Consider the following 72,089-nt stretch of genomic DNA (forward strand, 5'->3'; position numbering starts at 1 on the left):
GTGTTTTGCACACAGGCACCTGGTGAAACAGGAGCAGAGAGGGAAATCTGGCTCCCAGCAGAGTCTGTAGGAGTTCTCATGTTGCTTCAGGATTATACCCCTCGATGCTTTCACTGGCTTGGGGTTTCCCACCTCCATATGGACCCATCCCACAGCTGGGATCATCACATCCTATTCATTGCATTTTTTATTCTTCATCCAAGTTGTTTTGCAACTGTTATAAATGGAAGAATAAATCTGTGGCACTGTCTTGTCTGTTTAGATAGAAAGGAACAAGGACTGCCTTTTACTGTCTGTTGCTATAGTGCCTAGCACAATAGGGGCCTGGGTCTTCACTGGAATCAGTGCAGGATCCCCATTGTAGGACAGAAATGTTCCTGAGGAGATAGAAAAATACAAGAGCTACTCTGTAATGCAGTCATGTGCCGTAATGGCAAAAAATAATTTGACATCAGCCTGGTTCCATTCTGTGTGGGACCATACCCTGCTCTGCAAAAACTTCTCCAGTACTAAAAATGATCCTTCATATGGCACTGATGTTCTTGCAGTAGCACAGGTGATTTTAGAGACCCCTAGAGCTCCCAGTCCCAAATACAGATCCCATACTCTAACCTGGGACTAAATTTGGTGAAAAGCAGCTGCACAAGGGATGAAATGTGGATAATACTTAACAGTACAAGAGCTGCAAGACAGAATGGGAGCTAAAAAATTGTGCTCTGTTAATATGAGGTGGATTTAAATGGGTAAGAAATTATCTGCCAGGATGTAATTTGGCAAGAAGACCAAACTTAATTCTCTCATGTCATCCAAAATGTGTCATGTCCATCTGAATAATGTCCTCCCAAATGGAAATAGGCAGAAACTTTCCAGTAAGCACTACTTCATTAGAAAATGCTGAGTTACTGAGATCAAAAATATATCACAGGAAATTCTCTGGGTCCCTGAGTTTTTATGTTGGGTTTTGTATGGCCTTCCTCCAGCTCCAGGACACTGAGCAGGCTTCCTAAAGCCCAGTTAGGAGCTCAGATATCTTCCAGGTATCTTTGGTAGAGTAGGAAACCTTGAATTTCTGAGATCTCTGATCCAAGTTGGGGCTCCTGAAGCTTTGACTCATTTCTTCAAAAATTTGGATACCTTAATTCCTATCCCAATACCCAGCCAGTGGAGGTGGAAATCTGGTAGCCCTAGGAAAGCTTCCCCGGTAGTGGTTCACTCTTTTTCTCCTCCAGCAGTGGTCACTGTAAATTCCAAGATTTCTGGTTAAAGTGAATGCCCATATTTCTGAGGTTCCTACTCTGTTGGTAGGTGAGAACAAGCAATCCCAAGAACCCTGAGGCTCTCAGTTCTGCTGCCTTCATAAGGGTTCTTGTTTCCAGGTTCATCCAAGATTTTTACCATTTCAGACATTTCCTTTTTGTTCAGACAAAATTATCAGCAATAAAACAATTTCTTTTTTTCAATGAAAAATTTTCAGAATTTTAATTCCACAGAAAAATTTGAGAATCTACTACTTTACTTTCATTCAAAGCAAAAATGTAGAACAGAAATCTTGAATTTGGGTGAAAGCATCTGCAAGAACTGTCTGGAGAATTACTCAGTGCCTGCTCCTTGGACCACATGCTCCATGCTGAATTGGTAGCATCACTGCAAGCCTGCCTGCCTGGGGATTTGCCATCTGAGCTTGTTTGAGTGAGTCATTCTCAGCCTGTGAGATGTGGCATATCCAGACTGGGAGGTGGGTAATGTTTGGCACTTAGTTCTTGGTGCTGTATTGTTTACACTAGAGCCATTAAATGTTCTGTAACCTTCAGATATCTTGTTTTTCAGCCATGACTTTTGCAGTGTCAGGCTGTGTTGAAGCACAGGAACAGTATGTTCAGTCATGGTGTGTGCAGAGTTCAAAGCTTTGTGACTGTTACACAAAGCCTCCCTGTGCTTTCAGAGCTATAATCCTTCCTCTTGACAGAATCATTAAAAATAGCTGTGGATGTTAAACATGCTCCCTGCAACCCATAACAACAACATTTCACTGCATCAGAGTTAATAGCTGTGCAAGGACTGAGCACTGCTGCCTCGTGCTGTGTGGCAAAGTTCTTGCAGGATCAGCATTGGAGACAGCTCAGGCCAGGGCTGGGTTGGAAGGATTGGAAGCTGTCAATATCCAGAATCAGAAAATTCAGAAAAGCATAGTGAAGACCTTATTCAAGGCAGTGCAATGGAATTTCCTCACCAACTCTTTTGCCAAAATTAAATTAAAAAACAGTTAATCTGGGAATTATTCCAGCAGATCATGCACAGAGACATCAAAAAAGAAATGGTGCTGGCATCATTTTATGTGTAACGAGTGAGATGTCAGCACTGTGCAGTGATTTCAGCACACTGGTGCCTAACAAGAGAGGAAAGGTGTATGCTGGGGGAAAGAGCAAGAAGAAAGAAAAGTTTCTGACAGTATTTGTTTAAAGAAAGAAATCCATCATATGGCTTTTTAAAATGAGGATAAAACTACTCTCTCCAGCTGCATACAAATGGGAGAGCAGCTCACATATTAAAATGGATCTGGGACTTCCAAGTACTTCACTCAATATGCAGAAAATTATACTGGATGTCGACAGCTTTTCTCCACAGAGAAGACAGCTGTGGGGGTCCTTTTATTAGACAGCATAAAAAAAGTCCTAAAGTGAAGTTTTGCCAAGTAAATAGGCAACTATTCGATAAAACAATCAAGTACTGTTTTTATTTTGCTATTCAGTGTGGAGTTTGCTACATTTCCTGCAAATAATACAGAAAACAAATCCCTTTTTAGGACTGTGGGAAGTACTCACATATGACAAATGGTGATTGGTACACAAATGTGCTGAGCTGGTAATGTCTGTGCTCTCCAGAGCCCATGAATCATCTGCCAGTGCCAGTGTGATGTTAAAGTAGATAAAATATTTTCCTTTTCCATTCTGAAACAGAACCAAGGAACCTTCCTGATAATTAGAGATGACACCCTGTGAAACCACAAACCCTGTCTATTGCCAGGGAACTCTTTTCAGTTCCATGCATGAACTGCACATGTCACCCTTATTGTCACAGAGGTACCCCTGGAGAGAGCCAAGGCCTGGATTCAGGCACTGAGAATTTCAGCTCCCCTGAAACTGCCTCACCTCCATCTCTCCATGGCTGGGATCAGCGTAGCCCTAAAGGCAAACTCACTTTGTGGAAGTCCTTTTGCTCAGGAACAGCCTCCTGCATATTCCTCCCAGCTGATGGTGAAAAAGCCCATCCTAAAGTACTTCAGGGATTGAGTCTTCTGAAAGAACAGAGGGAAAGCTGTTTAGAAAGAAAAATTAGTTTATGCTGTTGAAAGTGATGGTTATATCTTTCACAAAATATTTATGATTCTAGTATGAGCATCTGGGACACAAAACAGTTAATATGCAAACAACAGAGCTAACTGGGATATTACAGAGCATCAGCAAACATATACAATATAAATTTGACAAGAGAGATAAAAATCAGCCTGGCAGCTTTTAATTTCCATTTCCACTCAAAAGGCAACTTCCCAGAAACAGCTGCACTATTCCCATGCTTTACCTCTCTCAGAATCAAGAAGGGCCTTTGCATTTCAGGGAAGGAATGCTTCCTCCCTGAAACTTCATATATTAGCTCTCTTGGGTTTTCCTCTCTTAATTGCTTTCAATCAGAGCAGAGGTTTCTTTGTTGTTTGTCTTTTTGTGTTTGCTTGAAGAGCTACAATTAAATACCAATTACAATTTGGATAGGTGACAATGTAATGCCATTCCTGTTTAACTGTCTTTTTCAAGTCTTGATAACATGTGTTTTAATCACAGTGACTGTTAACACATAGAAAGCCAAATGCAACAAATACAGATGCTATTATTCAGTTTGAAATGATTGCCATTTAAGAAAAGTAAAAGGACTGATGGAATTGATATACTGAGAGAGTTTTGTAAATCTCTGCAAAGGCACAGGAATACTTTGCATAGGGCATTGTGAGATATGTCTGCAGCTAGTTATGCTTTAAAAATCCTTACACAGGTTCAAAAATTCATCCCATTTTATGTCTTTATAATGTGTACTTTGTTCTTCATTTTCTATAGTAGTAGAAATGAAAGGCTAAAATCATCTCCATGGCTTGTCATTTCACAGGTTATTGCACTGGCTCATCCTTCAGCTTTTTGCCACAAAGACCCTTTGAAGCTTGCCCAGTTCTTTCTAACTGACTTTTGTATCTGACCTCCACCAGCACTTAATTGAGGGATATTTGCTAACTTAAGTAGTCAGTATTGCATTTTCTGTCAAATTTCTCCAAACCTCTTTTCCCATGTCTGCACAGGGCCCAGATCCTCACCCATAGCACAGCAAGGTGCAGAATGCAGCTGCTCTTCCCTGACTCACCTTCTTCTATTCCTCTCCTGTATCCACAGAGCTGATCAAGGTGAGACAATTTATTGCCACTTCATTGACTTGTGCTACATTCCCACTGGGATTTCAGTGCCACCTGGGGCTTCTCAGTGCTAGAGTGACACGAATGTTTCATAAAGTAAATTTAGAGAAGGAAGGGAGGCAGGTAAGAGTCAGGTTGCTCAGAAATGTTGAATAATGGGATTGGAAGGAATGCTGCAGATCCCTGTGAGCTGAAATTCCACTCTGATGTCTCTATTCTGTCATTACTCAAGGCACTCCATGGTTGTTAGTTCTGGTGGGTGTTGCACAGTAAAAATGCATTAGAGTAATTATATGGTAATGACAGAAGATCATGAGTTAAAGATGCTGTGAATTCCTGTATACACATCTGAAATTGTTTGGAGCTGATGCAGGAGGTGTATCCACATGGAATTTGATAGCACTAATATTGTAATTAAAGCTGAGGAGAGAGATGAGGTTTGCCCTTATTTCTTACTGCTACCTGTGAATATTAATTAGCTCATGGAGCCACCTGACCTTAGCAATAATCAGCTCTGTTACATAGAGCAGAAGGGAAAACGTGAACTGCCCTCTAAATTTTTATTAAGAAAGCCAAGATGAAAAGAGCCTGGTTGTTGTAAAGAATAGAGGTTCCTGGAAACCAAGTTGCCTCCTCTGTGGTGGAGGAAGATCAGAATCTTTCCAGTTTCCTCTGCTTTGTGGAGGACAAGGACAATTCTATCACCACAAAGGTGACAGAAACATGCCTGGTTTGGCACACAAATGAGTAAGAGAATGTCAGGTCTGCAGAGATTTCTCTGAGACTTTCTGTATTCCTGCTTGCCTTCCTACCTGCATGAGCTGTATGGAGAAGTGATTCCAGAAGGCAAAAATTGTAACCCTGAGCTCCAGAGTCTCCCTGAGTCTGGACATCATGTATGTTAGTCTTTTTGAGGGTTTCACATCACCCTCGGAGAGAAGGGAAATTATTATTTCATCATCTATGAGATTGGATGAAAAGGTACATTGGGAAACCCTGCATTTTTGTATTGGAGAAAGCCCTGAGAATTAAACTAAATAAAACTAAAATTCTAGTCTCACATCTTAGACTGCCTGGAAAAATAATCCTTTTCTCCATTCCCACTAGGAGTGTAGTCTGGGCTTTGGAGACACCCAGAAAATTGGGATCAGGGAGAAATTTGGGTGTCTGTTTTTTACAGATGCCAAGTAGAAGCCGGGGAGAAAAGGAAGATTATACCTGCGGCATAACTAGGTAGCTCTGTTTCTTTCCTTGTTAGGACCTGGTCTTGTTTGCTGCAGTCAGGAGCAGCCTTCCTAATGGTTTCCTGGTAAGGCTCATTATTGAGTTCATATTTTTGTTCTTCTCACATCTCCCTCATCTCCTCTCAAAGTCCCCTCCCCAGTCATGAGGACTGGATCACCTGTGATACACAGACTTTGGAGTCTGTGTGGAGGGCCAGGCTGTGTTAAAAACGAGGTGTGTTCTTCATCTCCTCAGGCTGACTGGAAAGTAATTCTCTGAAGAGGTGGAAGAGCACGATGCTGCTGTGCACTGGTGTCTGGCTGCTGCCCTGCTGGAGATCCATGAGCAACAACAGCACGGCAAGTCCTCTTTCTTCTTTCCTGACAGCACCACAGTACCTGGATCTTAATCAGTCAGTGTCAGACAGTGTCACAGCTCTGAGCGCTGCTCCGAGCAAAGCACAGCACCGACGCCTCCCTGCTGCTGTAGCTTAGGTTACCATTACCAGCCTGAGCTGCCTGATGTAACACTCCTGTGCTCCAGGCAGGCTGAAACCCTCTCAAGTGTTGGCACCAACACGTGTTCAGATCAAGGCACCTCCAGCCCTGGGCGTGGTGGTGTCTGTGCTCCCGTGGCTCTGTCAGAGGCACCAGGGCTGCACTGCTGGTGGCAGCACAGGTGGGAAGCACAGCTGCTGGACAGGGGGTGATGAAAGGAAAAATGATTGCTGGGGTCACTGATATCATTTTAGTCATACATGTTATAGGGAAGGATGAATTTGTGCGTATTTTATATGAAAACATTACATGCCTCTTGGGCTGTCTGGTTTGTAACTTTTGACTGGCATGGTTTAAATCAGAAAGGATGGAGGGCAAGCCTACCTAACAGGAAATGGTGACATAATATTTTTAGCAGAAACAACCAAATAGCTGACTAGAGGGAATAATTGTAGCTCCATCAAAGTTAGAGTGGTTTACTGTTTCCAGCAGTGAGTCTGGCATCAAAGGGAATCCTAAACCTGAAATCCTTGGAAAGAAGTGGGTTATCAGCAAATACAAATTGATTCATGTAGAGAACAAAGACAACATTTTGTGAGTGGGACAGCCTGGCTTTTCCCAGCTCAGTGACAGCTTTCCCTTCCTGGAGCATGGAGTGGTTAAGCTTGGCCTTTCACCATGTTAACACATTTTCCTCAAGGCCCTATACCTTCAAGGTAGGAATAAATAAAGCTTCATTTTTAAAAACTATTATATAAATTACATCTGTTCAAAGGGTCCTGCTGGGAATGTTTTTAAGTTCTGTAAGTGAGTGAAAGCTGTGGTGTTAATACAGGGGTCTGGTGAGCTGGGTTCACCCATGAGCACTGAATGAATATTCACAGCAGCTTTAGTAAAAGTGTGGTGCTTAAAAATTTTACAGAATAAGAGGCACCAATGATAAACTTCAGCAACTGGAATTTCTGTTTGTTGGTTCCCATTTCATGGGCCCTGCTGAAGCTGTATAGGCCTTTGTTGTGTGTGGAAAAGAAACAATTATTTGGAGCTACCCTGCTAGTAACAGCACAGAAGGGAGGCAGAGCTGCTGCCACAGAGCTGATGAAAGGAAAAGATTGTTGTTGTGGCTGATATAATTCTAGTTACATGTTACAGAGAAGAAAGAAAGTAAGTTCAGTGAGTGTGGAAATACAGAGTGATGACAGCTTTACACTGGGTGTTCCAGCTTGGCTGGGTCAGTCTTCAAACAGAAGATCTTATGTGAAGAGCAGGGATTTGGGGTATCATATTTATTGTTGAGGGTGTTCCTTCTGCCTCCTTCTAAAACAAAAGCATTTCCCCCCACTCCCCTGGTTAGGATGTGCCTCAGTGTAGAGACGTGTCCTGCACAGCACAGTCCAGCACTCAGGCAGAGGTACCTGTGCCTTCCTAATGGATGACACAGTAACAATTCCAGGATGTCTCCTGCAAAACACAAACAGAAATGGATGCAGAAATCAGTGGCACATTTTTTAACAAGAACAAGGCCATTCACCCATCTGAGCTCTGGCAGGATTAAGACCTTGTTTAGACACAAGATGTTCAGTAAAAACAGTATTTTCAATTTTCATTTCTTAAGTCCTATAGAGGTTGTAAATATTTTGGAAGTTAGAAAGAATACAGAAATGCTCAAGTACTGCATATTCAGAGGTCTCAGATTTAGTACAATGTTTTATGAGGCTTCCTCATAACTCATTTCAGCTGCCCCAGTGGTAAGCATAGTGGTGTTTCAGGGCCTGACTGCAGAGGTCACAACCTTGTGCACACAATATATTGAACAATTCCATCATTCCTGCCTTCAAAGTGAATTTAGACTGACATAGCAGAATAGAAAAAAATGCTTAATAAACTAAGGGTTTTATTGCACACACACAGTCTCATAGGTATGCATTCAGCAAAGAGTGGGCATGACTCTATAATAGGTGCACTAAAAAAAGCCATCTGTTTGTATATCCCCTTTCACCACACTGAGTAAAAAAGACCTTTTCAGTTATTTTACTCTCTATCCTCACCACCTTTACATTTGTTTGACTATAGTATTACCTTAGTAGAGAAACCTTGTTATGGAAAGTGATAAACATGAAATTTAGGAGAATGAATCTTTTATGGGCAGGAGCAGAGGCAGTGCACTGAGCCAAGCAAGGGAGTCAGGAGACTGTGCCCTGGCAAGGGTGGCCTGTGCATGTCCTCTGGTGAGGAGAGGAACTTTCCACTGTGCTGCCCCTCCTGCCTCCTCCAGAGCAACCAAAGCAGGAGCTTCCAGGGGCCAGCTCATCAGCCCAGATGCTGAATCAGCCCAAGAATATTTAACTACAGCAGAAAAATGGACCACACCAGAGGATTTTCTCCTTGAAGAGAACTCCACACTGTTCTGATTAGAGATGGAAATTTCTGAGGTATTCTGGACTTCTTTAAGAGGTCTCAGCAGTTTAGTGGAATTAAAAATGGAAGTCATGGTCACCTTAGGCATAAACATCAGTTAACCCTTGGATGTGATAAGATTTCTAAAATCTTATCAGACCTTCACCACTTTGAAAAGATTCATAGCAAAACTATTTGATAAAACACTCCCAGTCTTTAGCACCCTCCCATTCACAGTACCTGTTATGAGAAAGAGCTTTAGCATCCCTAATTTTGAGATGAGCAGCTGAACTCCAGGACCCTTAGACCAGTTCCTTCAGGATATCAGAGTGCCTCAAAACATTTGAGAGCCCAGCCCTGACTGACCCTCTAGAGGCCAGAATGAAGGATGGGAAGCAAAACCTTAAATCCAAGGCCCTCATGCCTTAAATGTTAATCATAAACACAGCACCATCCTTGTGCTATAAGGAAGTTACTCACCATAAATAATTCCACATTAGCAAGACTTGTAGCTAATTCTTTTTGCTTTTCAGTCTTACTGTTCTGTTGTTATGTTGTACAGCCACTGTGACCCTACTTTTCAGCCATATGTTGTCAGTCATATTTTTGCCTCTTGTTGCATTGCTGTCAGACTCTAAGCTGTTTATGAGTCCCTGAAATGTGAAATTTTGGTCTTATTTAGTTTTCAGCTAACCCTGTTGCTTAGATGCAAGAATATCACATTTACTATACAGAGAGATTTATTCAAAACCCAATTGTGAGTTACACTGAGGAATCTTCAGCAAACCATGACAATAAATAATGAGAGGATGTTTGCCTGGAGGACCTCCCTAATGAGGTTTGGTCTTAGGCAGGCATTCTGTTTAGAAGTCAAATACTTTGTTCCTTGAGATTTTCATGTTTCTCCCTATCTAGCAGGGATATCTGTGAGGTTCCGTTAATAATTGACCTTGGGGTCACTCATGATGGCACATAATGCAAAAAGACACCAGGGACCTATCTCGGGAAAAAGTAATTCTACATACAGTCTAATATTTATTTCTTTATAAACAAAAAAATCTTAGCAAGATAGCAGGTTTTTTTGGAAGTAGGCATAGACTAATACACTTTAAAAGAGACTATAGATAGCTGTAAATTAGAAAATATTATTGTGGCCCACATTTGCTCAGAGGAGGGTTTCTGCTCTGAGGTGCACCTCATTGTGTTGTTAATCTTCTGTAAGTTCTCTTCTCAAATGGATGAAATGAACTAAATGAACTCTCACTTCTGTAACTGTGGCATTTGCATTAGTTCACCTCCAAAAGCCACTTTCCCTTTCCATGCCAGCCTCTGTCTGCTCCCTCAGTGACACAGAGCATCTGTGGTGACATGGGCTTGTGGCAGCCACGTGGGGGAATACCTCACCAGCTCAAACCCTCATCTCTCTGTAAGGGACACAGATACACAGCTTTCCACCCTGGTGTTTTGGACATTATTATAAGGAGTGACAGGCAGCAGCAGTGGAGGTACTTGCAAACACACAAGTGATGTGTATATGATGCATGTAAAGGAGGAAAATCTGTAGGAAGTGTTGTAACAGCTTGTGATGTTTGAGGGAGGTGGGTGCAGTTCTACTGATGGTCAATGAAATCCCTGGCATTCTCCATCATAAGCATTTAGATGAATTCCCACCTGTTAAATGTGTTATAGTACTTCCTTGTAGGTTTACTTAAGGCCTGTTGAAAAGAGAGGGAAACACTTTTTTACTTGAACACTAAGAGACACAAATGTACTTACCCAAAACCCAGGGTCCTGAGTAAGTTCACTGTGCATGGAAAGTCATTTACTGGATGTTTCTTGGATCCTTCAATGGACATCTAGGTAGTGGGATGGGTAAGTCACCAGACTTAAGGATTCCCCTGTGGACAAATCCCCACCAGTCTTTAAAGGTTGTCAGAATGCATGTGTGGCACACCACAGTTATCAGGCAGTAATATGTATAGCAAATGGTTCTGATTGGATCTTTCAAGATGAAATTCTAAATAAATATCCAGGATGAAGTCTTCCTCCCTGGGTATATGACTATCTTTGCTCATTAATAGTCATTCTCATACTGGAAAGGACTCTCCTTAAAGTAGAGCAAAAGGGAAAAATACCATTGTCAGACTCCTAAATTAATAAAGCAGCCCAAGCACCTAGAGCAATAAGCAGCACGTTCTCAGGTTGAGGAGATACACAATGGGAAAATCTATCTGTTTGCCTCAGCTGCACATCTGGTAGCCCTTAGGCAGAAGACAGGTTTGAAAGGCATCTAACCAGGAACTGCACACAGTGCCTGGTTCTTCAGGTAGTGCAAAGTTCAGCAGCCAAGATAAAAAAATGCAGGGCTCTGTTCCTTCTTGCCTCCGGCAACATCTGCTCGTGTGACAAAGAGAAAGCTCAGTAGTTCTGCACTTCAAATACCAGTTTGATGTCTGACTTATAATCAAAGTGCTCACTAACTCCATGCTTTGCTCTTACTCAACTGTTTTAATCTTTCACAGTGCGAGGAACTTGATAATGTAATAAACAAAAGATTGACAGAGGATGTAGCAACCCTAACATATCCCTCCAATTCCTCTGCTGAGGAGTGATGGATACTTCAAGTGAAGAATTCCCCTGGTGGCTTCGTTGTTTTCCAGGCATCTTTCTATATGAACTTTTCCAATGGTAAAATCATTACAAAGTAGAAATGCAATGTCTCCAGGGGCTAGCTTGGAAGCCCAGTCTAATATACAGTGCTATAATGCAGTAATGAATCCTATAGGCAAACCAGGACTTTTTGTGAATGGTTTGTAAGGTGAAGAAATGGGAGGAAATGTTGGATTGAGTTAGGTCAGAGTGCTACGTTTGGCCACCTTATAATTTGGGATGTTACAAACCAAGGTCTCTCCAAAAGGTAGAGCCTAAACTCTGAAATGAGAAACCCTTAAACTCTCAAAATGTGAGCTCTGTGTTACATTTTTCAAAATGAAAAGGCAGTGCTGAGAACACTGGTGTTCAGGTATCTCTGATATTCAAATCTTTAACTGAATTCAAATTTTACCTCTCAGTGGCAGCTGCAGTATTTTCTGCTTCCATTCCTTTTGAGATTGTTGCAGGGTGCATAATTCCCCAGCTACATGGTGAAAGAGGCTGGGGGTATTTTATGGCTGCATCAGAAGAAAGGCCCTTCCAGCCACACTGCAGCTACATCAGACCCTGTGATGAGCAACAAAATAATGCTTTAACACACCTCAATGAGAGGAAAGTAGTGGGAATTCAGGCTGATATCATCCTCTCCAAGATGGCTTATTGGGAATTTTTATATGCAAAACTAGAAAAAAATCTGGCCCATCAGAAAATAAAACTCAGTGTTTGCTACCAGGACAGGGCATAGGTGACAAAAATAAATCATGACCAAAAGGTATATTTCATTTCCAGCATGACAGGGAGGAAACAGTTGTCTAAGTTACAGATTTACAGTGAGAGTCCAGCCAACAGAAGTCTATATAAAGTTTAGAGACAAAAAATTAGAGACACTTGCCAGAAATATTATTTGCTTTCATCTTAGGAAAAGAAATAATTGCAATCAATTATGTTGTAATTATCATATTGGCTTCAAAGTATTTGGAAGATTACTTTGTGTTAATAAAGCAGCTTACCCTAATAGAAGATAAAAACTCAGTTTGCCTAGTTTGGAAAACAAGAAGGGTTCAGGCCTTGTTCAGGTCAGAGGGAACCCATTAGTCACATGTGTAACTAACCATAGTGGCAGTTCAGAACAATGAAATTATCATACAGTGATTTTTTTGTCTTTGTGATCAAATTAATAGGAAAAAAAAATCAGTTTTCAATTTACTTTAATTGACTCCTTGTAAGTTCTAAAATTTTTGTATGTCTGCAATCAGAGCATTTCTGCTGTCCTCAAAAAGAGATATTATAACAGGATTCAGTGCTCTGCAATAAACCCTAAAGCAAACCCACCACAATTGTATTTGGCAACTGTACAACAAACTACTTCCCAGCAAAGCTCTAAGAAAAGCTCACTATTTACTAAAATTATACTGAATGAGCATCAGGGCTCAAGTCCTTGAATGAAACTTGTATGGTGTGAAAGTGATTCTCTTTTCAGAAGATTTGATAAAACTGACATTGTGTTTCCCTTAAAAACAGTTAAATCTGGGGTCACGGAAAGAGAAAGAAAAATCTCTGAATGATTGATAGAAGTGGAGAAGGTAGAGAGCAGAAATTACTCTGAGTTTGTAACTACAACATAACCACTCCCTAAAAGCCTTTTGGGTGAGTGTCTGGGATGCTTGACCAGTGCCAAAGTGGGCAATGAGACAGGAAGAATTAAAGGTTTAGTGAGCCATGCTGTCACCTACAGAGACACAGGGATCTGCCCCCCTTCCCTCAGCACCCTCTGATGCAGTAAAGAAAGGATGTTCTGTTCCCCTGGCCCCCAGCTGATTGAATGGGCCTCAGAGCTGGTTCTAGTCTTGTTCCATTTCCTATTATTTCCTTCCTTTTTATGCAATAAATGTTACACTGCTAGGAAAAGTATGTGTCTTCTTCTGGTACTGCAGCAGTGATTATTGGGAAACAGCACATTTTCTAGTTATACATAAACACACAATATATAGAAAATTATATATTATTACTTTGAAATTTATTATAATTTAATTATATATTTTAAATTCTATAAACAACATATTTATATGCATATTTTATAGATATACCTTTATATATATTTATATATACCTTTATATATATTCGTTCATTAATACTTTATCTATTGGATGTGTTCTATGTTTATAGTATATAAATTGCTTTATAGAGTAGGACAATATTATGTGTGTATCAAATTATATTATGCATTTTCTCATTTTATATGGTTAGTAAATGTCCAAAATGATAACTTGAAGGCTTATAGGCCCTTTCCACCTATTTAAGGGGGTGGGCAGAGTAGGTAATCAGAATACTTTTCTAAATTTTTTTATTGAGTCAGTAATAGCAGCTGCTCCCATGTCCCAGGCTCAGGCTGGTGTCCCAGGAATGAGTGTTGGGGATCTGGAGGGGAAAGGTTTGAGGCTACAAGTGTTGACATCTTATCACAGGGGCTCCATACTGTTGTCTCCTAACCCCATAAGTTTCATAACTTCTTCGTGCTTTTTGTGGGCAGCTCCTCAGAGCACTGACTCTTCCTTCTTCACAAAGCAGCCACTGACTCCAGCTCCCTTCTCACCCAGCCACCCCATTCTTTTATTGCACTCTTCCTCTCACTGCTTACAGCTGTGGCCTGTTAAAGTCAGGCCTGTTCCTAACAATTCTTTGCTAATTGGCCCAGCTGCAACTCCTTAGGGGTAAGATTACTTTCTGCACTATCTTTATATTCTTATATTCTATCCCCCTACATACAAGAGATGCAGCAGCAGCCATCTCTGAGCATCAAACTTGTGCTGCTCGCAGGGTCCCCAGTGGGTGGGTGATGGGGGCTGCACAGAGGCTTTCAGCACAGCTCAGCCTTGCCTTGGGGGGTGCAGGTACCAGCCCAGCCCCGGGGGTGCACACCAGCCCAGCTCCGGGTGCCGGCTCTGTCCCAGGTCAGGGCTGCGCAGGACAGACCAGGGCCTGCAGCTCTGCTTGCCCAGCGCAGGGCACGGCTAATAAGGAGCAGGCTTTTGATATTGCAAAATTCTCCATCTGTTCCCGGGATTTCTAATTACAGGCATTAATCTGTGCCCCTCCAATGAGCCATAATTGGTAGGCGTTTGCCTCATTAATCATTCAGGTGCTGAGCCTCTCCATGCACAGCCGCAGCAGCTATGGCCGAGCAAATGTATCTGTACGAGCTTTGTATGCGGCACCATTGCAATTCTTGGAATCGTGGTGGATTCCAAGGACATTCGCAGTTACTGTCGCTCAGGGGCGTTTCAATATCCTGAAATGCCACAAGATGGCACTGACTGATTCCGAGGCCCCTGGTCCCGGCCGCCCGGGCAGGGCTCTGCCATGGCCGCAGGTGCGCTCTGGGCTGCTCAGGGCGTGTTTTACAAACCAGCTGCACTCGGCTGCTCCTGCTTTGTTTTGATGTGGTTCGTTTTAAGCTGTGGCTATGAAATGTTACAACTCTGTGACAGTGACATAAAGCTTTTGGATTTAGGCAGATTTGATTTTCCAATGTTATATGCAATGGCTGTTGGCCTGTTAAAGGCCTGAGCCAAACTTTACAAACAGAATACGAAGCCCAGGCTGCCTAAGTCCACCAAGAGTGACATTTGTTATTCTTACTGAAAGGCAGAATGCCATAGCCGTGGGACACGCACAGAGCCCGGCTTTAGGGGTCACTGAGTAGCTCTGTAATTCACAGTGTGCCGCCATGGCTACTTCTTGATGGGCCTCTTCCTGCCGCCATGTGCCAATGTGGCTGCTTCTTTACAGGTCTTTTCCTGTACTTGAGCATTGGAGACTCTTGTCTGGACTCTCCCGGTATCCCCAGTTGGCTCGTAAAGTCTCTTCTTGTTTTCCTATCATAGTAAAGTATCATTCCCTGCTTTTGCCCAAACGGTGCCTTTTAGGCTGGCTGTAGCCTCCTGAAGGGTGCTGCAGTGGCTCCGTTGATTGATGAGTTGCAATAACTACTTTTGAGTCCCTTTGTTGTGACACTGGTTTTGAGTTTCCTCCATGTATAATGAATAGCCTAACAAACATAGTGTATTATTTCATTTCTTTATTAAGTCATTTATTATACAGCAAGTTCTTTAACTGAATCAGAAAAGTTTCTGCATAGAACCAATTTACTGTCATCATGGTGTAACATATGGCTCTTACAAGGACTTATTTTCAGCAAATCCATACATTGCAGAACCTGCTCAACACTAAAACAATATTTTTTTCATTTAACAAACTTGTAGTCAAATATAATCCAAATATAATCTTTGTTTTGCCTGGGAACTGATTTTTTTCTGATTACTGAAAAGAGAAAAATTATCTTTTAAATTACCTTCTCGTCCTTGAGAAGATACACATTGGCCACATGCTGAAATACTACCAAAATTCTACTTCTTTAAAAATAAGATGAATCCCACACTTTTTCTAGGTTTAAATCAAACTTTTAGTCAAAAGAAAATAAGAAATAAAGAATAAATAATAGAGTCAGTACAAACACAGAACAGATGCTTACATTTAAACATATGCCATTCGATAGTTAAAAAAATGATTCAGACACCATCATATCAAAGGCATATTAGTGACATATGGTGTCTGACATGCTTCCACAAATGAATACATACACTGGCTTTGATGACAACCATGAAAATTGTATCTTTCCACATGAACAGTTTATCGGGAACAGTCAGATTTGTGCCTGCACAGCAACATGTACTTTGGATTTCCTGTGGAGGACACACCATGTTGTAAGCACACAGTATGTCAAATCAGGGGAATGTGTGTCAAATCATTCTCCTCCTTGTTTCCACTGAGACCCAGGCTAAGACTTTAAAGCATGTGAGCCCCAGCAAGCAGCTCTGCTTGGCAATATAGGCCAGCTGGCAGCTGTGCTGCTGCATGGGACTGCATTTACAGCTCCAGAAGAACTTCTTCTGGGACAGCAACCCAGTCCCCAAAAGAAGGTTCAGGGCAGGGAACCCTCTAAACCAGCCAGACAACACAGGCAAATTTCAGCCAGCCACACCAGGTTGGTTATTTGCCCTCTGCACTGTAGATTTGCCAGGCTCCTCCAGTCCCTCAGCATCTCTGAGAATACAAAACCCAAGCACCGTCTCCCAACAGTTGTCACAACGCAGTCCTCATTTGGTGCATTTGCTGAAACCATTGCAAAGCATTCACATTGCTCATGATAAAACAGGAGCCCAGGAAGAGCAGAGCCCAAGCACTGCTGCTGCTGGGCTGTTCTCCCAGAGACAGGCAAGCAGAGTGAGTTGGACACAGGGCACTTTCTCACCGAGGGCTGATTTCCTTGGCAGATGGTTGGCGCTTCCAGCACATGGGAGGGGATTATTTCACCACAGGAGAAATACGTGTTAAAGTTTATTAATATTAGGGGGAATGGTCAGGCTAACATGGGGCTACCTGTCAAGGTACTTGAGTCCTGTCTAGACTTCAGCCTGTTTCAGTGGAAAAAGCATAATTTCAGGTGCTGGCCAAAATTTGAGGTGCCAACTCAGAGACTCTCAAAGGCTCCTGGGATCAGATATAGGGTCAAGGGAACTTTTAAGATTTTAGCTTTAGAACCCCATGGCTCAATTTTGCCTATGTTCCTTTCTACAGAGTTGTCAGGGGGTAGTCGTTCAGTTCAGAGCCTGTAAAAGCAAGAACAGAATAAGCAAAGGTCATACTGAAGTTTACACAAATAGCAGCCAAGGAAGGTCAGGTTGTTGAGAGAGACTTTACTGTGCCCACATACCTAAATAAACAGGGACAAAAAACTGCCCCAACAAAAGCCCCTCACTTAAAAAAATCTAAATTAGCTCTATAGTTCTCCACAAAACAGCTCCAGCTCTAACACTGATTTCAGTGGGCAGTAGCTTAAATAAATATTTTTCTCCATTAAACAGCTATTGCATTTCTTCATCAGAATATCCTTGAGACTGTCAGTTAATTCATCATTTTTAACAATTGCCATACAATCATGGAGGGTCTCCTAAGAATGCAGTAAATAAGGAGATATGCCAGTGTTATTCCTTCTCTGGCTACATTTAGAGCCTAACAGGGTACATGTGCTGGTCCCACTGATGCCTGGACAAGGCTTTCAGCTCATGGCTGGCTCACATCCTGTCACTTTAGAGAACAGAGAGCAAGCTGTCCTCCCTCCCTGGGGACAAGAGTACATCTGTTCCTCAGGCCAAGGTGCTGAAGACAGGCAGCAGCTCACCAGTGTTCAGCATAAAAATGCCAAGCAACTTGGGCTAGCCTAAAGATGCAGGTTTGATTGCAGGAGCTCTGCCTTGACGTTTTCTGTATTTTGGCTCCCAAGCTTACTGCCCTTAAATAAAAATAGTGTTTATAGAATTTCCAGTTTATTTTATCAGCCTCTCCTGTGTATTCTCTCTAGTATAATATATTGCACTTTTCCCAAAAGGGGGAGAAAAGTGCAATATATTGTCTTCTAGTCACTAGTTGGTCCTCCTTTAAGGACCTTGTAAGACATTTTTTGTGTATTGTTTCCCTGCATATGTGAGCAGCTTTACTACTTCATCCCCCTTAGGACCACTTAACAACATCAGCAAAGCAATTAAGTGTAGTTTTCAGGAAAATGCCAGAGGCATTACACTGTCTGGATGGGAGTCTCAACCCAATTATTTTCAGCTAGTTGTGAACTGTGGAAAGTGGACTTTACTTCATTATAACTTCAGTTCCCACTGATTAAAAGTCTAGTATGTTACAGACGGTAAGGAAAAATGAAACAATTAAACTTTCCATCAATAAAATTGCTGCATATTCTTCAACATAGGGGTTTACTTCTCTCCAGAGAAGTGATTAAAATGAACTGATTGAACTATAATTTGATTGACTGAAGAGCTGCAATCCATTGCACTAAAGCTGAAATTCCATCTTATTGCTCTATTTAACTCTGAATATAAAAATTACTCGTGGTCTTGCAAAGCCCTTCTGCAGTCATGCAGCTGAAATTTCTTGTTGCTCACAGGGTGCAGCAGGTTCTGTTCTTTCACTGATGTGTCTGCATGATTCACAATGGATTGATGTTGAGAAATACACAATGACATGTAAAAAATTATATCAATACAGCTTTAGAAAGAATAGAAAAGGCCTGTTATATTATCAGGTATCTTCTACCTATTATGTAATTATTTGGGGATTCTAAACACAACCACAGATAAAGCGAACCCAAGAGACTGGAGAGAATAATTTCCAGGTAATATACAGTTGTTGCAGCAGAAATTAGCATATTCTCCTGATGAAAAATGCAGCTGTGATGCTCCTTCCTGCTGCAGAGCTGTCTTCAGGAAGGTGTGAGGCTGCCAGATGCAGGGATTTGTAGGTGTGCACACATATGGATGACTCCTCCCTCCCAGGGGATACCAGAGTGCCCCACTGGGTCTGGTCTCAAGTAAGCTGTGCTGGTTGTGAATTAGGATGCCTGAGTTCCAGTACAAACACTGTTTCTTGGGACTCATCAAGTTTTAATGGTTGGCTTATACTGTGAGGGCTTTATTTCCACAGATGTAGAATTCTGCTGCCAGAGCCAGGGGCTTCTATGGCAGAGTGAGGGCTAATGAACACCAGCTAAGGAACAATGAGCTGCCTCCTTCTGTCAGCAGGCTACCAGGGTGTTCTGGTCTATGAAGTACCCAGAATATCATTCCCCCTCTGAAGCTTTAGTTGAATTGCCATTTCCTGTTATGAGGTTGCCCCTCTGTTGTATGACACCTGCTTCTCTATTCCCACCATGTATTTGGAAATAAAACACAGTATTTAACCTATAGTTACATAGGGTAAGAATATAATTTTGTACTAAGTCACAGCAAGAACACCTTATATTGGTAATTAAATGCCTCAAGCTGGGTAAGATGTGTGGATGAAGATGAGCAACAGCTGGCTTAAATACTTAATGCACTTCCTCTGATAGGCAGCTCAAACTCTGAATTCAAGACATGTTTTCCTACTAAGATCACCAAGAACCAGGGCATGTACCCCCTGATAATATTTACTACTGAGCTCAGTTTGCTGTGGAGCTTTGAACTTCTGGATGTGCTGATCTATGAGGCTGGCTCATAGCTAATCAGGCCATGGATGTGATTTGTGCCAGCTTCAACCCTTGCATATTGCCAGTCCCAGTTTTGCAGCACACCTGACCACAGTCAAGACCTATTGGCAAGATTACACAATACCTGACCACAGTCAAGGTTCATTAATCCACTAAGTTCTTTGGTCTTAATGTTTACACCTAGGACATATCAATTCTTCTTATTTGTTAGCCAAAAGCTACCAGAACTGTGCTGGTACTGAGGCAGTATTGATCTGAAAAAATGCTGCATTCGTCCAATTTAGAAGGAACTCCTTTGACAAATTATATTTGGCACTTAATAATTGTCTTGTATTATTGGCCTTTTCCTTTGTTTCCTTGTTTCCTCTTTCCTTTTGATTACCAATTACTATAAATGCTCTACTCTGCCTCACCAGAGGTAACTTTGAATAAAGATGTGCAGCAACAGGAGCCTTTTAAAGGGAGACAAGGGCAAATACAGAACTACAAATTTGTAGGTATCTCTGGAGGCTGCAGAATGTTTGTTACAGTCCCTGAGCTGAGCTTTATGTACACACAGCAGAGGCACATAGGGCTCCAAACAGCTTAAATGCCTGTTTAATGTCTATTTAATCTTTCAGTTCTTACACGCATAAATTCTCTCAATTATAAGACCTTTGCATCAAAGTTGAAGCAGAAGGTGCTGTGCTTGACGTAATTTGAATCTTATTTTCTTGCAGGACAACAAAATGGCAAAAGAGAGGTGCCTAAAATGTAAAACTGGCCTTGAGACTTCTCTAATTCCTGCATGAGAAAGTGGCAGGGATCTTGCAAAGCATTTATTCATCTCTAACAGCACTCCTACATCCAAGGCAGCAAGCAGAGCCTGGGAAGGGCTTTTTGTCACACTGACACAAGTCACAAGAAATCTGGGCAATGTGCAAACAACATCAAGAGCAGGGCAGGACCTTCTCCCAAGCCCAGCCTTCACTGCCACACAAAAGAGGAGGCACAGACATCTGGTGACCCAAGCAATTGCTTAATGTGGTTCCCCAGAGAAGTGTCAGCAAGGGTATGGACAGGAACTGCAAACAGTTCCACCAGACCATGCTGGCCTAGCACATCATGGAAAAAGGGAAGAATGATTCAAGCTGGATGTGTTTTCTGTACCCCTGGGCCTCCTGGCAGATGCACAGGAATAACCACATCTACCAAAAAGAACATAATTCTGCTATGGATGCTGCAAATCACACATGTGACTCCTCTCTCCTTACCCTGAAATGGAGAGGCAACAATTTTCTGTGTTTCAACAAGTTGATTTCAAAATCTCCAATTACAAAAATATACAAAAATTTATTTGCCAGCAGATTTTTGTTGGAAAAATACAGCACTTTAATTACATAGTGCTGTAATAACTCCCTATTTTTACAGAAATGTGATTACTGCAATTTCTTCATTAGGGAATAGTTTCACTGTTTAAGAAAATCTTATTTAAGAGGCGTGGTGTTATCTGTTTATCCCACACTGTTAACACCCCAGCAAAACATAAGCAAACACTTGAATGCTTTCCTCCTAGCAACCAAGGTCTCTCACATCAGAAAAGCAGCATACTTGTCTTTTTCTCTGCCAAATTTCTAGTTTACAGCCCCTTGGTCATTCAATAACTATCAGATTCTTGGAATATAATTTTAGGTGAAAGTCTAAACCAGTAACTATGGTCACAGGGCCAGATTTTCAGGCTTTTGTGTATCCCTTACTTTCGCTGATGGAAATATTGTAAAATTTATCTTAGCAACTAAGGTTCTTTACATTTACTAACCTGCTGCATGACTTAACTCTTCAAATTACCAGCAGCTTTCACAAAGTGCTGAGTTTCTGCAGATGCCACTATGGCGAGTCTAAAATACAGACACTGAGTATTGCCTTGGAATCTCACTCTGTCTTTCAAGGCTGAGATAATGGTGCTGTTTCTACTGAAGAAATGGGGGGGTTCAGATCTCTTGAAATCTTTGTAGGATATTGGGGACCCAACCCCCCCCCCCACCAAAACCAGCAAATACACTATCAGAATCCTCTCCTTTTCTACTTCCTTCTTTCCTTACATAAGGGTAAGTTCTCCTTTCTTTTTTTTTCTTATCTAAGGGAGACATGGTCTCCCTGCTAACTAGGAAAACAGAGGAGCACCTGGGAAATCTGTCTTCCAAGGAAAAGATGAAAGCTGTAGCTAAGTGAGAGGATGTGTCCTTCTCAGCACTGACAGTGTGGTCAAAGAGACAGCTCCCCCTGACTTCTCCCTGAAGAGTTCACAGACAACTGTCCAGAAGAGGCCTGAGCTCTGTGAGCAGCAGGAATCACTGCAGCACTCTGGGCTGCTGCTGCCGTGTCATTCCAGTGCCTCTGGGGTCACCTGAGTGCATTAAATTAACACTGTTCCCAGGCAAAGCAAAATGTCTGGCAACAGGATGGTGCAGCATAATAATGGGATAGGAGGGGTGGCTCCACACCTAAATATGAAATGATTGGAAGGAGAGGGGAGTGCTGATTCTGAGTGACATGACTTAGTGCCAAATGCACGTTCTCACACACATCTCCCAGCAGATTACGTGTCTCTTCACCAGCACTTAATCTTTTTATAGCTTATTTCAGTATTTTTGCATTTGTTTCACCTGTAATAATTTATTTATGAGTTTTAGATTATTAAAAATTTGAAGCTTCATTACAAACTATCCTGGGGGAATCTCACCTGCCTCATCCTATTACATTATTATTACCAAGTGTCTAATTTATATTTAATCAGACATCAATTGAACATCAATAAAATAATAATGAATTAATAAGCTATATCTTCCTAGAAATACTTGTAGCTTAAGTATGTAAGCAAAGGCAGTGCACTGTCTGTTGGTCAGCTATCAAATCTCCCTAAGACTATTTGACAGAACAATTTAGTATTTAGAATATGATAATAAGCCATAAAAATAGTTAATTGCTATGGTCTTCAGCTAATTCTTGTGATAATTATGACCCAGACCAACCTGTGAACCTGAGCTGAGAAGTGACCCAGAGTTCCAGGTAAGACAGTCATTTCCAAGCACTGTAAATGCCTAAGGGACTCCGTGTTCCTACCACATGAAATTACAAAAGAATTTTGGTTTGGATAAATGCTTAATTTTTCACTTTAGCATGACCTCTTAAACTGAAATTATTTATTTTTCTACACAGAAAAATCAAAAGAAATTTTTTTCACAAATTAATATAACATCTACCTATGAACATTAAAATAGCATAGTTCAACATCACTGGTTGACTGTTCTGTTTTAACAAAATATCAACCCAATTAACAAGCTCTGGAAAATACTTCTTTACAGACTGAAGTAGCCTTATTTCAGTCTGGGGAATTTCAGTAAAGACCCTACTCCTATTCCCCCTATGGCTCCAGAGTGTTTGTCATCCCTAAACAGTGATGAATGTCACTAACTGGCCACTACTTCCATGTGCACTTCTTAGGCTTATATGTTTTCCCCTTCCTCTGCTAAGCCTCAAGAATTTTCATTCTGGATCTTTTTATTTCTTCTTCAATTTGCTACTATGTATTCTTCTTTATGGTTCAAATTTTATCAGAGATTGAAAAAGAGCCCTAGATGCAAAAGATAACCATGTTGTCAGTATTCTTCTCTGTCCCAGTCCACTAAGAATCACTTAACCCTATTCTTCAAAATGATCCCACTGAAGTCAGGGGAACTGTCTCAGCCCTTCACTTCATCACATTTACATGAGGGCTTTAAATACCCATCTGTGGAACTTGAGCCAAAATACAATGTTATCCTTCTATGACAGTGGTGTTTTTTAATATTCACTGACTCTCCTTTCCTTTTCATCCACAACACATTTGTCTCTTCTAGCTGCTTGGGTCCACTCTGGCTGTCTGTATTACCCAAGCAAGGGTTAGAAGGCCAAGTGTCCTCAGGCATGCAGCATGGGCTCGTGCAAAATTACAGTCCCATGGAAGCCTCAATGCCACTTGGGCTATTGAGAAGTCCACCAAGAAGTGCCATTCAAATCTAACATAAAGAGATTCCAGTTTAACATTTAAAATTTTAATAAGATCTCAAGTGGCCATCAGACATTCTGGTCTAATCTCATATGAGATTTTCACTCAGTTATTTCTGCATCAATCCCCACAACTCCTGTCTGAGTAAAACACATCCTATTGAAATGCTTCCAGTGTTAATCTGTAAATGGAAAATCCATTGTCTCAGTGGCTTACACCAGTATTTATTACCCCACACATTTATTACCCCACTTCTCATCTGAACTTGTCAGGCTGTCACTCCCACTCTGACTTGTCCTTCCCTCCATGCAGGGCTTTGGCAGCCCACGTTCTGCTGGTACACCACAACCTGAATGGGCTGCACTCCTCAAAGCTATGGGCAGTCCCACCACTCAGAAATGTGAAAGCCATTGCATGCTTGTGTTCCATCCTCTTTACCATGAAGGATCCTCAAAGCTCAGAATCAAGGACATCTCTTCTTCCTGAGTAGACCTAAATACACTCCTTTTTGGGACACACTCATGGGGAAATGATGACTAGTTTAACACAGAGAGCACCTTCCCACACCTCTGAGGGATGCTTCTAATTTTTGGGCAACTCACTTACTGGACTTCACATTTTCTGCCATACAACCACAGCCAAATTTTGAAAAATATGCCACTCACCTCTCTTTTTAAAAATCTTCCACCATAGAAAGCAGTTTCACTGCTCTCATTCAATCAAACCACTCAGTGACTTGACAGATATTTCTTGTGAGTAAGAAAGAATAAAGGTCTTCCTTTACTGGACGTGCTTTGCAATGGATCCTGTAAAAATCAAGATAAATAATGTGCACTAATTCATCTTTAGCGAGCACAAAAACAGTCCCCTAGAATGACAGCTATCAGGTTGTAGCCAGTGAGTGCTGCATAACCCCTTCTGCAAACACAACAATGAGTAAAGATCAGTCTCTTACTCCTTTCTTACTCTCCAGTGGGACAGACCCTTAATTATGGCTATTACATTAATAATGACTTCAGAGAAACCCCCATGGCTGAGGCTGCATTCTCCTCTGGACATGAAAGACAATATTAAAACCCTGCCTGGGAAAACTCCTCAGTAACTTCTGCTGATGTTCATCCCAACCAATGCTCTGCTCTAGACAAAAAGCACAAACGCCCAGCTCACTTCCTCCTGCCCTGGGTGACAAGGCAGTCTGCAAAAATTGATACACTATTGAAAAGGGAAAGATTTATGCCTGAAAACACTGAGAGAAAACTCCACCTCTCATTAAGATCTGAAAAACTGCTAGAGACTTTGGGTGCCTTACCCAGGCCTATAGATCCTGCAGTTTGCCCATCTTCAGTAAGTCCCTGACTGCCAGTGTTTGTGACACAACAATGCAAAAACAGTATCACAAATTGTGATTGTGTAACAGACAATTGAACTAGAAACCCCTACTAGGGCCGTGTATCACCCTCATCTCTCACTGCACCACAACAGCAACATTTTAATTCTGTATGAGTAGCATTTATGGGCACCCTTCAGGTACAAACATGCTTCTGCAGTCAGCTGGGGAGGATGTCTACACAAGACCCCAGTGAGGGGACAACAGGACAGAATTGAGATTCATGTTTGCACCAAACAATGAATAATTCATAAACTCTTTACATGTAGGTAGCTTGTAATTCCTACATAACAATTACTAGAAAATTAATGTAACTGCCTCTCAAGAGAATTACTAGAAAACACCATCATCCTCTGCAGGTATGCACATGCAAGCTAGAGATAAGTTGATACAACAGGTGATGACACATTTTGTGATAAAATATTTGGTTTAAACTTGTTTTGGAATATGCAGCTTATTGATAGTCCACATCTTACAACATTGCCTATGTGGAAAACAATGCCTGGCAAATTATCAATTCTTAATACAGCTATGTGCTTCTACGTATCACTGTTGATGCTGCTCTTGATTTAGATTCAGCTAATTTTTGTCTAGACTCAGCACTGTGGCTCATCCACGTTTCTCCATTTCCCTGAGGATTTGGAAATACAAAATTTGACTTGATGAGCCTATTAAAAAATTAAGAAATGCATATGCAGCACTACCCTTGTCTGTCCATGAAAGTAAAACTGATTCAGGATGATAAAGGCACATATGTGTACTAAAAGCCCTGCCCCCAAGATGGACACTGTGTTATCTACAAGCAAATTATACTGTCCTAAAACAGCACTGTCAAGGTGCACTGCCACGTTTAAGTAAGCCTGGATGTGCCATGCAAGAAAAGAATTTTCAGAGAAACCAACTCTGTAAAGGTAAGTTTCCTCAGAATTTCATAGCCATATGGTGATGCTGCAAAAATAAGGAGAATCAAACAGCTCTCTGCCAAAACTTAACACAGTTCCATACCTGTATAATCACCACACAGCATGCTTCATTGTCAAGAGCTGCTGTAAGCAACACAAATCTCAGTTAAAACCTTAGCAGTAACATTTTTTGTAAATGTTTGCCCTTCCAAATAGCTTTTACCCAACACCATATCCAGTACTCTGTAAGCCATGATCCTCACCTGTAGGAGCTTAGCAGGTTGCCATTCATTTAGTCAGCTCTGGGCATTGCTAAAGATCAGGTCTCATGTAATTCTGAGTTTAAAAAAAAATCTTCTGAAAAAAGAAATTTAAACTATTTATGATCCTTTTAGCAGTGCCAATCTTGTATATTTTTGATGGCACTTTTTTACTTCAAAAACCCACAGTTTAAACTAAGGTCTAAAAAAAACCCCTCTGATTTGCCACAGAAATCAATCTTCTGCTGTCCAATTCCATTCTTAATGAAAGAGACAATTCAGAAACCTACAGGAACATGCTTTATTGATTCATTCACAAGTCACTAAAGCCTGTGCCTATGTTCCCTCCAATAAACCTAACCACATAGTGCTTCTCATGCACTGAATTGCAGGGAAAGACAATGACCCCAGATCTGTTCTGCTGCAAGTCCAGTGAGACTTAACACACCCAATAAATGGAGACACAGCACACCACTAAGTTAATGACAAATGCGTGTAGGAGAAAAGAGACTTGTGTTTCCTTCCTTTCTATTTCCTTTATTATTCCTTCAGCTGAGCCTCTGTCTTTATAATTTATTTACCCAGGGCAGTTGTACCCAGATGCATACCTGTTTCTTCATGAAGCTCCTTGTTTTTCTCAATTTTGTAGATGGATTAAACAAAGCAGGAGGAGGCCAACCTCCATGTGTGAGGGCACAGGGTGACCTGTAATCTGCACTGCAGCAGATGCCCGAATCCATTCAGGTTCAGCACCTAATTTGGCATAAACCTGGAGTGTAGCTGCACTGCACTAGGTATTTTATAAATACGTCTTTCAATAATCTCCCTCACTTCTTATGAAAGCAATAAGGAGCCCTAAGAACAGCAGAGCCCATATTGGGTGAGCTTTCCTATTAAATTCCTCTAATGCATCTCAGCTGTGACCTGCAGTAATTTGGGTAATCTAATAAGGCTGGATGCCCTGTAAGACTCTGGGATGACACACTGCCTACCTGCCAGACAGAAGTACAAGAGAGCAGCAACATACCAGGTATCACCCAGCAGTCAGAACAAGCGTGAACTTAAAAAATAGGTGTTAGAAAATACAGGAAAACACATTATCAAGAAAATATGCTTTGCACAGTCCTACTGGTACTTTCAAGTACCACCAATACAACTTGCATTTCCAATTCAAAGCATTGCATCTACTTGTCCTGCTTAAGGGAATATGCTACACTCAGATTTAGCATCAGGTTTAATGGTAACTACAGTTAATCCAATTATTCCAGTAGAAATACCTTGAAGTACAGCATTTTTTCAGGTTCACCCAGGTTTTGCCAGAAATCCAAACAGTCTTTTGCCTTCTACCTTATGACACAATAGATTATAGGGAGCCCACTTCTCTTCTATCATTCCAATATTCTTCCCCCTTTACATATGCTTTTGATAAGTGTGCACAGACCTAGTCAAGAACACCATTCTTTACTGCAAGACTTATCTGTCACCTGCATTAAAACTTAGTGGGTTTAGTAATTCTAGTGAAGAATAGTTTCAGAATGCAACCTCTGCTGTTAACTGGATAAATAAGGTAACAAGTGTATAGTGGTGTAGAGAGGAATTAAAGTAGTTTGTTATGCTCTTTAATATTTCCCTTAATTCTAAAATCAATCAAAACTCCAGCATAAAAATGACTTTTCCTTTAGAATTGGCTGTCAGCAGGGTAGTGGGCACAAGTTATCGCTTTGTGCCATACTGTATGTTCAAAGCCATCAGCATTCAATGTGCTAAGAAGTGACACTGAATCCCATAATCAGAAATAAAAATTAAAGTTTCAAAAAGATTTTAGAATTTAGATGCATATAAATAGCTGCTTTGAAGATGGAAAGCATTTTACAGATTTACATTTTGGTCTGTTTTGTATGGATAAACAGATGAAAATATGTTTTTAAAAAGAGCAATATGATTTTCAGTTTAACACTTTCCATAATAAGATTGTAAGAAATACTTGGAGCCACAGAAAGAATTATTTATATTCACTGTACAGAGAGCTTATGTTTTGCTTCTGCTATTACTTGAGCTTCTGAAAAGGATCTCATTTTATAACCTTAACAACTATTAATGTAAGCCATAAGCTTTTTGCAAATTCCAACTATCACCTTTCCCAACTATGAGGATTCAAAGAAATCAGGGCACTATCATTGTTTATTCAAGAGACTCAGAATGTTTATCAAAGGTTTTCTTTTCTTTTGAAAGACACAACTAATGTTGCCAAAGAATTCATAGAAACTTAGAATTCAAAATGTTACAAAAAGTACTCTCAAAGGAAAATTAATTGGAAGGATTCATACTCTAACACTGCTTGCTGTCACTTTGCTCTTAATGACTGAAGTGTTTTTATAGTTTTCTGTGTTCTTCCTTAGTGCTCTATAATTTGATTTCCAAATGCCCTGAGAGCTCTGTGACAAACCTGCAGGGTGTTTCCAGGATGTAAAGGTCAGAGCTGAGGACAATGGGCATGGAGTGTGCAGAAGACAAATCTCAGAACTTCTTGCTTCAAGTCTGTCACTGACACACAAGCTAGGGTCAGTAAAGCACAAAGAGAAGTCTCTTAAAGGAAAATCAACCTTGGTGGCAACTTCCTAAGGAAAAATCAACTTTGGTGGGAACCTCTTAAAGATGTTAGTGTAATTGCCAGCAGAATCGAAGTGACATTCCTTTAAAAAAAGAAAAAGTCAGCTTTCCCAGAGGTCTGCTGCATGGAAATCAAACAGGCTTCCAAATTTCTTGAACAAAAATCATGTAGTGGGAAGCCCAAACTGTGACTTGCACACTTGTCTCATGTGCAACATTTGGAATTTAGGAAAATTCTCCTGTGCTATATTCATGGACTCTTTCCCACCCCATCCTCCAAAGAAGTCTTTCCTCAGCCAGCTGCTTCCCTGCCCTCACACCAGCCTCTAGTTTTCTGACAAGATATTGCTCTTTTGGGCTGGACACCATGACATTCCCTGTGCTGGCTGGCCCCAGAACTATTAACTTAGTGCCAGACAATCTCTATCTTAGGGTTAGCAACTTTATTATCTTTTTTATTGTTTAATTAACATAATCACTTCTTAAGAACATCTGTAATACTAGTTAGTGGAACAGGTGCTGTAACTGGTAAAAAGTCTATAAAGAGAAAAATCAATATCCCACCAGATGTGTTCAGAGGATGTACCTTTCAACACCACAAATTCCCTTTTGGGGACCTGAAATATTCTCTGATGCTTCTGCATGATGTGCCTTAGTTTTAATTCACTTGTTATTCTTTGCTTAATCAAGTTCATCTGTAGTATAAATGTGAGCACCATTATGCTAATTTCTGCACTAGACATGCAAATATATAAACATTTGTGTGCCAAATTATTAAGGTTCTGTCTATAATGTTATGCCCCTATTTACTATCTATATTTTATGTCTTATGGATTTCTAAACATTTAAATTTATATCAGTGCTGTCACATATCTGCAAGCAGAGACAGTTTTATGAGCACTAAAAAAGCTGCAACACACAGCCACTAAATACTAATGACATAAATGGTATCCACTAATGGTCTCTATTTTTATTACAATGCAAAACTTCAATACATTGCAATTACCACTGCTCTGAGGCTGAGCCATACACACTGTATAATGCCAACTTCCATCTCTAGAGCAGAAAATGACATTATTTGTTGTTCAGCCCTGTACTGCAGATGTTGACTGAATGCTCAAGTCAGCAGTTGGAGCTAAAATTCACTCTATTTACAAAGTCTTACTGTTAACTAATACCCTAAATTGTCAGATATGCCAATGCATTAGACATTTTTCAAAGCCTGCTGCACTAATAGCATGTAAGGGTAGCACATGTCTTGTTGTACCTGTCAACAGCCCAGGAACTTTGTAAAGGTAAAGCATGTCAAAAAAAGAGAATTATCTTCATATGCTTCTGGGTTAAAAAAATCTTTAGTGAGTAGTTTTTCTAAAATATTGCAATACAAAAGTGCCTTCAGCAGAACTTACTCTCTTGTAACTGTTTTTTTTTTCACCTTTTTAATGTTAAATTTTAAATTCTGCATTCATAATTTCAAGTGTCTCCTTTTACTTCAGCTACCAAAGGGACTAAAGCTTCCTCTTAGAACTTTGAGACAGTGGAAATCTCAATGTTCATAAAACTGGATAAAAACAAGTGCATTGCAAAATCTCTCCTACATGAGCGGAGGCATTAATTTCATTTCATCAATTCATTTTGCATGCCAGAAACTTTCACCAAAATAAAGGAGAGCTAAGTTCATCTCACAGACTTTCTCAAGCTGGTTCATCTCATATAAAACAAGTGCAATTAGATTCCCTCCCATTGACTTCAAGAACAACCTCCAGAATGCTGAAAGCTCTGTTTGAAACAGGAGACATTTTTCCTATTTCCATGCAGCTGGGAAGTCATTTACACAAGGAAAACACTGGAGACAAAGTAGGTGTCAGACTGGGTAGCATTTTACATGCATTTTCTGACACAAGGCAGACAACAGAAACGTGCACACAAAATATTTCCTTTCAAGGGCTGGCTAGTGCAAACAGCAAAATCAAGGAGACCTTAATGTAATTATTACAGAGTTACCAAATACTCCTTGTCCCTAGAAACAGAATCCAATTATCACTCAGCTTTTAAGCATGGAAAACCATTCCACCTGAAAGCAGGACTTTCTTTAAATTTTCTCACTCAGCTTGCAAAATCTAAAGTCACACAACTGATTAGAGAAGAGCACATGATGTAAAATGAATAGAATAATTAAATCTTAAACTGGGAACATTGACATAGAATCGCTTATTTTTTTCTTCCTTTCTCTGCCAAGAATCCTGAACATAGCAAGTGCTCTCTAATGCAATCTGAACCCACTTCAGTGTCCTAATATTTTGACTAAATAGGTTTTATAAAGGATCCCAGTTGCAATTGTACCTCTGTTGTACAATTACAACAATAAAATATTCCAATTGAAAATCAAGTGGCAGTTTTAATTTCAGAATCCAGGATTTCTCAAAAGAACAAATTCATTACTTTAAAGAGCTGTAGGAAAACATAGCTTTTCTAAATAAGTAAAATAAGCTATGCATTTTCTCAACCAGGTTTTAAAATAAGAATTCTAACATAATAGCTCATTTTTGAAATTCAAAATGTTCAGGGGCAAATAATTTTTAATCCTCTCTACACATCTTGAAACAAACCAGACTGAGTCCACTAAAACAAAAATGAAATATTTGAGTACGTGAAAAACATTTTTCTTTAATTATTCTCCATTTTTCTTGAGGAAACTGTTGTGTAACTGCAACAAAATTGAGGAATATTTTGGACCTTTTGAAATTCCATCTTTGACAATCTGCATTGTTCACAGCAATTCTTTCTCCTTGCTTAAAAATCACATTGTAACAGAGGAAGTGAGCTCTTTATAATAGGACCTCGAACTTGAAAGAAAATGTTAACTGTGTTTCAGTTTGTAAGTGTAATGAAAAGTAGCAGCAGGTCATGGGTTGGCTAACACCAACAAGTACCTGACCCATTTTTTGTGTGTGGTTTTTGCTTTTTAGTGTGGTTTGTTTGTTTGGTTTCCTTTAGTTTCATTCCCCCTTACTTTGTTTTCACAAGTTTGCCCTCATAACTCTCAATGTGACAAAGCCCATTGTCATTCCCCTACCAGACCACACTTGATGAGGTGCCTAATTAAGAAAGCAGCTGCCCTAAGAGCTCTGTAATATCAAGGAGAGAGAATGAGACACCTGCAGAGGCCGAGTCAGTGTCTCTGCTCCAGAGCTCCTAATGCAGGTGTCTCAGGACAGCAGAGTTACACGCTCTGAAACCAGCCCATGACCCAAATAGGGAGCTCTGCTTCAGCCCAAAACATCTCCATTCCAGGAGGGCAGGAAAGAGAGCACAGGTAAGGGCACAGCTGCTGCCCAGGATCAGATTACAAAGCTCTCCATGGGCATTACACACATTCCCAGGATCCCTGGGTTTCCAGTCCTGGCAGCTGTCTCTGGGCATGTCTCCCCTCCTGTTGCTCCAGTCTCTTCTACAATAACAAAAAACATCAGCTCTTGTGGTGCTTATCTCTACCTGGGTACACACAGTGAGAACATTCTCCTTCACTGAAACAATAAAAAAACATGGGAAACAATAAGAGGCATTTTGTCCACTTCTCTGGATGGTCAATTAAGGCCTAAACTAAAGAGTCCTGGCCCTGTTCCCTGCTCAGAGTATTTGGCTGTAGTTTTGTTTTAAACTGTAAAGACACTATTTTAAAAAGCACTCTAGGAAGGATGGCTGGCTGTATCTACATTCCTTCCAAAAAGTATTTACACCCAAGGCAATGGCTTTTTAAGGTGTTGCTTCTGATTATAACAATACAATGAAACAGCTATAATACCTGAAAGCTTTAGACTTCTGCCTTGTAACCATGCAGATGAATAGCTTCAACCTTTGCAAGAAATTGCAGTATGAATGTCTGTTTTATTCCACAGTTGTGTCTGAGCAGACTATTAATAGAATACTGATAAATGCTACAATAGCTATTCTTTTTCCTCCCCTTTTGCTTTTATGCTGTCATCAATACCTATCCTTCCCCTGGCGCTGTCAGCTGATGTCTGTCTCATAACTCTTGGGGTAACAGCATTAGGTGAAAAAGAAATTAAGTTCAAATAAAACTGCCAGGTAGAATCAACATTATGAGATTATGGACTGAATTGTTTTCTGAAGAGGCACATATATGCAGTGTTATACCACTAATGACCTACAAAGAACTTACATATTAAAATTTAATTACTATAATATTATTTAAGAGAAGGGGAAAGATACTAAAGCTGAATTTGTTTTTTTTTTATAGAAGCTCTGCAATTTTTAATGGCAAGCAGTAACCACATCTTCTCTATACATTTCCTGGGGACTGTGTAGGTAGCACCACACACCACACCATGTTCACATAAAACAAAAAGGTGCTGTGAATTCTTGGTAAAACGTGCACATGGCTGGAAGGACATTTACCCAGGCCTTTGCCAATCTGTGCCATTCTTGGGCACATGGCTGCATTTGTACAATTCTCTTGTTGGTGTTCACTCCTGGGTAATGAATCTAAAAAGACAGAGAGCTGCCACTGTTGGTTCAGTGAGATTATGGAGAACACACAATATAAATACCACACAATAACTATGAAGAAACCAAAAAAATGGATTTCTTGCAACTACTTGCAAGCTATGCAGCTAAAAATAAATTAGTATTTTATTACCAACAGCCTCAAATTATCAGTATAGCATGCAAATGAGTGAAGTTGTTTACCATATAACAGCAGTGTTATCCATGCAGCAGTCATTGTGAAACAGATAGCAAAAGAAAAAAAGAGGTCTAAGTACATCTGGGAAGGCAGGTAAAATGGACAGAGGGTACCTGAAACAGGAGCTGACAGGAAAGAGGGATTGCAAGGTGCGGAAAAAACAAAAAGAAGTTGAAACCTTTATCAAGAGATGCTTATTAGAGGATTTTTTAATATATCTTATTGTTTATAAAATGTAACTGTTTCTCTTCAGCTGGGTTTTTTGTGTATTTATTTGCAGTTTTAGCGACTGTCAGTTTTGGAGATTACATCTTATGCATATTAGTCTCCCAATATATTGAAACTTTTTTTGGCCTTTCACAAATAATAAGTGGTATTTTTATGTAAATTAGTCTTCAATCTTTGTTGTGATATCAAATATCTTAAATATTGGGCATGCTTCCCATAGCAGAACTATTTCAAAGAATGAAAAAAACCCTAAGAATAAATAAACATGGCTTGTAACTTTAATTATTTCCCCAAAACTGTATTTTAAAAGCTTGAAAAGTTGCAGTTTTCTCTCACAGAAGCCAGAGACAGAGCATCTTATAGCCAGTCCCATCAATATCTGCTCTAAGAAAAGTTGAAATGTTCAGTTCTGCAAAGTCAGGCTGACAGGTTTCACAAGACACAATGGACCAGTGACACTCTGAGGTGAGGGTTGGGACCAGGTTACTGCTCATCCTCAGCCCTCCCAGTCTGTGTTTATAACAACAGGCATTTACCTGCTACAGCAAACCCTCACCTGGCATCTTCTTCACCTCTCCTTTCAGAAACCCCAAACATCTGAGATGTCTAACGAGGGGAATGGATCAGAACAGATTTAGAAGTGTCTGCACAAGGAAGGTTAAGAGCCTCAAATCCCCCCACACAGCTCTGCACTAAGCAGTAAAGAGCTGAATTAAATGCAAAATTAAAGCAGAGCTGAACTTTGAGATGCATCCCCTGCACTTGCTCTGCCTTTCCTAGCAACAGAGGTTCTGCTCAAAAACAAAGCCTGACTTGCTGATGTAAACTAACTTTACATAAGCAGTTATGACCTAAACAAAGTTTGAACAGCACATAGCCTCTGGGTACTCTTTTGAGTATATTTTGAGTTTAAATTTAGATTTTTATTGCCCTTGGAATGCTGAAATAAACTTTCAGTCCCACTGGTGCAACTCCAGGAAGAGACTTTATTAAATTTCTCTGTTCATGAAGGTGTGTGCCTTCCTTCTATTCATTACCAGGCATGCAAGTCACATAACAAAGCTGAGCTGGTTTTATTCTTATCCAATATGTACCTTATTATGCTTAACAGAATTCTGCAAGGGCAGTTCCCATTAGCAAGTGGTATCAGGTAAGAGCTGAGCAGCCCATCAGGGCTCTCTGGAGTTAAACTCAGATCTGACACACCCAGGGCCTACCAGGGAATGGTCACTCAGCTTGGTCTTTACTCCTCTAGCCTGGGATAGAGAGATTCCATTTCTCTGTTTCCATTTAGAATTAACTCAAATCAAATCAAACCAATCAGCTTACTAAGATGACATTGTGGAAACACAACAGAAAAATTAAACATCTGAGGTTTTAAAAGGCAAACCTAGAATTTGTTTATTTGTAAGGAAAGAAGGCTTGAATACCCCAATATTAGTAACATGCACTGGCCTTACATGCCTAACATTCAACCAGCAAAAGAGAAAAGTGGACCCAAGCAGAAGTAACAACTGACATAGGAGCAACCTGACACATCATAAATTAAAAATCATTGTTTTGTCTGAGATTTCATCATCACTTCCCAAATCAAATCTGTCCTGGATTTAAAATAATTTAGCTAACTGGGAAACAGCAACCCTTCTCTTACAGGAAAAGGAAAGATTCACCCATTTCCCTACCTGCTGTGCAACTGGAGGCAGCATTCCTTGTTTCCAACACAGCAGTGCCTAATGCTGCAGGGCCCAGGGCAGAACATTTAGGGTAACAGTTGCAATATGCAGTGAAGCAGAGATTGCTGCACACCAGACCAGATGCAAACCACCATTTGCCTCAATAAATAAATAAACAAATTAATAAAGTTGCTATGTAAGTTGGAAGTTAGGCAGATTCCTATAACCTGAAAATAGTTTCTAGGGCAAGATGATGATAACAATGCTTATGACAAATAAACTCAATGTGGTGTGTCTTTTCATACAACTTATCATTATTTTATTGATGTACTCCCATCAAATCTCATTCAGTTCTGCTTTTCTTTCACCAAAGGTCGTAAGTGCCTTGTGGCACTGGGATCATGCCACAAGTTGTAGGTCCACACTGGCAGCAGAGAAAAATTTCATTTGTAGGAAATTTGACAGAGGTTATACAAATCTTTTTCTGGTAATTGCAGCTGTACCTGGTATGAAATGCAGTGTTAAATGAGAGTAGAGCATGGAACATTTTATAATTATAATTCTCCATTGAATTGTTTACTTTTCAAGGTAGCATAGAAGGAAATATTATGGTTTTAATCATGTTCATTACAACAGAAGAGAATTTGTGATCTAACCTCTAAGAGTAAGTTTAAAGAGGAATCTGTCATTTTGATGGCTCATTTTTGAGATTTATATTTTGTGGTGGTTTGTGGTTGTTTTGGTTATTTAAAGACAGAGAGAAAGTTTGAGGAGAAAGCTGAGAGATTGTTTGTGTAGTTTTAAACATTGTCTGAGCAATATAATCAAATTGTATTGTCAGTGCTTCTCTGGTCCCCTTTACCCAGAGGAAAGTTTGTGGGTATTTTTTCTTTCTGTGTACAATGTAAACAAAAACTGCTTAACCTTCCCTTCCTGTTCAGCTCCTAACCTATTCACTTAGACTGGCCTAGATGGGCTTTCTTTTGCTGGTTTGGGGGAGCTTCTTCCATCTTTTGGCTTTATTTCTCACCTTCTCAAAGCTGTTGTTTTCCAAATAGCCTGCTACTTGGGGTTCTGGCCCTTCCCCCTCTTCTACAGTATTTTGAAATTTAATTTTACATCTTTTACAGAGCTTTTGATTTTTTTTTAACCTCTACTGCTGCCTTTTATTTATGCTTTTATAGATATCAATAACATTATGAATTATATTATACAATACAGAAATAAAGCTCGCTCAAATTGAAACTTCCTGCCATTTTCTTCCAGTTTCTGAGACTCCCTCCGAATTTATTTTAAAATCTCCTTTAATCCTCCTGCTGGACTGATGTTTCCTTTCAGAAAAGGAGGACACTGTTCCAGACACAAGAAATGACATAGCATGAAGGAAATAAGGAAAAATGTCCTGAGTCATGAAAGCAGAGAAGAAATAAAGTGAAACAGACTTGAGAGAGGATTAAAATCCACAAACTGGAAGGGACAGAAAAGTAGGATGGAGCTCTAATTGAAAGGAATAGAGGGCTGACTCTACATAAGGACTAGGTGGATCAAGGAGGGAGAACTTGACCAAGGGAGACACCTCTCACCTTTTAGTTCCCTTCATTATCCTCCCTCTGCCCCAGGGAGGGCTGGGAGCCCTCCTGGCAAACCTTTCCTGGCCACAGTCAACGCTGAAGCTGCCAAGGAAAGCATTCAGGACAGGAGCTGCTCTCAGAGGGTCACTCCAGCCCTGCCAGGGGGTAGGGATGCACCTGCCCCTCCTTCCAAGGGTGGGATGAATACCTGGGCTCCAAGGAACACAAGTCAGTTCTTGTTCCCACAGCAGCAACAGAAGGGAAAAGCTGCATCTAAGGTCTGCAAGTCAATGCATTTTGTGAATAAATGGTTGCCTTTCCTGCTGCTCTGGATGTCTGATAGAGCTAAGAGCTCACTGCTAAGACCTGCCCACCCAGCAGAGTCTGTCAGCAAGGAGAGCTGAAACAGCCCCGAACCCACAGCACTGCCTGGGGCACTGACAGCACCCTGCCCCTGCCAGCTGCAGCTGGGAGCCTCCTTTGGGCCCTTACAGAGCCAGCCTGGCCTTTCCTCAGGCCCTAAAGCTCCTTTCTACTCCTGACCACTGTTTTGGAGAGTCCATGTTTACAGCAACTAAAGCACTCTGCACTCATCAAAAGGAGGGTCACAGCTAAACCAGAGACCCCAGCTGGATCTGCCAGCAGTGACCACTCTGTAGTGTGAGCCATCAGCACCTCAGACAAGAGCTGTGCCAACTCAAAAAGCTGAAAAGGGCATCATTTTCTTCAATTATTCCCATGGAATGCACAACTGGCGTTTAAAAAACTATGATCTTTAAACATTCATCCTTCTGAATAGCAAGTTAAAAAAGTAAATCCCTCTGAGCATCACAGCTATACTTAAAAGATGAATCCCACAATAAAAAAGATTTCATATGGATAACTGATACATTTTCTACTAGGTGGAGAGAAAAAAAAATACCCCAAGCTATGACAAGTTTGCTGTGTAGGTGATATATGGTAGTAATTGACATCCTAACAATAGGAGACTATAAAGATACCTTGAATTATTTTCTTTTCTATTTCTTCCCTATCTGCTTTTCCTCCTCCATTTCTTCAGTAAGGCAGATCTACCAGCAAGACAATTTAATCTTCCAGGGATAAAGAAAGGCTTCCTTGTCTAAGAAAAATAAAAACTTCTACTGGTCAAGGACAGAAAGCCCAAGAGAAGGAATTATCTCCTGACAGTGAGCTATGTTTTTTTATCTCTAGAAACGGAAGCAGCAGTGTTCTGGAAGAAATAACATTGATTTAGCTGGAATGTAAGGAAGACATCTTCTGCTTGATGTATGTAGCCTTCTGGACAAGGGTAGGACAATAGCTTGTATTCCCTGAACAAAATACCTCCTACTGTGTTTTCTCTATCATTTAGTGAGAAGAATTTTATTCCCTTGTAACTTTTAACTCTGAAACATGAGAAACTTCATGCTCAGTCATGAGCCTGGATAGATACTTATTTAATGAGCTACCAATTGGATAATTCTCCTGGGCTCTTTTGCCATGCATAGCTGGGAGAGGGAAGAGCCATTGTCCCAGCCAGTATGGATAATAAAGCAAACCACAACAGCCAAAGACACTGGTACAATTTACCTCCTTGGCAAAACAGACACAGAAACCAAACCTCAGCTATTGTACAACTTTACAATGTAGAGAAAATCTTTCCATGAGTTTTGCTATTGCACTTCCCAACATAGCAGCATGCCAGCCAGGTTCAACAGTATTTACTGAAGCAACTTATTAGCCAAAGAAACAAACTCACTCACTTGGGCTTATATGTAAACACAGAACAATCCTTCACATCTGTCCTCATGAACATACTTTTGCCATCCACCCTAAAAACAGCTGACTGTTGCTTGTGATTCCTGCTAAAGGAATGTTCCACTTTTCAAAAGGCCACTTTTATCTGCTGGCTTAAATATAAAACAACTCTTGTACTTCCATTATCTAGCTGAAGGCATACAGAGCTGGCAAGTTTATGTTTAAGTGCTTTAACTTAAAAATCAGGAAGCACCTTGTTGCTTTCAACTCCATGGACACATGTTTTGCAAAACGGTAGGGTCCTCAACAGAGTAACTAGAGATATCAGTATCCATCTCCATCCTTTCCTGAGGAGCCAGTCAGAGATGTGGGGAGCCAATACTGCAGCCAGAATGAACATATTACTGGTTTCCAGCAGAGACCCTAATACTGAATATCAACAGGGTTCTTCCAAACAAGAAAAAAAATTAAGTTAGAAAAGGAAAAGCACAGCACGAACAACCTACAAAGGTAGTGGGGAAAACTGGAAAGGGCTACTAAAGGCAAGAATTATTTTAAGTTAATCTCAGAGATGACAGGAAGTCAATACACAGAGGCAGGCACAAACTCAGTTAGCACAGCCAAGAGGCTCTCCTCCTGATTGGCAAGGCTGAAGTATTGGGCCTTTTGAGAAGAAAGATTACCAAAGCAGTTAAAACTGAAAAGCTGCACAACTCGTGGAGGAAACTCAGCAAATGAGCAACTGCAACAGAAGGAATATACAAAAAATATACCAAGATATAAAGGACTGTTGCACATTACTGGTGTTGTGGACATAAACTGCTGTGGCAAAGGGTTTAAAACTCTGCTACACCTGGTCAGGTGTGGCCAGGGCTTACCTTGCCTGTGCTCAGTGCTTCCTCCCAGGTAACATCCCTTTGCTCCAAACTTGCAGAAACGTTTCTGTGCTGCTCAGCTGTGGAAAGGAGCCTCTCCCCATCCTCCTCTGCCCTGAGAACAGACAGAGGGTTAGTGCAGCCTGGCCACAGGGTAACAGGGGGGAAACTGCCACAAACTGCAGAGCTAAAGGGCTGAGCAAAAGCCTCTGAGTCAGGCAGGAGCTCACTCAGCTGCTCAGCCTTTGTGCAGCAGCATTCATTAGACACCAGTGTAGATGCAGTGAGACAGAGACACGGTGTGATGTGATATGCTGTCACCATTAAGGTAGGATGTGACAGATACATTTGGAAAATGTAAAATATATTCACACAGCTTCAAATTGAGAGAATATACAAGCAGCCAACCTGAATGAACAGCCCTGCCTTCTTTGGAATGTGCTGACATTGATAGCACTGATCAGACCAGCTCCTAATTATATCAATTTATAAGCCATACCCCAGTGTTGTATTTGCAACATCTTCAGTTTTGCTGAAAGCACAATACAATAAGGGAACATTAAAAACATTAAACTAAAATTACCATTCTGCAGTTGATTTCTGATTATACAGGACTCATCTTCCCAGCTGCTGAAGCATAACCAAAGGGATTTGGCTGCATTTCCATGTTCTGGGCATAAAGCAGCCATGATCAAACCTGTGGGCACTGACTGGCTGGCCTAAAGAGCTGCAGCTTCAGTTTGCCTGGTGTCAGGAGCCAACACCACCTCACACTATGACCATCTCAGCCACAAACACACAAAACAGTCAGAAACAAAAATTCTGTTTGTCCTTGATATTGTGTTCTCCAATACACTCATTTTGTCTTAAAACAACTCCAGAAAAGTACAGCTATTTCCTTTCCCACACAGGACAAGTATTCAAATCTTCAGTGCCATCTGAAGGACTGCTAGTAAACGGAGGAGAGACAGTTTCTTCCTAAAACCATTGATAGTTTCAAGAGAACTACTACTATTTAAACAAATACTTTACTTGATATATTCAGTTCCAATGCTTTTTAATGGAATTTTTTTTTGTCTTCAAAATATATAAATATTTTAAAGAGGAAAATTTGTCATGGGACTAAAACAGGTTATGCACCTAAACCCCTACACTGATAGAAATTTACATGACAACCAGCAGTTAACACAGGACCACTCTGTGACATTCCAGTTATTTAAAAAAACAAACAAACAAACAAACCAACCTGCCCTAGGCATCTCTGGACAACATTTTTTGGGACAATGGCATCATTCCAGCACGTGTTTACTACTGAAACCATTGACTATCTCAACAGTTATCCAGAATTCTTACATGATCTTGAAAACATGGCGAAAAGAATTCAGTTGTGTTATATAAGGCTCCATGAAAAAATTAAAATGAAGTGTGAGAAGAAGAAATATTAATGTATTTCTTCAAAAGTTCTGGTGATTCAAATAATCCCTGTCTCATGCAAGTGTATCTACTGCTCACAAGAATTCAGGAGATGGGACTGGAATGTATTTCTGGGACAGCAGCTTCCTGAGTTCTGCCATAATTTCCCACAGTCAGAATGAGTTGCAAGAATCTGCACTGCAACACAGCTATGCAAATTTATGTCAGCAGAAAAAACTCATTTAATGACCCGCTGGAATTAAAACCATATCTTCAAAACTGAGCCCTGGCATTTCTACTTTAAAAAAAAAAAAGATCCTCCTCTTCCTGCTAAAAGGGAAAGCTGATTTTATTCTCAATATATTTGTTTCAAAGCCCTTTCTTGTCAATAAAGTCCTTCCATTATGTATATTAGGAAAATAAATATGACTTTCACAGGGCAAAATGCTGTGTTAAACCCATGCTTCAAGACAGTGATGTCTTAGTTCCATAGAGGGGAAAAAAAATTAATTCCAAGTTTGGTCGGAGCTGAGCAATTGTTCATGTACACGATAGGCTAAATGCAAAGCTGGTAGGTTTACATTTATTAATGGTGGTTAATTCCCAGCAGAGCTCTCAATTAGCTTAATCAAGCCACAATAGGGGCCTGGGAATATTGCAGGAAACTCAGTGAAGGTCTCTGCTCAGTGCAGCACTGCGAGAGGCTGCCCGCAGGACAAAGTGCTGCAGGAATTGGAGTCTCTGCTGTGGATGTAACAACTGCTGAGCCTCGTCTCACTCTTCTGGACAGAGCTGGTCCTGCCATTTCAAAGGAGGTGTTTCAAAACTAGAGGCTGAATCCTCTGGGTTGTGTGAACAATTGAGCCTTTGGAAAGGCTCTCCGAAGACTAAAATAGTGAGATTAATCACTCGGAAGACAGCAAAGGAACAATAAAACCAGATTAAAAAGAGAGACATCAGAAGCTTCTTTTTCCCTCCACCTAGACTAACAGAATTGTAGGGAAATTCGGCTCTATTGTCAGCCAGGAAACACAAAACCAAGTAAAGAAATGATAAAAACATTCACAGGGGAATTATGAATCCACGCCAATCAAAAATTTTAAAATATAATTCAATGCATGCTGAAAAATTTGGGGAGAATCAAAGTAGGAAGGATAACTGACCCATGAAATCTCAAGTCCTGTGGACCACATTTTAACAATTACAAAATTAGGAACAGTACCACACGCATGGCAAAGAACAAAATACTTCTCCAGTCTTTCAATGGAAATGCATTTATCAGGTCAATATACCAGGCAGTGTGACCAACATCCCGAAGAGTTATACAAAAAATTTTGATGGAAGAATTGTAGAGTGAGCAACATGACATGTTCATAACTCTTTTTTTTAAGCTTCAGCATTTTTATTTCTTAACAAAAAGAAATATTGACCTGCTTTGGTGACAGCAACACCAAAACCAGTGGCCATGCAATTAATGGCATAGGGATTGTATCAACAGAAAAGGTTCAGGACAATGTTAATTTCCACTAAAATATTTGTTTTTAAAGGAGTTGTTACTACTGCAAAAATTGGAAAACACTGTCAGTATAGAAGCAGCTCAAGGAGGATGGCCCTGACTTGGATGACCCTGAAGCCCAAAACATTGAAAGCACATTAAAATGTATTAGCATGAAGCCCAACAATACAGTGAGAATTTCCACTACAAGCTGGATGACTATTAACTGCAAACAAAGCAGGAGTCCTCCCATGAACCTTTAGTCCTTGAGTGAGTGTTGTGTAGACAAAAAAAAAAAAAAAAACAAACCCTGGAAATATAAATGCAGCTGAAGCCCTGATACTTCTTTGAACATACTGTTTGCAACATGAATTACTAATGTGAATGACAATTATTCACATCTTTTGTCTTCATTTTGATCAAACTCTTCCAACATCTCTTTCTTGGGTCTTCCTTTTTCTGATAGCTTAACAGAATTTTAGTCAATTAGAAGGTCACCAACACCAAGAGTGCCACAAGCAGCATGCTGCCTGAGGACTCATGACTAGGTCTGAGTCCTTCTTTGTTAATGATGTAGCACAAGAGGCAGGAGACCCTTGGGTATATTCTTCAAATTTACATGCTGATGCAATGTTAGACCCATTCTCCAATAGCTCCACAATTCCCTCCCCAAGAAAAATTTTACAAACTGGATTTTTTAGAATCCCAGGCTCATCCTGAGTTCAGAACAACTGTGTCACTTTAGGAACCCCATACTGTAAGAACCTAAGTTCTGCTGGTGAAATGGGACATGGTAAAATGGGACACCACATTTCCCCAGCTATATAAAGCTGCAGAAAGGCAATGGCATCCTCCTCTCTTGTCCAACAACAGGCTCAAAGTTGTCATGGGGGAGAGCAAGAATGCTCTGGATCCAGATGTGCACAGCTGCTCACACTGGGATCAACCCTGCTTTTGACTCCGGTGCACCTGAGCAGAGGAAGCCCAGTGCCCTGTACCCTAGGAATACAGCAGGAAGGAAGGAAGGAGGTACTGGAGAAGCACCCACTGCAGGCACCACTGCCTCCAGCCCACACTGGATTTTCAGCCAGTGCCCCAAGGCACAGGGACTGATTGCTGCCAGCCATGCCCGAGCCCTCTCCTCTCATGCAAGGCACACAGCTTGTTTCACTCCCCCAAAAAACACAAGGCCTCTTTTCTTTTTGGGTAACCATCATCAGAGACCTTTTAGCAACTCTTAGCTAGCAGAACACACACCACACTTCACCCACTGACCCTGTCTGAGGGTGAAACTAAAACAGTTCTACAAGTGTGTGTGTCCCACCCAGGATTTCTGCACTACAGGGCTTCCTCAGAACCTGAGCCTCCCTGCTCTCCCTCTGCACATCCCACTGGAGACACCTCCAGCAAAGCCCTGATCTCTCTGCTCCCGGGACACCTTTCCTTTTCAGCGGAAAGGACACTCTCGGAGGTCACCCTCAGAAGCACAGACACCAGATGGAGTACACAAGCTGCTTCCAACTCCCTCACGCTCAGCCCTTACAGTCCCCTCACAGTCCCTCCCTGGCTGCAACCCCCGTGCTCAGCCCGCTCCGCTCCCGTACCTGTTGCAGCCCTCGCACGGCTCCAGCCGGGGCTCTCGGGCACTCTCCGGTCTCCGCGCCCGGCTCGCAGGAAGGACGCGGGCAGGGTTCTCGCTGCCGGGGGCGGCAGTGCCGCTCCAGAGCCGGGCGAGCCGCCCCGCCGGCCCCGGGCAGGGCTCGGCTCCCCCGCTCCAGCGGCGCTGCCCCGGAGCCGCGCAGCCGCCGGCGGGGCTGCGGGAGCGCCCGCCCGGCCATGCACGGAGCGAGCCCTGTCTCTGCCGGCTCCTCGGGAACGAACTTATTGGGCTTGCAGGCGTACCTGGGGGGCAGACGAGGGGAAATTATGTCGAGTGTGCATTAACTATTCCCTGAGTTAACTGGGTTTGACTTGTTCTTCTGTTGGACCAAACTCCCCATCTCCTGCTGGAGTCATTAATCTGTACATTCTCATCGTTTGCGCAGAAGAGAGTTGGTTTGTTTCTCCCTGTGCACCCCCTTCGCCCCCACACGCCGTCCCTAAAAACCCAACAATTAAAAATGCGGATTCTCCCTTTAATTCCCCTACATTGTGTAATTATATTCACATTAGAAATCAATCAACATTGGTCATTACCATTAGCGATATGCTCATAAAGCAAACACTAGACATGCTAATGAACTGAATGAAACATAATTTCTTGTTGTGTAAACTCATGCTCAACGCTAATCAGCAATAAATTCAATCAGACATTACATACATCAACTGAAAACACATTAAAGCAGGGTACAGAGCAGCGGCTGCTCATTTCGGGCGGCAGCGCGGCCCCGAGCCCGGAGCAGCCCAGCAGTGCCGCAGGGGCCGGGACCGAGCCCGCCGGAGCACCGAGGGGGCCTGACCGCCCTGCGGGGGACCCCTCGGTGCTGGGGCGTTCGCGACTCCCGCCCGTTGCTCCCCGCCCGTGGCCGGGCTGCCGGACAAGCCGGGCCCTTTTCTGTCTCCGGCTCGGCGCAGCCCGCACAGCGGAGCCCGCAGCCAGACCCCCAGCTTGGCCGGCTCCGCCGCCTAAAATGGCACCTACGTCCGGTTCCTTCGGCCTGGTCACCCCTCGGAACCCGTTCTCCTCCCAGCATCGGCTCGCAGGGCCCGGGGGGCCCGGGCAGGAAAGCGGCCTTGCCTCGGCCGCCCAGGTGCGGGCGGTTTCCAGGATGAGAACGGGCTCCGAGCAGGTGCAACCAGGTGCTCATTTCACATTTCCCTGCCAAACACGGAGCCAAAGTACCGGGTACACGGAGAGATGATGATGGCTGCGAGCCCATGGGGGCGACCGGCTGGCCTGGGGAAGCCCAGCGCCCCATTTGCCCCGGGGCTTCGGCAAGGCCGGCTTCCCTCGGCCGCCCCCCGCGCCCCGCAGGCTGATCGGGGGCACCTTGGCGGCCTTCCTCTCCCTGTCCGCCGGGGGCGCAGGGACCGCAGGAAGGGGCTGCTTTAAAACACAACGCGTCTGCTGAAGTAAATCACCGGGCAGCAGCCGGGCCGCGCTTCCGAGCACCGCGGCCGGCGCAGCTCCGGGCCGAGCCGGGGCGGGGAGGCAGCGCAGCCCGCCCGCCCCTCCAGGGAGCCGGGGCGGGTCCCGGGCCAGGGCCCCCGCCCAGGACACGGGCAAGGGCTCCCCGGGCCGGCGAGGCGGCCGAGCACCGCGAGGGTTTCTTTCGGGGCGGCGGCAGCGGCTTTACCTCCTCAGCCAGGGACGCCGCTACTCCCGCCCCAGCCCGGGGCCTCCGGGCGACCCGAGGTGCGGGGCTCGCTGAGGGGAGCATCGCTGAGCGGGGCGGGGGGCTCGCTGCGCGGGCGCGGAGCAGACGAGGCTGTTTCAAGCAGCCACGGCGGCGTTTTATAACAGCCGCAGAGCAGCGATTTGCTGCGATCGGAGTAATGTAATATCCAGCTGCACAATATTAATGAGACGCTCAGAACCAGGGGAAAACTTTCAGCGGAAGGTGGCGGGTTTATTTGTTTCGAGTTAAGGGAGAGGAGGGAAAAGGAAAAAAACAAAAGACAAGCATCAGCATCATCAGCCCCCGCACCTGCGGAGATCGCTGGGATCCCCCGCGGCGGGCCCAGCCGGGAGCTGCTGCCTGGCTCCGGCGCGATGAGGCGGGGAGGTCACAGGGCCGCCTTCCTTTCTCTTGCAACCGAGTAATTTTTGTTCCTTCCTCCCGCCTTTTTGGTTTTCCCCCACTGCCCGCTCCCCGCGGTCACGGGAGGCAAGGGCGGCTCCTCTCGCCCTGACCTGTTCGGGAGAGGAGGGCGCGAAGGGGGCCCGGGGCTGGCAGCCGGGCGGGAGGGAGGCGGCGCGGTGTGGAGGCTTCAGGAGAGAGTGATAAAGAGTCTCGCGTTGAGAGAGGGGAGCTTGCGGCCGGAGAATGCGACGTGTTGGTTGTCTTGAGCAGTTTGTCACTCCAGGTGGACGCAGTCCGGCTGCTTTCCGTCACGATTCCTTCTCCTGGTCTCCTGGTCTCAGCTGTCCCCTCGCACGGCTCCTGGCCAGCTCCCGGAGAGCTGCTGGCGGGGCTGGGGAGGGCCGGCCCGCGCCTCCCCTGCTCCTGCGGGGCGCGAAGCACGGCCCGGGCCAGGCGGTACCCGGGGCCCTGAAGGCGTTTAGGCCCGTGCGCCGCAGGGTGACCGGGGAGCAGGAGCTGGCAGCAGGCTGGTGAATTCCACTTGCAGTCCGAGGGCCGCGGCCATTCCCGGCTCCGGCCGACCCCATCCCCACCGCCGCCCCTCGCGGAGCGCGTCCCCGCCCGCCCCGCCGGTCTGTTTCCAGGGCAGAACCTGTGAATAAAGCGAGAAGCGTTGCTTATTGTGCTCGTATTAATCCCCCCGTCTTGGAGCTAATTAAATTCCTTCCCGGGAGCCGGGGGTTGGCGCGGCTGCGCTGGCGCCGCAGCCGGGGCAGCCCCGCTCCAGCCGCCGCCGCGCCACGCACACAGCCCGGGGTCTTTTCACCGATTTATTTCACATTAAAGTTTAGATACAATCGAAATCCTCGGTACGCACCTTTTAATAAAAGTAGTAATCTCTTTGAGTACTGCAAAATTATAGCATTTATGTCTTCAAAAGACGGTAAACAAATAATACCAGCGAATCAATAGTACCAGCCTCGAGTGCACATGGTCAGGTGGTTTTAGGCAGCCGTATAAAATGCGATCTGGTTTAGAGAATATAATACAGATAAATGCTATAAATAAGTGGGTATCAGAGACGGCGTGAAACTCCCTCGTATGGACGGGTCCGCTCGGGCTGCGGCACCGCCCGCAGGGCTCGGGGAGCTGGGTTAGTTAGCTGATCCTAACCCCAACCCGAGCCGACCCCGCCGAGCCTCCTCCCCCGGCCTACCTGCAGTGAGAAACCTTATTTCTGGTTAAGAAAAATAAAAGTCCCATTTAAACTTTATTGAATTAAAGCAAAAATTAATTTTCAATATTCACACATATATTACAGAGTAATAGTAAAAGTTCAATATAGTTCCTGGCGTTTAGTTGGGCCACGTTGTACAAGAGCAAAACAAGCATCAAAACATTTAGCAGCCTTAAATTTCACAATCACTCAGAATTACATAGAAATATTGAAATACTCTAGTCAGCCTTGGCTGTGGATAGTTCTTCATGTAGAAATTTTTCCTTTTGCCAGCCAGTACACAGCAAGAATTGCATTTCCCCTTCCATCATGGCATCCATGTATTCAAAAAATACTTTGCTTTTTTCTTTTTTTAAAAGTTAAACTCAGAGAAAGAGTCAAGATTAACATGTTTTAAAAACAAAACTACAAAATATGCTGTAAAGAACAATGAAAATATCTAAAGTCTACTTGTGTGAGGCAGAAGCCATGGGGGAACAATGGCAGATTACACCAATGACACAGAGATGGGAACTAATTTTGTGGGAGGAGAGAGAAGAATATAAATGGGGGTTTGATCAATTATAGTGTCTCCTGCCTGTTGGCTGCAACACAACAAAAATAAGTAGTAATTCTTCAAAGCAGATGTACACAAACCTAAGCAGGATTAAGCTTCTTTAATATTTGAATGTAAAAAGTCTGCTGTCCATGACTCTTCAAACCCAGCTTTGACTTGGGAACTTGTAAGAGATTTCTCCCTTTTCTTGGATGAGAAGTGATTTAAAGTGGGAACACTAGAAATCCAGAGAATGTTGAATACTTCCAGCCTCCCATCAAGTTTCCTCTCTCCAGTTTTAGATAAGCTCTGTCTCCTTTCTCCATCTGAATCAGTACTCCATTGCTAGCAGCTTCTCGGGTCACATCTTGGTCCCCTGCAAAGGCAGAAATCACTGGCCACCCGTTTAGCATCAAACTCACCTAAAGAGCAAGATAAAACAAAGCCCTCTGTCAATTAAAGTCAGACAATGACACCGCTGGGGCTCGCCTAACAGGCAAAATGCTTAGTTAAGGAAAGGCCTCTTCTGACAGCTGAAACTCCAGCCCCATAAAAAAGAAATACCAGTCTAAACCCAGCTAAGGTATGTACTCCAAAGGAAGAAGTCTTTCAGCACTGTTTTAGACTGACAACCACATCAAAACACCCGGTGCATATAAAGCAGGACATTGATCCTATTTTGGAGGATTTCAATAGGGTGCCTGTGTTTTCAGGCTATGAAAAGAGGTCTGCTTGTACTTATTGAAAGATGGCTTTATGCGAAACCTCAGAGGAAGCGAGGAGCAGAGGCACAGCCGCCGGAGTCAGGGCCTTTGAAGTGTATTCAAGGGGTAGTTTTCCTTTGTTAGGCAGCAAAGACAATATGCCACAACACAGTCAATAAGGTCTGCTAAGCTCGCGGTAATGATCCCGGGACTGCACACCCCACATTAATAATGACTACCTGCCCAAGCTAGAGGTGTTAAGCCACTTGCACCAGAACGGTGCTATAGCTGTCCATACACCTTTGCAAAGTGCATCATTATACAGTCAGATTTCCTGTCCTGATTACACTACCTGGCTTCAGGCCGGTAATTTATTAACCCTACCTAGAGCAGCATATGCATCAAACCCCGTAGAAAAGGCAGGTACATACAGGGTAGTTGCACAGACATGCACAGAATCATTATCGTTTCCATGTCATAGGCACCTCCCTGAACCCCAAATCCCTATGAAACCTTCTGCCATAGCAGAGTAGGTGAGAAGCCTGCCAGGGACGGCTGTTCCCAGGGGCTCTGAGCAGGGATGCTCCCGCCAGCGTTCCGCGGCACTGGGCACTCCGAGGGCCCGGACAAGCTGGGAGGCAGCGGCAGGCGGCCGATCACCTCCCATCCCGGGACGGCTCATGCGGAGAGGGGCGAGCGGAGGCCTGGTGGGGCTCCGTGGCCCCTTGGGCACCGTCCCCCGGGGCGGAGAATCGCCGCAGGTCTGCGCTCCCGCGGCGGCTCGGGGGCACGTCCCGCCCCGCCGCCCGCACAGCCCCGTCCCCGCCGACCCGTCCACTCCCGCCCGCGGAGCCCGGCGACGGCGCTCGGGGCTGACCTGGATGGTTTGCCTGTTGTACACTTTCACCACGTGAAAATTGAAACTGTAAATCCCTTTCCTGGGCGCGATGAAAGTGCTCCGCTCCGAGTCGAAGTTGCTGCCGATATTCACTAGTACCTGTAAGGGAAGGGCACCGTCAGCACCAACGCGGGGCCACCGCCGCCCAGCCCCGCTGCGCCCCGGCTCCCAGCGCCCCCCCTCCCGCGGGCAGGGCCCCGCGGGGCGGCGCGTCCCGGCCCGGCCCCGGCAACTTCTCCCGCGGCGGCGCGCCCCGAGCCCGGAGCGCCCGAGCCCCGCCGCACCTGGTCGAAGTAGATGATCATGGTGCGGTTGCTCATCTCGGAGGGCTCGTGGTTGGTGCTACGGATGGCGGAGAAGGCGACCTTGGCGCTGCCGGAGCGCACGGAGATACCGAGCGCCGTGCCGGTGGGGTCGGAGGTGGGGTTGGAGTCGCACACCACGAGGCACTTGCCCTCCAGCACGATGGGCTCCGTCTCGTTCTGCCCGCACGCCACCCACGCCGCGCCCAGCAGCAGCCCCAGCCCCAGCCCCAGCCTCGAGCCCCGCATGGCGCCGCGCTCCCTTCGCTCCGCGCCGGGCGGCACCGTCCGGGCTCCGCTCCGCTCGCTGCCCTGCCCCGCCGCGCTCAGAGCGGGGCCGAGCGCGCCCCGCCGGGTGGGAAGCGGCCGCGAGGAGGCACCGGAGCGCCGGCACACATAGCGCGGAGCGCCGCGGCGCGGAGCGGAGCGGGGGCCGAGCGCTTCGGAGCGGAGCGGAGCCGCCCGCCGCGCCGAGCGGGGCTGAGGGAGGCGGCGGGAGGCGGCGGCGCTGCCGGGGCTGCCGGCGAGCACAAAGACGGCGCGGGGCGCGGCCCCGCCTCCCCACCGGCCCCGCGCTGGCGTCAGCGCCCCGCGCCCGCCTCCGCCGCGCCCGGCCCAACCGGCGCCCGCCGCGCGCCGCCGCCGCCAATGGCCGCGCAGTCCGCCTGCCGCCGCCCGCCGCCGCCGCTTTTGTGGGGCGGCGCGGGCCCGGGCGCGGGAGCAGGTGCCCGGCAGCCGCCCGCACCGCACCGCACGGCACCGCACCGCGCCGCGTAGGTAGGAGCGCCGGGGCGCGGAGGCGCCGCGCGGGGCTGAGGCAGGGCGGGGCTCCAGAACTCCCGTGGAGCGGCTCGGGCCGGGGCCGTCGGGCGAAGCCGGGCTGAGGGCCCGTGGGGCGGAGTGGGGCCGCAGCTCTCCGCGGTGCGGCTGGGCGAGACGGGCTGGAAAGGAGCGGGCTGCTGCCCGGGCAAAGGGCCGCCGCCGCCTCCCAGCAGCCGGAGCATCACCGGCTGTGACCCCGCGCCCCTCCCGCCGGAGATGGCACCGAGGGACGGGATGCCGCGGGTCCCCCTCTCAGAAGTGTCAGGCTCCGCTGTCTTCTTCAGCCGCCTCGTTCGCATCCCGGGGAGGAACAAACCGCACGGCTTCCCGAGCAAGCAACTCGGGCACCGTCTGTGCCTTTCGTGGCCGGCAGAGCGCCCTGCTGACACGGACAGTCCCGCCGGGCCAGGACTCTGTGCCCTGCCCCGCCACGGGACCCGCCCGGAGCGCGGCTTCAGCGTCGGCGTTGCTTCCTAAGGTGCAAAGATTGCTTCGTCTCGGTGGCCGTCTGACCTGTGTTCGTTCTGGATGTGCTGTCAAGAAATCATCACCCGGGATTGTAAATGAAGAGATTAGAAACAAACGAATGGAACAGAGTTATTTTCTAACTGGCAGATCTGTTTACAAAGTTAAACTTCAGAGATAAAAACTTTTGTGGAGTTTTAGCATCTTCTCTGGGAAACTGAATGTCATCCAAAACTGGGCTCCAGTGCAAATCATTATAAATTTTGGTAAATGCTTTACTTTATTTTATTGTGCTGTTCCAATTGTGTGATTCGTAAGATTTTTTACTTGGGGTCTCTCTCTCTGAAACTGCCATAAATAAAACTTTGTCCATATAGCTGCCCTGCAAAGTTAAATGAGTGTCTGTAAAGTTGTTCAGACGGTCTGTGAAGTCTCAGTGTGCCCGTGGGTTGGTACTGGCTGGCTCGGAGGGGACGGGATGTAGCGGGAGCCAATGGCATCAGGAGCCTCCCAGGGAGGGTCCAAACACCCCGCGCTTTAGATGTTCAGCAGCGAGGCAGGCTGAAAACCAATGTAGTGGCAAGATGATTCTAGGGGAAGAACAGTGGTCAGAAGGAAGTTGGGGAGATAATAAAATAGAAACAAATATTCTCCTGAGAAGTAGAAAGTGAGTGGGTGGAGCCACAGCCTGTTAGAAGGTGTGTTACGTTTTACTTCAAGACAGGAGCTTAAGATTTACAATGTATTGTTGCTGCTGACAGTCTTAACAGTCTGAAATCAGAATCAGAAACTTTAAAATAAAATTTATATTTCTAAGGGGTACTAATAAGGCTAAACCAAATAAAAACTAGTGAAAATGAGCATTTTGCATTCTTGTCATTTTGGCAAAATGACTCGGGGAAATGGAAACAGAAGGAGCATGATGCTGCCTTTTTAATTTTTTTGAGCACTTGACTCAAAGAAACATACATGTTCTTTCAACACACATGACTCATGAAAAAATATTCATGTATTTCTCTTGTAAGACACTTCTTGTGCATGACAGAAATCAATTCTCTTGTGCTATAGAGCTCTTCAGGTGCAGCTTGTGGGTTTGAGGGCAGGAGAGTCTGCCAGAGCTGGAATTGTTTGGTGTGGTGACCCCGTGGCAGGAGGCTGGGTGGGCCTCCTACCCCCAGGCTCCTTGAGTACTCCAACGACTCTGTGGATGGAGTTAGCAGAAAGAGCCAGAACAGGGCACCTGGAAAAATGAACAAATATGTCGCTTTATCTCACACAGGAGGTGGGCAGGCAGACAAGGGGGTGCCAGGATTCCTGTGCCAGACACCCTCTTTGTCAGTGACATTCATTCCTGCACACCTGACTAGCACTGTAGCACCCAGCTTCTGCAGCTCTGCTGTAATAATGTAACACCTGCCATGCAAATTAGACCCGACTTCATTTTCATTAAATGTCACATGCAGCTGACTAGGCAGTTGTGTTGATTCTCTCTGTGGTGACAACAGTCTCTGACTCGTACTGAGCACAAAGAAGAGGGGCTCAGCAGGAGGGTGTGGGGACTGATACATAAACACAGGGCATAATTTGTGATGTGTAGGAAAGAGCTCCCCATCTAGGAGTGGAAATCTGAAATCCAGATGTTACAGAGGGCCAGGAATTAAGTTACCCCGTCTAATTACAAACTGCAGTGTTAGTCAATGTCATTGAGATCCAAGAGGGCAATGGTCATTGAGATACACTGGAAATGGTGTCAAGGTATTAACAAATGGTAATAGATGTTGTAGATGTTGGTCTGAAATGGATATATTTGTCAAGCAGAGCTCTTTGGTCTTTGGTGTTTGCTTTTAAGAAAAAACTGTTGTGGATGTGGTAAAAATATGTGAACTGTCCATTGTGTGGTAACTCACCCTGACCTCAATATTGACAAATTGACTGCAGACTATGAGTTTATAGAACTCCCCTAATGTTTCACCCCAGGTTAAAGAAACAAAAAAACCCCAAACAAAACAAAAACACCAAAAAAACCCCAAACAAAAAATTTGGAAATAATCTGGACAGAAAAAAAAAAAAAATGGAATGATCCTACTTAAGTCCCTGAAGCACCACTTCAGGGCTGGTTACTATCCTGCTCAGATCATGACAGGGTTGGTTATTTTGTACCAGAAAAAAAAACTATGGAGACACTAAAATAACCTTTTTTTTTACCTCTGAAGAAGCAAGCTTAAAGCTCCTAGATACTGAATTTTATATGTAGAAACCAAAATATAGTTTAGCCAATAAGCAGCAGCAGCACTACCTGGCCTCCATTACAGTGTCAGTGAGCCTTAATCCTATTTTAGGAAAACCATCCTTAAAACTCAGTCTCACTACACATCTAACTTCAGCTTCACTCATGAAGAAATTCTCTAAGGGAACAAGCATAAGCTTCTCTGAAAACATGTATAGAGAAATCTACTGGAAACCTTTTTATTTCCTTCAAGAGAATAATTTAGCAAGAGTTTAGCTTGCTGTGTATAAATTCACCTTTTCACAGACTACTTCCCTTTTGATTTAATCCTTCTTGAATAAGAAATGCAAGGTCTGGTCCATAACTGGATAACTTATATGAAATGCAGTTTGTTCACAATTCTGAAAATGCAGTTTGTTCACTGCTGTATTAATTTATGAACTATAAGCAGCAAAAAGCAATTCAAGAGTTTATATATGCCCACATAAACTTAAGATACTTGTCTTCCCAAGCATCTGCTGGGCTTCTGTACAAAGTCTGAAGATGTGTGAAAATGAGATTTAGAGAGAACCAGCTCTTGCTGATCCATACTGTGCTCTGTCTAGAACAATCTGATTTGCTGTTGTAAGAGAGGTTTGCATGTATTTATGGTGATTTGTCCATGGTGTCACCTTCAGCTTCCACAGCAAGTGAGGCATCTCGGGAGCAGGCTGAGTTCACTGAGAGAGTGCACAGCAGGAGCAGATGCACTGCCAGGGTGCCAGCCAGCAGAATTATCTGTAATGCTCCACGCTGTAGCATAAAAAAGGCCCAGGACTTGCTGTGCCTCTTGCTTGCCTGTGCAGGTTGTACTCAGCAGAGGAAATTCATAAAATGGCACAGACAGGTTTGGGGCCAGGGCAGAGCAGCGCCAGGCCAGGGATGGACATCAGAGAGTGCCTGCGCTTTCTGAGGTGTGTGCCTGACAACAGCCAGGTCATCGTTTCTGTATATTCCTGTCTCAAACTTCTGTAATTTTATTTGATCAAATGAAACCAGGTTGTTTCCCAACATTAATCATGCACTTTTTTTTTCTATAGAAAAATAGTTTTGATTTTCACTTTTAGATATCGCTTTTGCTAGAGAATATCAAATAATATAAGCTTAGCGTTTTCCCTGTGCCTTCATGTGTTTTGTAATGTTAAGAAAATTGATAAAATGTTGAAATAAAAATTCAGCTCTTGCAGTTCACATTTTTGGCAAACCTGAGTCTCAGGAGTGGGAATTTTTGATGGATACAGGTAGTTACTAACAGAAGGTCAAAGGGGAAAGAGTTACACAGTCTTAACCAAGTGGGGATTGCAGCAGTAAATTAATGTCAAATGATCTACCTTGAAGGATCCTTGGGATACACAGGCCTTATACTGGGCTTGTATATTTTGAAGAACAACACAGCTCACTAAGATAAATTAATAATAAATTTCATCAGCTGAATTTTACTGCCCGCCTGCAATACAGTGTTTGATATCTGATTTCACATATGTATTACATATGGCAACTTTGGAAATGGGAAGGAATATTAACTCACTGCTAAGGACATTTGAAAACCCCATCCCTGAGACAAATATTAAACATTCTGGTTTATACAATTGTAAATGTCCATGTCTAGAATAGCACTATCAAGATATATTTTTTTTAAGTAACATTGGATTTCAGTCTTACCTTGAGATGTCTGTTTTACAGCTGCATTTACCTATGGCATGCACAGCAACAGATTTCTGTTGCTGTATTGACTGATGATGTGGGATAATTTATTACTCACGTGGAATATCAGCAGATTTTCTTTCAGGTACAAAAATTTCCAAAGTGAGTGATGATGCCAAGGTCAGGAGCTCAGTTTGTTTTTCTTGTCATGGACTTCTGTCAAAACAAGTGCATTGTTACAAAAGATTAACTCAAACTGGAAATTAATTGCAATTCAGATAGGTAATTGTATTTTAACAGGGCAAAATCCCAGCCCAAGCTGCCAGAGAAGGCTCAGCTGAAGCCAGCATGGGCTGGAGCAGCGTGTGTGCTCTCTGTAATTGTAAATGGGGCCACCTCGGTCACGCTGCCTCTTCAAACTTAAAAGAATTAAGACCAAAGCTGTCCAAATGTTAACTGAAACTCCTAATAATTAAGGGTTATTAGGGGCTGTTGGCTGGCTTTATTTTCTACTGCAGTGCACTTGTATTTGTGGATTCTATTTATACACAGAATTAAGAGCTCTGTTTGAACAGGTAATCCAATCTCCTCTGTGTAATTTAGCCAATGATTTTTTTTCCCTGGCCCTTAATTTTGGCTGTGTTTCATGATGTACAATGCAACTGCAATACTAAAAATGATCTCATTCAATATACTTTATCTGAAAGGATAAATTAGACCACCTTACAAATGCTGGGTAATATTCTGATTTTTTTTGGTTTGTTTTTACTTACGAAGGAAGCCCCAGAGGTGCTAAAGGGGAATTTTTTGTGTGCATCTTTCCCTCTAGTGGCTGCTCTTCTCAGGGAAAAGCAGCAAGAGCAACATTTCTGCACTTCTGTATTGGGGACAAAGGGATGGCAGGATGGAGGGAAGGAGACAGACAAACTTTTAGGTAGCAGGAAATTAAAATTGAATGATGAGCCATAGAAGACAAAGATAAAACAACCATGGATTTGACTACATTTTCATGGAAAATGCAAAGTGTTCTTGAAAAGTTATAATAATTTTGATCAATTGCATGCAAGACCAGCTTCTCAGCCACTTCATAATCTATCACACTGATCCTTTTTGTCAGTCAGTCACATTCCCAGTGCTTGCAGGACTCATGGAGTTGGAAAATACCTCGGTGACAGCCCATAGACCAGCTGTCCCTCATGTACCCATTCCACACCCTTTTCTCCAGTTTGCTAAATACTTTCTTCCTTTTGTCTGTCCCTTTCTTTTTGGCAGCATTAAACCCACAGCCAAGTGTCCATGCTCTCTGTGTCCTTTTGGCTGTTCCTGCTCTGGGTCTGTGCCTATCCCACACCTCAGCACCCCTTCCCAAATTGTGGTTAAAGGAATGAGTTGAAGCCATAAATCCACAACTGTTCAGAGCATGAGGTGGCTGAGACAGCACTGCAGAAACACAGCTGGCCCAAGCAGAAAACAAGGCTGCAGGGGAACAACCACCACGTGGAATATTTCATTAGGACTTATTTATGGTCTGCATGCAGCAGTGAGGGCTCACAGGCAGTGAAGCCCATGCACTGTATTGCATCTCTGCTCACCTTTTTCAAGTGTTGAACCAGTGACTGTGTGGAGGCTAAACACCTCAAATGGAGTAGGCAGAGAAAAAAATCCTAAAGACAGAGAGGGAGAAAAAATCTGCTGTAACTTCATTCGTCACTCACATGGATGCCAACCTGGGTTAGTTTTCCAGTCCTTTAGCTGGAGACATCTGTATTCCTCTTTGCTTGCTTTCACCCCTTTGTTTTCTTCCATTTTTGCTAGTTTTATAGCGCAGTTGCTGTCTCCAGCCAGACTCATTTATTCTGGCTCAGAATTGAATGGTTTAGGTCTTTGCAAGCTACAGTAGCTGAGAGATTTCCTTAGCCCTTGTCGTTTACTGCTCTGACAGTCTACAGTAACAAAGCCTGTTAGATACCTCCCCTTATTCACTGCACATATTGGGCATATGTGGAATCCTGGCTCAGAACCTATCACAGGGCTACCCCAGGGTGCATCCCAGGGCACTCTTCCATCAGAAATCACATCTGACAGGACTAGCAGATCTAGGAGGTTAACTTGGAACCATAAGCCACAAACAATTAAAATCCTGAAATATTGGTATTTAATTAAGGGCTTCTTCTGAGTAACTTATTTGCTATTCAACCTGTTAAAAATGTCTATAGCATTTCCCAGAAGAATTTAGACCAACCCATGGTTAAAAAAAATTAATAATAATGGATTACTTACAAGATCTTTGAATTTCTACTGGGACAGTTCTTCCTGCACTTATTTCTCTTTAGGTTTGAATGGGAAAATGATTAGTAGTTATGTCCATCTCAGCAAAAAAAGTAAAATCATAAATTCTATCAAACACTGACTACAGCTACTTTTTATCATAAAATTTTACAAAGTCCCCACCAGTGAGCTCATTAGTGTAAATGATAGACCTTATTTCAGGTTTAAAGTCAGCAGTTTTCCTTAGCTACCAAGCAGCCTGTTTTCTTTAGTGACATGGTGATGGAGGACCTTACTCCAGAGAGCAGGGAAAATTTCCTCTCTGTTCTTGTAGGGCAGGCAAGTAGGGCTGCTGAAAGCAAGCAGACTGAGTGGGATTCAGTACTGTCAGTGTCCTTCTGGAAGCCTTTCTGAAAAGGAGCAGAGCCTTTGTAAGGGAAAGAAGTGCACACTGCACCCCAAGCTTGTTGTGAGGAGCAGATCTCAAGGGACGATAGAAGAGAAAAGCTGTTTCGAAAGAAAATAATAAATTTTCCCTATTCTACCCCCTAAAATCTTTGTGGAATACAAGCACTACATGACATACACATTAGCATCCCAGGATACCGTTTGTGTGCCTCACCACACACTGGAACCTCAGCAGAGCTGGGGACACTGCACTGTCCTGCTGGCAACAGACACGGCTGGGACTGGTCTCAATTTCCATGAGCACCTGCAGGGGTAGAGGCAAGAGGAATGGGTTGAACTGTTAAAGACACTGGCAGCTACAGATAAAGATAAAAATATTCAACTGAAAATTATTACTTAAGTGGCAAAGAGGGGAGGGGGGGGGAGGGCAAAAAACCTTGAATACCAAACAATTTCTCCTGATTTTCATCTGAAAATCCCCTAACCTGGTAATTGTGGGTTAAACGTGTTAGCCAGCACATGGACACTGTGCCATGCTGCTTACTGAACTCTGCTTTTCACGGACAGTGATTTCTGCACTCATCACAGGGCATCACAATAACTCTAATGAGCACGGTCAGGGGCTGGGGCTGGATTGTTCAGATGGGTTTGTGCAGGAACCGGGGGCTGTCACTGTGTCCAGTGCTCATCCGCTGCTTGCTGAAACCATAACACGGCACATTTCCATCCTCTGAGCACCCGGGGTATTTTAGAGCGCTGTCTGTGGTTCTGAAGGAGAGCCCAACCCCGCAGCCACCGCGGCGCGGTGCGGAGGGGCTGCGGGAGCCCAGCCCGTGCGGGAGCCCAGCCCCTGCGGGAGCACGGCCTGTGCAGGAGCCCAGCCCGTGTGGGAGCTCAGCCCGTGCGGGGAGCACAGCGGGGAGCTCAGCCCCTGCGGGAGCACGGCCTGTGCAGGAGCCCAGCCCGTGCGGGGAGCACAGCGGGGAGCTCAGCCCGTGTGGGAGCCCAGCCCGTACGGGGAGCACAGCGGGGAGCTCAGCCCTTGCAGGAGCTCAGCCCTTGCAGGAGCTCAGCCCTTGCAGGAGCTCAGCCCTTGCAGGAGCTCAGCCCGTGTGGGAGCCCAGCCCGTGCGGGGAGCACAGCGGGGAGCTCAGCCCGTGTGGGAGCCCAGCCCTTGCAGGAGCTCAGCCCGTGCGGGAGCTCAGCCCGTGCGGGAGCTCAGCCCGTGCATGCCCCGCTGGAGCTCAGCCCGGGCGGGCCCCGCAGCTGCGGGCTCCGGGCGCTGCCGCCGGGCCACGGCGCCTCTGCTGCCACCGAGGCACGGCCGCTCCAGGGGGAATCCAGAGCTGCAGCCTAGAGAGCCTTTCAGCCCGGAGAGCCTTTCAGTGCAACCAACAAAATAACAAACTGGGGGATGTGGGCGCACGGATTTTCAAAGTTTGAGTAAGTAAAGGCTGGAGGAGCGTAACTTTGTTCCATTTCTGAAGGAAACACGCTATTCCTAGAGGCAAGAGCAATCTAGTTTAAAAAAGAAAATAGAAAATCCTGGAAGCAAACCACCTTGACTTGGTGAGGAGAGAATATACCTCACAGAAAACAAAATGTCTTCCATTGACTAATCGGAGCAACATTGTTTAAATATTAAGCTGTGAAACAAAAAGTCACTATTAATTTCCCCGGGGTTAAGCAGTGAATTCTTGCCTCTCAATTCTAGATTTCTAATTTTGCAGGCAGCTGGGCTTGTGGTACCCCCCACAAAAGCATCCTTTGGTGTGCTGATTCCCTGTAAAATTCCATCCAAAGCCTATCAGGCTGACAATCCATTTTTTTCTTTCATCTTCTCTCAACCTTGAACTTACCTCACCATCCATGGACTTGAGTGTTTTGTGTCATTTCCAGAACTGCAATTGTGCTACAAGATTAGGGCAGAAAAAGAATAAAGAGAATTGTTTCAGATGAGGAGGACTTCTATATTGCAGTTTTTTTCAGGTTCACAGAGCACAGGGAAGTGCCTGTAGGTTGCAGTAAGCTCCAGGCCTGGTACAAGGCTCAGAGGAATGGAGAAGAGCTTTTTTTATTTGCTGAGCATTGCAACCACCCCCTCCATGACTGGTGTGAAGGGTGGCTGGGAAATGTAGGGAGAACTCCTTTTCCTCAAGGGCTAAATCTACTTGTTTTGGAAACTGCTTATATAGATGAACTTTTGAGGAGATACAGATTGCACTTCATGTAATTGTCACCGCTAGTTGGGCCAAATTCTTATTTACACTGGAGTAATTTTTGCATATATATTAAATACAGCAGTGGTGGAAAGAATAGTTAATGAATATGGGTACCTAGGTCTCCATCAACACTGCCTCCACAGGTACATTTCATCCCCTGAAACAAAAAATCCAAGTGAAGCCTGTCACAAATATCATGTCTTACATATTCCTTCCTCTAACAATACCCACCAGCAGATTGTCCATCAGTGCTGCAGGCAGCTTGTGACAAACTGCTGCTTCAGTAATTACTGAAGGTCTGTACCACATTTGTGATGCTGCTCACCAGAGGGGTTCAAACCTAGAAAGACAGACATCATCATTTTTCTTTTGAAGCTGAGACCAGGTCTGAGTCAGTGGGCTGGCCACTGACTGGCTCAGCAGATCAGCAGTGGCACCAAACATATTGTATTTATTGAATCTGTGAGGGAAACAATGAGAGGTAGGATGGGAACAGCAGTGATACAAAGGGATAAGGAATCCAGTCAGGTATTGGCCAGCCACCAGCACGAGCATATTTAGAACAAAGATCATTTGAGGGTCATAATCAGGACATAAAGGGAATCTGCTTTGTTTGCACATCATCATCACCATTGTTCAGCATATTTTTAAGGTACAAAAATGCACATGTATTTTCCAAGGTTTTAATAAGAAGTACATTTTTCTTTCTGCACATAACTTCTTTATTATTTTTGCATCTCAATTAAACTGGGAGTTCTTCATTTAGGTTATGTAAAATATCTACCTACAGAGAAACCTAGTTGCACTGAATGACTCTGCACCATCCCATTTTCTTCCAGGGTCAGCAAAATTCTTAAAGGCTGAAGTGTAAAAATTGCGTTGCACTGCATTTGCGCATTGCCTCCCCTCCATCCACAGGAGCTCACCTCACTTGCCTCAGTCCTTTTGCATCCTAGGGCGTATTTACAAATTGGCAGTAAAGTGCTGTAGTCTCTTTGACAGTCTGCAATTAATTGCACACAATCTGTTTAGGTTTCAAGATGCACTGTTCATAAATGATGATATATTCCAAAAGGCAGTCCAATTGGCTGCTTTGCATATTGCATATATTTTTCATATTTCTGAGACAGGACATATGCAAAATCATTTTACTGTGGCACAAACACAGGCAAGATTATTTGGAAGAAAGGCCAGAGGTTCTGTATCTAGTTCTTTTACTCACCTGCTGCAGACTGTGGGTAAGTCATCTAATATTTCTCTGCCTTTCTCCTGCATCTGCAGAAGGTTGTTTATTCTTCTAAGAGCTGGAATTCAGTGAATGAAGCTGTAATTTATTATTATGAATATATTCCAATAAAATGGCATTGCAGCGCTTTGAAGTCAGTATTAAAGAGTATTAAAGAAAGAATTGGAAGAAAAGGTAGTTAAGTCCATCTGATATGCTTGCATGGAAATGCTATTTGTGGGATAACCTCCACAGAACATGAAACTGATAAAGGCACATGTGCTACATGGAGCCTTGACAAGCTTATCTTTTTCCTCATCTTGAGTAAAGAGTGCCATGAGTCATGTGTCCCAAACCAAAAAGCAACTTTTACAGCATTAAGCATTTAAATGTGCCAGTAAATACCTCATATTGACATCATATCTCTCACCATGCTTGCAATGAGCTCCTATTCACTTTAATTTTTCTCTCTTTTCTCCAACCCTGCCTTCCTGTTGTGAATTATGGGCACCTCTCAGAAAAGCGACACCCTTTAATGATACATGTAATACTATAATTGAATCAAAGTACTTTGTTTCCCCAAAAAGCTATTCTTTATTTGCTGGCAGGCTGCTTGTTTATCCTACATAATGCTTCCTAACATTGTCAGTCACATCAGGAAAGCCATCTTAGTCATAAAATAGCTATTGTAGAGGAAGCATTACTGGTTCTGTACAGGGCTTTTTAGCAGTAATTATGTACAGCTTTTAGTAATTTTGAAAGTCACCCAAGCATCATTGATACAAACCATTTGCAATGACATGCAATGATGCCTGTATAGTATTTTTACAAGCAAAATCAAATAAGACATTTTGGTGGTAGCATGTAAATTAGCCTTGAGGCTTGCAATGCAATGCTCATCAAGTGTGTAACATTTAATTACAAGACCACTGAGCATGAGTGAGGTCCCCTGAGCCTTTCATCCCCACAACAGAAAGATTCTCCCACTGAACTGATCATTTGAATCCTCTCATCAGATGTGGAGTGAATTCACTGCTCTCTCAGCAGGCCAAACTGGCATTTAAGGGTCTGCTGTGTTTCAGGACCCTGTTGGGTAAAGTACTTCATGGAGCCACTGCTGCTTGAGATCCCTTGTGGAATCCCATCTGCCAGGAACTAACTGCAGTTGATAAAAGTAGCATGTCAGGAGGAATAGAGTTCACAAAAATTTGATTTTAAAAATTGATTGAAATTAATTGAATTAAGTTCAATTGATGACAAGAATCAAATAGAAAACCAATTAGCCATTTCAAATTCCCAAAGTGATGCTGTTTTCCAGTAAGAGAGAAAACATTACTCAGTAGGTTTGCTGGAGATAGGAGTTTCATTTTTAGTGTCTATCTATTATGGCAAATAAATTTGGTAACTTACTTGTTATAGACAACAATATAGACAATATTATGTGTGTGCTGTCCCAGTTCTTAGGTGCTGGAAAATGAGAAGCCTGAGGGACTTGCTGCCCTGCTGGATGTGGTGAGGGACAGCTACTCTTAATGTTCTGCAATGTCCTGGCTTCCCAACACTGAAGTGTTACCTTTTAATGCAAATGGTAGTGGCAGCAGCATGCTCAATCTTTGCTATTTCATGATTAGTGTTTTCACGTGCAATCAATAAATGCCCAGAGCCTCTGTCTGAAATAGCCACCTTGCTCAGCCTCTCCAGTAGGAAGGTCTGTTTAGCAGCAGGTTTTCAGCAGACCAAAATGTGGAATCAATACCCTGAGAATAATCTGTCCTTATGAAATATTTGTATTTTTCCATGCGAGTTCTAACAGACCGAATGACTTTTCCAGTATGCAAGGCTTTAGTGCCCTGCATGGAACTGTGTCAACTTCACAACTGCCAGCACATCTGAGAGGATCTCTCAAGGTCACTACTGGATGGACTGAAGAGCTTCAATAAAGCTTTTAAGTCATGCAGATACAGAACACCCACATAAGAGGCTACAACTGCCTGTGAGCTACACCAATGTGTAGGTGAGGAGAGTCTGGGTAGGACATGGAGCTTTTCTCTCCTGAGCTCACTCCACACCTCTTCTGTCACTTGAGGCAAAAATGGGACCCTCTCTGCATCCCTCACCTAGGGAAGGGACAGTGATCCAGCCTGCTTTCTCTGTTGTTTTTACCTGCTGCATGGTTTCAGCCCAGTGCGGGACAGCAGCCCTCACCTCAGTCTGTCCCTTGGGCAGGGGAATTCTCTGCATTCTGTCCCCAGAGTATCCCTCCCTGGTTGTAACTGTACCATGACATAATTTTTTTCCTTTGAAAAGTAAATACAATAATATTGTTATTGATAATTTTAATAATAATGGTGATTTAGGAGGACTTAAAAGTTATTCACAATTAGTTTTTTTTTCTTGACTCCTTTAATATAGTCACAAGACTGTAGTAATCTCCACATGCCTTTCTGATCCAGGATATATCTTTCTCATCATGGCTTTCAAAGGGGAAGCCCTCAGCAAAGGGTATGAGGTCACATTTTCATTTTTAGCCTGGTTTCCTAAGGAAATGAGGGTCATGCCATTACTGTCTGTCTGTCTGTTCTTATTTTTTCTGTCATATTGCCTTACAGGAACTCTTGAGGCTGTCAGTCAGCCCCAGCCAGAGTAAAAAAACCTTTAGAAGTCTCAAGAATAAATCCATGCCTGTAAGGCTTCATGGCCAGTTTTGGCTGGGGAGCAGAAGGACACACAAATTAGAGCTCTTGCTGAGCAAAGGTGAGGAGAACTCAGCCAGTGCCATCTGCTTGGCAGCAGCAATGGACAAACCAGGGCTGGCCACTCACCAGCACGGGGCTAAATTTGGACAAGGCAGGGCAGGAGCAGCTTCTTGGCTGGAGAGGGTGGCATGGTAGCTCCAGCTGCTCCCAGGAGTGGGAGGCTCCAGGAGCACAGGGCACCTCTCCCTCACAGGCACATCTCTGATTCTGTGCTTCACTGTGGTAATTACAAATCTGTCATCAAATTCTGCCTTCCCCGCCAAAATAGAGTGTTTTGCAGATTACACACAGTGATACCATTCATGTTCTAGAGAGATTATAATTTAGGGATATAAATTATGGTCATTCCTAAAACATACTGCCTGCCTAAATTTTGAGTTAAGAGACTGGAATATAATCACATGGTATCAAAATCATCCAGACAGTGTTTAATCCAGCTTTTTATGTAGCTGAAGTAAAGTTATCACTGAGTTTAGTGATGCAGGACCAAACCTGGGCTGTATTTGTATTTGGTTAGTAGCACTAGACAGGATGAAATAAGGACATTGTTTGTATATACTTCATATGAAGCAGCACTGTGTGGTATGAAAAAGCACTGAGAGAAATCCCCACAAAAATAATTAAAAAACCAAACCACCAATGATAACAAAGAAAAAAAATTCACCCTGAAAAAAGCCACAAAATCAATAGATTATGAAAGCTATGCTGAGGCTTCCACTGCTATTATCCCAAGGCTTTATTATCAAATATCAAAAAATCATTACTGCAATATCAAAACAGCCATAATAACAATATAAAAACTCCACTCAATCTGTTCCTGCAGGGAACTGATCTAAAAATCCACAAGAAAAAAACCAGTTGCTGTGAAAATGGCAGCTAGCCAGTTCAATCATGCTGCCAACCTGGTTCTATAATTGTACACCAGTCACTGCACCTCATGCCACTTCCATAGATAACTTCAAAACAGGTCTTCAAGCAAACAAATTACAACTAAATCAGACAAAGAATGAAATCTTTTGGAAAGGCTCATAACTGCTATTATCAGGTGCTGTACTTATGGTTTTGGCTTTTTCTATGCAGTGCAACTGATTCCATATCACTTAGAAATGTAACTTAGACACTCTGCCTTGTGTCCTCCTGCAGAAGGTCAGTTCTTACCAACTTAAATGTTCTTCAGGTTTCCTTACCTCATAAGTCAGAGTCACTTCAGCTTGCATGGGAAACCATCATCCTTGCTGCCTATGGGAACGGAGTTTTAAGGAAAACAAGTTTCTACATGAAAGCCTTGTGTTGTTTGAGATTTCTGTATCTTTAATGAGTACTTATCATAGTGTTTTCAAAAATCCTCTTGGAATCTACATGCAAATAGAGCTTGTAGTTCATAATGGTATTTGGTGGGTGGGAGAGAGGGAGTGAATGCCATTCTCCATTTTTTAGTATAAGAAGAAAAGAAAGTTTTCTGGTCCAGTTTGTCCAGAGTTATTTGCTTCATTCTTGTTTGACACCAAAACACCAAGTCTGGCCTGAGATTTTTAAGCCCACTCAGCTCTTTGCAGTGTATTGTTATATTTAACAGTTATTTATAAAAGTCTCCTCTATTTAGGGACAAATAATAAATACACACTAGTAACAGATGTTAGTCTTTTCTTAAGCTTGAAATAAGTAAGACTCATTATAATTCCATTATAATTTTCAAAAGTCATACCTTTTTTGTGTGGCTTTCTTCTTGAATGTGTGGGTAGCAGATGGCCCTTCTGAATTCCAGAAAATGCACAGAGTTGGCTGACTAGATCAAAACAAGAAGTGACAAAAACTGAGGGGTGGGCAGAGAAATGACAGGGTTAAAGTTTCTTACTCTGTGATTTTACATTGTTGGAAAAGACCTGTGGGAAAAGTACCCAGACCCCCCCCCCCCAAAATGAGAACTTTGTAGGTGAGGAACATGAAATCAAACCAGCCTGTGAGCAGAGAGCAGCTCTGCTTTATATTCTACCCTGCCTACATGTCCTTGGCTTCTCTTGTGCTGCAGGCAGACTGTCTGAAGTCACCCTGCAGCCTTGCAGCCCATGATCTACTTCCTGACAATAACCAGCAAAAGACTAACGCTGCACTGGGCTCTGCAGTAGACTCAGAGCAGCCCAGAGGCAGCAGGGCCAGCCTGCTGCTAGGCTGTTTGTTTATTTTGCTTGACATTTTCCTTTGTGGAGAATCTGTTCCTTGTTATTCAGGACGTACAGCCCTGCACATAGCCTATGTGTTTAACTGCCTTTGGATAAAAGCAGGTATTTTCCCATGTCAATAAATGTTATGGTGTGAAGCTGTGAGCTGGACTCTGAAAGAACCACCCCCTGTTGAGCATCTCACTTTTGCATTGAGTTTTCTTTGTTAATCATGTGCAAAATAAAAAGGCTTTCTGTCTAGCAAAAACCCATCATTAATTTTTCATATGAGCACTTAAATTTTGAACACAATCCTCAAAGAAGAGAGAATAATAAAACCAAAGAGCTACATTTTCTTTTTTGGCATCTTAGTTATTTGATATTTTAAGAAAACTTTTTAATGCAGAATTACGGTTCTCTCAGCTTCACAGTGACACATTCATTCTGAAGGCTACATTTGACCTTCAACTTTGTCCTTCATTAGCAGGATTACACCTAAACACTCCTTCATTTTACTGCAAATGAGACAGATGCAATGTGTATTCTGTTCGGCCCCAGCATTAGGATTATCCCAAGAGTGGCATTTATGTTCTTGTAGTTCCTTGGTATAAATAAATATCAAAGTAGGAAGACCAATCTGTACTCCACTAGGAATAATAAACTAAAATAATATGGCACTGATTCTGTTTGGGTTGTCTAAATGTGTTTTTATGATTGTATATGTTTATGGCTTTCTCACACAGCCACCATGAATTCCAGGCAATTAAAAAGGACATGAGTTCTGAAGCATTTTAAAAGGGGCTTTGCTTTCCAAATGGTGTGTATTAAAAGTAGAATATAGTTTTTGACAGAACTACTGCAAAATCAACAGCTGCACATTTGCCCTGCTTCAAATTCCTTTCCCTTCTCCCACCTGAGATAACTAATTAGAATATTTCTGTGAGTTGAACAGAAAGGCAGGGAAAGATTCCTTATGTTTGCACATATATCAGATGCAGGGCTAGCTGAAGCTCAGCCTGGAGGCCCCACATTTGAAAGTAGCTCAGAGCGAGAATTTAGCAGGGCTTGTGTCAGGTCTATCAACCTACCCATACTCTGTACAATCTGCTTTTTTCAGGCTGAACCAGTGCAGTATCACATGTGTCAGGTCTATCAACCTACCCATACTCTGTACAATCTGCTTTTTTCAGGCTGAACCAGTGCAGTATCACCACAGGTGGGATGGAGAACTCTGTGCTGCTCACACTGCCTGGCCTTCACCCCCACTTGACTGAGGGACACAGATTTTTCAGTCATGGGTGCAGAGAAGAGCTGGATTTAATTGGACAAATAACCACTGTGCTCTAACCTACCTCAAACTGGTCAGTCTGTGTGGTGTCATGAGTTATTGAACAAAGAAGTAAAAGTACAAATAGTGAAGAAGCAGTAAGTTCGATCAGACTGTTAAATATTGTTGACTGGCTTTTGTTATTAACATCATTTCAAACACAGGGGAAAGGGCCAGGAGAAGAAAAATATTTTTAAATAATTTTCCAGTTATGAACCAAGTCCAGTTTCAAATGGTAATGTTCAAGAAATACTTTGGAAGGCTAGAGAAAACTAATTAGATAAGTACATCAAAAAGGTACATTTTAAAGGCAAAAATATCTTGTTTCTCCCTCAAGTAAAACCATCCCACATAACTTTATACATGAGAAAAAGTGAATAAATGGAAGAGAAAGGCTAGTAAAGCTTGATAATTTGCTGCTCCACACAGTGCCCCAAGCTGTCAGAGGAACAATTCATGGACTTCAGTAGTAACAGTATAAATTTCAAAATTTAGAATTCAGAATTAAAAAACAACTTATTGAAGAGTATGGCTACAGTTGTCACTAAACTGTTAATAACACATCTGGAACAAGCACCTGGAATCACTGCAAGGTCTGGAGACATGATGTAGTTCCAGCAAGTGGATGGCACAGCCTTGGATGAACAGTGGATGTGGACAAACATACCTAAAAATTCTGAGCCAAGAGCACTGAAATACTGAGCCAAGAGCATTGAAATATGACAAAAAGTCATATTTTATGACAAAATCACTTGGGATTTCTGCCCCTTCACTTGTAAGATGTTGCCTCTGCATTGTTCACTGGGCTTTGGTCCATCAACCTGTTGCATAAGTGCTTTACTGGGAGCACAGTCATAAAGAGAACTATTAGCCCATTGTGCTGAAGTGCAGAATGTCAGCTGTTTAGTGGAAATGTATCATCATGTCATTATTAAATATTTATTTTCTTGTAGCACCAAGAGACCAATCCTGTCAGGTTTCCTCTGTTAAATTTTTTATGAATGATAGTCCCTGACAAGCTGACAGGAATATGAAAGAGCAGAAATTGACACAAGCTTCTGGTGTTTCCAGAGGAAGGGTGTAAATCCCGCCCAGGACTCTTGTTCAGCAATGAGATCCCTTCTGGAGATGAAACAGGCACTGCTAGGATAACCTCTGCCAGGGGCAGGGCAAAGAGCAAAAACCCTGAAGAGCCAAAAGTGTTTCCAAAGGCAACAAAAAGCAATCTAGTCCCTCTGGGGGGTGAGGAGGCAGGAAAAAAAAATGTAAGCAGAATGAGGGAAGTCTATCCTAATTTGTTAAAATTATAGCTCAGTTCTGACTGGTTTAATCAGGCTCTGAGCCCTGCCCAGCTGGGCACAGCCAGGGCTGGAGGCAGAGCCAGCCTGGGGGAGCTGCCCTGCAGGAGCCCAGCCCTCCTCCCTGCCTGGTCTATTACTGCAGGAAATGTTTTTAAAGCTGAACAATGCAGCAGATCTGAGGGCAGACAGCTCAGATAATGAAAAGAAAAAAGAACTATTACTTGGAAATGATTGTTGCTTTGTCACTTTCCCTTAATTTCCTCAGCAACTGGTAGAAACCATTCCTTAGCAAATATTTAGGAAATAACATCCATAATACCATTTCCCTGCCTCAGTCTTAGCTATTGTTTCCATCCTTTTACTTTTGATGACAGGTGAGTTTCAATTGTAGTCCTTTTTATGAATACCCAGTGTATAAATTATGCAGATTAAAGTTTCTAATTTCAGAGTAAATTTCAGAGATTCTTTTCTTCTTGTGGTGCATAACAACTGGATAGCATTTTTATTTAGTTCTTCAAAGGCTTTGTGATCAAAATTTTGGTTTAAAATAATGTTAATTAAGTCCCCATGTTGACTTATGAAAGCAGAAGTGGAAATAATTAAATAAAAAGGTTTAATCTTCAGTTAATTTTTTAGATTCAGGTAAATAATACTGATGTTCACACTGTAAAATGTAATTTGGATGAAAAACCACTTTTTGTTGTTCTTAACTGAGTGTGGTCCATGGCTGGAACAAACTGACCATCAGTCACATCTTCACCTGGTGCAAATATTTTTTAAATTAATGCAGGAAAAGCAATGCACATCAGCGAAGAACTAAAGCACTATCAAGGCTCTGACTCTGAAAAACACCAAATCTTTGTTAATCCAGAGTGAAATTAGGGAGTTTCATGGAGGGGACAAGGATTCAGCTGTTTGGATTTCAAGGCTTAAGGCTCAAGGTTTGGAAGTAATTTCCTGCATGGCCATTTTCATTTTTAAGTCTTTCTATCTGTTTCACTGCAATACAATGAAGAAAACTTTCCTCATTCCACAGAACAAAATTTTGGCTATCAAATAAACTTCTTGTCAGACATTGATATGGAAGAGACCTCTCAAAGCCACCAACTCCAATAGCAGAACTTCCCTGTCATTCCTAGAAGAGCGGCTCTCAATGGTTATTTCTGTACGATGGAGTAATTGGAGCAGCAGAACACAGCTCTGGAGCAGGGCAGTGCCTGCTGGCTGGTGCCTTGGTAAGGATGCAAACTCAAGTATTTGTGTGCCTGGTTAATCTGGCACACAGATCTGAACAGCAGGCTCCTGAATTTCTTGCATGAGCTGCCTGACTACTGCGGTGCTGGACACCAGTGCAGACCAGGGCCTCATGTAATTTCAGCATTGTAATAATCAGTATTTTAACTCCTACAGAAGGAGTCAGGCTTTGAAATTTGGTGCTTTACAGTGACACACCATTTATTGGAATATTCCCAGTTAACCTGAGCTGCATGTGTTGCTATTAAAGCCCAAAGAGTTAATATGGCACCAAAAACCAGAGGAATACAAATCCATTTTGAAAATCATGCACAGCTTCCTTTTGTGTTGGATCACAATAACACTGCAGAAAGTCGGTCACAGCCTTGCACTGTTAGGTTTGGATTGCTGGGCATCACAAGCCTATTCACAAGCACCTGACAAATCTTTCTCATTAATAACAAATGACAATCTCACTGGTGCTACAATGCATGTTACATTTAATCAATTTGCTATTTATATTCATTATGTACACCTCCTATTTTGAGTCATGAAATATTGAAGAGTAATTACAACATGGAAGAGCATCATGGATAACAAATGAGACAAGATGAGAAAAAGTACTAATAATTGGTCAGTTGTGCTTGTCAGTACATTTAAAGCAATTAAGGCAGGAAATGAGATAAAACAATTGTAAGCTTAAAGTGAAACAGAGCATCAGGAAAACCAATGGTATGGTACCCTGGTTATGACAAAAATGCAACCATCCAAATACAGGCTTTAAAGAATTGTTTAACTACAGCTGTTACTTAAAGAAGTCAAAGTAACTTCCCTGAGTGAACTGTAGTTGTAATGCCTGGCAGCATGATCCTGCTGCAAGTCTGTCTGTCACCATGTCCATTATAGCCCCCACTCTAGCCAGGGGCAGCCAACTCATCTTTTCCACATTTCAATGGCCTCAAAGAAGGCAAACAAATTAATGACTCAGATGTCTATTTCTGCACTAAAAATAGGAAGACACATTAAAATGTTCATAATCAAGAGAGTACCAAGATGCTGAAAAACTGTTAGGATTTCAATTGCATTTTCTTGTGAACCTTATAAAATAGAAGTGGGAGAAATCATGTCTCTCTGAGAGAGAACAAGCTGATGCAGTTTTGCACCTTGGAAAGATGTTGAGAAGTGGAACAGCCGCAGTATCTGATTTAATGAACAGCTGCTGAGTTCCTAAGGCTTTTACCAAGCCTATTAGTTTGCATTCCCTCTGTTGCTGGAATACATAAACACATAAGATCAAAGGTCCTCTTTAAGAGAAAAATCTGCCTAATTTATTTTTGATCAGAATTTTGAGGAACTTACATGTCCACAGCTGACACAGCAGTCCTGGGAAGGCCTCTGTGCAGAGAGTTCCTGTGTCCCAGGGTCCCTGTGCCAGGCAGGACCAAACTGAGCAGAGTGCCACACCTGGGGCCAGCCAGGGCATCCAGCAAGCACCCTGGAGTTCTAATAAACACACTGTATTTGGCTCCTTAATAGTGCTACTATGGACCCTACCTCAAATGAACATCTCTAACACCTGAGATAGTACTCAGAAGAGTGGACTGGTCACAGGCAGCATTCAGTGTCTGCACAGAAGATCTTCAGAAACAAGAAAAAGGAATTAAAACTGATACATCAAGTTCTTAATAACTACATTTTTTCCCTTCAGAATTAAAATTCATCCTTATAGCATGATTTAGGTGAGGTAGGGGGCAGAGGTTCCTGCAATGCAGAGTCACAGGTATAATCTCCACTTCTGCTTAAAAGGGTAGCTTTAAGGCTGAATTCAAGTAGAAAACTGAGTAAAGACATAACAACAGAAAAAGACATGGCTGACAATCACTTTCTTGAGAGAGCTGTAGTGACAAGGGAGGGCAAAAGTGCTGAGGAAGGTGATGACTGTATTGCTGTGACATCTGGAAAGTAGAGTTTGGTCATAAAAAACTGCTCAGCATTAGCAATTATAGTAGCTTTTCTTTGACATTGCCCCTGAAGTTTAGAGGGAATATCATTGATTTCATAATGAAAGCTATTCATTTTGCAAAGGTTTATTGTAAAATGTCATGAGGAAAAGCATCCTCAAGACACTAAGAAATATAATGAAAAACCTGCAAAAAGGTGTAAAGAATTCCAAATCACTGCATTGTCTAGATATTAATGTGAGTAGGTACTAAATGTACTGGCTGATTATTGCTTCATTCCTCTTAAGGAAAGAGAATTAGTAAAACAATACTTAAAGAAATGCAGATGTGAATAAAACCTGTACTAGCAGCACAGTGATTACATGGGAAAGAAGACTCAGTAAAGCTAATG

At 43.0% G+C, this 72,089-nt stretch overlaps 1 protein-coding gene and 1 long non-coding RNA gene across 2 annotated transcripts; both read right to left on the bottom strand.

Annotated features, from left to right (window-relative positions):
- Window positions 1-15,323: 15,323 nt before the first annotated feature.
- On the bottom strand, window positions 15,324-39,426 carry LOC134424037 (uncharacterized). The gene is made up of 3 exons (XR_010029310.1): window positions 39,318-39,426; window positions 24,011-24,151; window positions 15,324-16,892 (listed from the first exon to the last, which is right to left on the bottom strand). It is a non-coding gene; the product is annotated as an uncharacterized LOC134424037 (long non-coding RNA).
- Window positions 39,427-46,781: 7,355 nt separating this feature from the next.
- Window positions 46,782-49,909, bottom strand: CBLN1 (cerebellin 1 precursor). The gene is made up of 3 exons (XM_063167744.1): window positions 49,624-49,909; window positions 49,319-49,438; window positions 46,782-48,159 (listed from the first exon to the last, which is right to left on the bottom strand). Exons 1-3 carry the CDS (start codon window positions 49,888-49,890, stop codon window positions 47,962-47,964), a joined length of 585 nt encoding a protein of 194 aa, XP_063023814.1. The 5' UTR covers window positions 49,891-49,909; the 3' UTR covers window positions 46,782-47,961.
- Window positions 49,910-72,089: the final 22,180 nt, after the last annotated feature.

This window comes from Melospiza melodia, chromosome 13, assembly GCF_035770615.1.
Source record: "Melospiza melodia melodia isolate bMelMel2 chromosome 13, bMelMel2.pri, whole genome shotgun sequence".
NCBI classification, from domain to species: Eukaryota; Metazoa; Chordata; class Aves; order Passeriformes; family Passerellidae; genus Melospiza; species Melospiza melodia.

Excerpts from the sequence above, each read along its gene's own strand:
- CBLN1 (XM_063167744.1), bottom strand. The coding sequence starts at position 49,890 with ATGCGGGGCTCGAGGCTGGGGCTGGGGCTGGGGCTGCTGCTGGGCGCG. Across the intron at positions 49,439-49,623 it reads TGATCATCTACTTCGACCAG|GTACTAGTGAATATCGGCAG; the intron begins GTGCGGCGGGGC and ends CTTCCCTTACAG. Across the intron at positions 48,160-49,318 it reads ACAACAGGCAAACCATCCAG|GTGAGTTTGATGCTAAACGG; the intron begins GTCAGCCCCGAG and ends CTTGCTCTTTAG.